Consider the following 60,948-nt stretch of genomic DNA (forward strand, 5'->3'; position numbering starts at 1 on the left):
CTGGTGATTGCCTCTCTGTGGCAATAAAGAGTCAACAAAGGAATTGTCAAGGATAAATCATTTGTGATTCATAATTACTTGTTCACACAAGTCTTGGCCCTTTGTGCTCGGCGCCTATTTTTATCTAAATACTTTGATGCAAATCAGGGATCCGGTATCCAAAATTCGGCATCAATAACAAAACTGCTATTCTGATACAGATTGGCTGTTCAAAGAGCTGATCTCTATATCATTCACGCCTCGGGCCACTCTTTCCTCACGGACCCGCGTTTTTTCGTTCCTGCCTAAGCGTATCGAGCGATAACGAATAGGAAACATCCAAACAAAACAAAACCTCGACTCCAATTAAAAAAAAAAAATGGTTCAATTATCAACCTTCACATCTTTGCTGATCCCACTCAGTATGGCCTCGACAGCAACAGCAGCAGCCATGTTCAACCCACGACAGCAGTCGGCAAATAGTACAACTGCCAGCACTCGAAAGTTGATTGTCGGAGCCCCCGGCCAGATCCTAGCCTACGACTATGATGGCACCACATTTGCCAACACCGCCAACTCCTCATCAGCTGGAACCGCCCCGAGTTGGATGTTATTCAAAGAGCCCAACTTGTTGTATGCTGTCGACGAAAACTCAAACACTACTCGCCTATACGAGTACAGTCCCCTCAATAACAGCCTGTCCTCAGAACCGGTGTCCGTCGGCGAGGGGTCTGCCGGCGTCGTCTCCCTCGCATTCAACAAGGACCAGACCATTCTCATCGGCGCCTCGTACTCTGATGGCCAGGTCGACGTCTGGGATATCTCCTCGCCTGATGGAAGCCTGAAGCTCGTCAAGCAAATACCCCTCGAGGGCACTCTAGGTCCAGCTCCCCAACAGACGGTTCACCGTGCCCACCAGGCCGTCTTGGACCCTACTGGCCAATTCTTTGCTGTCGCAGATCTAGGTGGCGATGCTATCCATATCATCAATGCGTCAAGCTGGGAGATTAGCAATGTGGTCTACGTTGACTCTGGTGCTGGCCCGAGACATGGTGCTTATATTGGAGGCAACAGCTCGTCCCCCGCTACACATTACGCTGTCGCCTGCGAGATCAAGAACCTCATCATCCTCTGGGAGGTTGACATGACCGGTGGCAACCTCAACTTGACGAACCCACAAACCCTGAGCACGTTTGGCGATGCTTTCCAACCCCAAAATGCCACCACTGCAGCCGCCGGTGAATTGATTGCTGCAAGCAACAGCAAAGACATCTACGTCACCAACCGTCTCACCGGCAACGGAAACTTTACTGACAATATCTCGCACTTTGTTGTGGAGGACGGCAAGCTCTCGTTTGCTGATCAGATCTCCACTGACGGCATCAACCCTCGGCAACTTAGTTTCAGTCTGGATGAATCAATTGTCTTTGGTGTGAACCAGGGTGGTAGCACAGGACTGTTTGCTTTCAACCGCTGCTCGAAGCAGGGTACCCTCAGCCTCACAGCTTCACTGTCTAACACGGCCGAGGCTGTTACTGCCCTTACTGGGCCACAATTTGTACAAGAGATCCCGGTGTCGTGAGGTTCGTCCTCGTGTAAGAGGTAGCGGCCGCGGAAGATTGATTCGCGCAGGCAAGAGGGAAGGAATGGAGGAGATGGAGCATGGAAGCAATTTAATGGCGTTTATCGGTGCAAAATTGGCGTTCAAGAAAGTCTAGAATTTGATACCCGTCCTAGCTTAGACTAGAACGAAAAGCTCTGAATGCGAATGTGAATTTGGCGTTGTCAATAAAACACTAAACATCTACATATAACTGTAAAGTCTTGGGGGGCGCTTCCTGGCAGTGATTGGTTGTTTTGTCTATTGTGTGATCAAAATCCTCTATTCGTATCGTCAAATGCCGGGCTTTTTCAAGTCGTAATAGATGGCTCTATTACGCCGTCTATAATCACGGCTCTGCAACGGAGTTATTCACTATCATCCCGCACTACAGCTCGCTGTCCTTCTGATTCATGCTCAAGCCACGCGTATTAAAGATTTCCACCCTCACAAGCATCTGTCTGAATGATATGAACCATTCTTTCTTCCTCGTTCGTATAAACTGCCAGAGACTTACTTCGTTACTCTAAAAATAGACAAGTACTCTCGGGATACCCGATTAATGACAGTGTCTACAGTCTCTTCCTTGATTGTCAGCCATGCCGAACGAAACGAGCCAACTCATCTCGACTACCCCCAACAAGAAAAGTCACAACGTCTTTCAAAGATGTCTTCACAAGTCAAGCAGATTATTGACAGGATCATACTCGACACGCAAGACCCGGGAAGTTGACAGGCCAAAGCCCAGAGAGCACAACGAGGAGACAGAGTATGCGGATTGTAGCTGGTACCTCAACGCGACCCAGGTCAAGCTCGACGAAGCAGAGACTGTGACGGGAGCACAATTGGTTCGCAACTACCGGCACATGGTGTGGGAGAGATCCGAGGACCACACTCTATCCAGCGGCCCTAGCCCGGACCAAGGACTCGAAATCACCGCCCTGGCCGAACAGCTCGACGCCTTGTGCTTGGCTGTGGACGACGCCGTCATGAGCGTGCTGAGCCACGCGGGGGAAGAGGATCGGCTGCGGGCCGTTGGTCTGGGCCTCACGGCTATTCTGCCCATGGTGACGACGAGACCGGCGCGGCCGGGCCTGCTGCGCGAGTTGCACGAAAAGGCCGGACAGCGCGGCCAGACAGAGGTTACCGTCGGTGGAAACGGCACGGAGAGCCAGTCAGTCTGGGTGAATACGTTTTACCTGCGCACCTACACGGCGGCCTTGGCGTATGTGTTTCACCAGTGCCATGAACTGCCCGCCGAGTATGAGGCTCAGTTGATGGACATTGCCTGGAAGTTTTGGTATGACCAGGTTGTGCGAATACTCCTGGAAGAGGATTTATGAACGTTTCCAGACGCCAGAGCCATGTGGGCTGTTTTAGAGTCATGGAGAGGCAGTTGCCATGATGACATACTAATTGATCTGCTCTCGCGCAAGATACCCCGACACAATATTATGTATCAAGCAATACTACCACTACTATCCCTTGCCACTACTATTTCCTAGTTTTGAACTTGCTGTAGCTTTCTCTGTGATTGTGGTCAGGCTGCTTTTGTAACCGAGGCTGCCTTTGAAAGGACGACTCCAACATCGGGATCGGATGCAGAGATACGTTTCCAACCCACTGAGGCATTCATGGGTGTCGCTTTGTTGAAGCGTAGCTGTAACAAATACAGTGCTGGTCAATATTCATTAAAACAGGGTTCCTGGGTCTCGCGCATAGAAGATTCTATAATTCTCGCTCAAGCTCTGTGGGTACCGGGGCACTTCTTACCCGTATGGATTCTGTCACGAGTAGTTGGACTTGTACTCAACGAGAGAGTGTTGCCGGCATATGGCAGGGGTATTCATGTGTCACCGTCATTGTCTGGCTCGGATGGAACCCGTTTTGTGCTTGGTTATTGCACGAAGCGGTGAGTTTCTCCATGGAAAATGCCTACCTCTCAGTCCGACTAGACCTATTCTTGTTTCTCTGCATAGGTGGGCATTTTGGGTAGCACCAATCACAGTAAGAAACACGCATGCTGTCCGCTTATATATTTCCATATTGCGACGTGTGCAGCTCACTGAGAGCAAGTGTGACGAGAACTCTGTGCAGCTCTGGTGATGGCTACATGCAGAATAGGTACAGGATCCAATGTCCCGTCATCTGTTGTGCGAGTACCATCGCCAAGATGAGGACAAAGAGGTTAGGCGTCAGTGGCGAATATTGATCGATCAATATAGTGCGATAGAAACAGCAAATATGATTCAAAGAAGAAAGCCTCGAGATGAGACTCATCGCTTGGTCAGGTAGGAATGGGAAGTGGTAACTTGCCCGACTACGCATGGAATGTGCCCATTCTTGATGATTCCCTGGCAAAGCCCCCGGCAGATATTGCCGATTTTTGAACTCTTCATTGTCCGAGCTTTCATCCAAATGTGAGATGTCGAAATCCTGCAATTGGCATGGCCGCTGCTTTCCGTCTTCTGCGGCACATGCCTGGGTCACCGAGGGCCGGGCATATTATGATGGATAGGACTTGTACGGACTTTGACGATAGAGTGGAGTCTATTTTGTGCGGAATGGAAAATATGTAATTTACATAGTGCATACCAACTTGACCATATTCAGCTCGCTGCGGCTGAGATTCTCCGGTGAATCGAGAAGCTTTTAAAATGGCGTGATCTTTCAACAGAGGGCTGGGCATAGGTATATACCGGCATTGCACGAGTGGTAAAGAAGCCATGGTGCTTTCGGCCGGGCAACTTCCACGGGATAAAATCGCTGCGGAAATAGAAGTAAGTCCACACGTATTCTAGATTTGCGGCTGGATGAGGTTGCAGGTCAGTATGTACGTAGCACCTGTGGCATGTAAGACAATGACCCCGCATTTTGCTACTTCTGCAATGCCCATGCAATGCGGGAACACACCGTTTTCTAGGCCCTATGGAACCCATGCAAGCTTTTGTGCTAGAAGGCGGGTTGCCACGAGCGCGACGGCCCATCGCTTCTCGGTTTCCCTGTCCTCTGAATGATCAGAATCGTGTGTCTTCGTGCCAGCTCGACACTAGGTCATATTGCTTTTTTCCCCTTTTTCTTTGTGCCCAAGAAGCATAGGCAACGAGGGGAGGAAAGGGCAGAGTGTGACCAGCTAGGACATCCAAAGTTGCCTACAACTTCTTCCTTCCGAGCAGACGATCGCCGCAGCCAAGGACTACCGGGGAACCAATTGATATTTCTTTTGGCCCTCGTGACTGGATTGCTAGTGTTACCGATTGGTTCGCCTCAGGATTGCAGTTTGTTGGGAATTGGATGGCAATTTTTGTTTCTCCAAGGAGCAGCGCCGAAAGAAGGAAGAGCTCCAGTGCCGCCTTCTCATCACCTCCTCTCTTTGTTTGCTGCTAGTCTATTTTCCATGGGCGCGAGGATGGGGCAGGACAGGGCAGGACAGGGCAGGGCAGGGCAGGGAAGGGTGTTGGACAAGACAGCTGACTGTTGAGCTGTTTATGCATGGAAGATGAGGTCTCGTGATGGATCTCCCGAATAATGCTCATCGCCGGATAGGATGGGGCTTTTTCTCTTCTCAGCCCTGCCACTTTCATATGCTGTAGTACACTCACTTACCTACTACCCTTTGTGCTTGCGTTTACTGCTCCGAGGCGGTGGATGCCTATGTAATCATAATCAGAAGGGACACTTTTTTGCAATTCCGGGTATGTGTTTTGCAGTCAACCGAACTGTTTGATGCCCGATGCGGCAATGTAAACGAGAAAAATTCAGACGTGCACATGGGCAACTCGGCTCGAATCGGCTCAAACCCGCCAAAAGAAAAGACGACGACCTGGCCCTTTCACAAAAATCATCAGGGGTTCTAGGTACATACCTAGGCGGTAGGGTCTGACCACAGCTGCAAATCTGTTTCCGTCCAAGCCCCCTAACCAACATACTGTAGGTACTTCTTACATGTTGCGACGACACACAAGCACATTTGCAGATCATACATGGTGTAGCAAAACTGGCAAAATGATATTTTACAAATGCATGTCTCAATTGAGAATCCAAGGACGTGTGGAGACGAAACAAAGAAAATGGTCCATAACCAATGACATTTTACGCCATACATTCAATACCACACAGTGAAAATGCAATGGAAAAAGAAAAGAGAGTTCTACGAGGCTTGCAGGGGCATCGATCGCGTCGCCCAGCTCTAAAAGTCCGGGGATCGCATCGCGCTGCTGCAACCCTGGCCGAGAAAAGTCTGGGGTATTCGCGGATGGACAGTCCAGTGCACATCAGTGGACTTTAGTGGACATGAGAGAGAGGGAGAGAGGCTTGAGAGGGGACCAGCCTGCCAGCCCTGGGAGATGCTGAGTGGTCCGGTCCGGGTGGGCACTGGGCACTTGGACGTGTGAGTGCTGGGATGGTGAGTGGAAAGGAATCTCACATGGTCAGGGGTCAAACTCAAAACTCCGCGCCGCCGTCTGTGGCCCTTTTCAATGGACAGATTGGACACAACATACATACCTAACCTAGGTAGGTTACCTGTGTACGTACTGCAAATCATTTACCTGTCCTGAGAAGCTGCGTTGGCTGTCTCGTTTTATGCGCACGCAGTCATGGGCACTCAAAGCCATCTCAACCTGTCATAAAAGGAAGAAGAAATGCGCCGCCCGACATTGTGCAACGGTCAAACATCGTGATGCCGTCTATACGCTTCTCTCAACCATATTGCAGTATCCTCGGACTGTATTGAAACTTTTCAATATTTTGCCACGGTCCAACAACTGTTTCACGTCCATCTTCTCGCCCCCCGGTCATCACCTAAGCAAAGTTCTCAGTTGTTGGCATCATTTTAAAATTGGAACAAGAGGTCTCGAACTTAGGCTGCCTCTCTCTTGTGAGAGTATAGCTCTTACTCATGCAAGCGCCTCCTCAATAGCCAGCGAGTGCCAAGTGGAAACATGCTTTCTTCATCACAGCGCATCGCCATTCACCTCTTCACATGATTGGAGGCTGTTTTCTTCGCGACAATATCAATCACCATACATACATACCCACCTACCTACTGACAGTCCTCGGGTTCACGGCGTACTCGGGTGTCTACTACAACAGACTACTGCTACATTATTACGGTTACCTCCTCCATCTGACGAGGTGTGGCGGGTACGTGTACTCATGCTGGTCAGCTAGCCTTGATACCACCCTCCTTGCATTCATCGTCCAAAAGCCTTCACCGTCCCACCAAATTGGTATAACGCAGCTTGTACATAGCTTCTGGTCCTCTTTTCCCTCCGGGCCTCGAACTGGTCTTTGGTCCGTCAGCCGTCTTGGACAAGAGTCCTAACACATGCTGCTGTCCCGTTCCGAACAAAACACTGGTACCTACTCTCACACCCTCGTTCAGACTGCAAGACTCGCAACGAATCATCTCTCTTGGTCCAGAGACGACACATACGATCCCTCTCTTAAATTCAGGAACCTTCCGTCCCTCACATGTACCAAATAAAAGACTCGCGAGCCCTAGCGTTCAACAACCGACCCAAGACCGCTGGTCTGACCTGGGGATTGTCTTTACCCCACACAAACCAACTTCCCCGGTTTCTATGCGCCTCTGATGTTCCTTTGAGCTTGACCTTTGTGGATATATCTTTGGCTTGCATAACCCATTTGCAACTCCTTTGAAGACGCTTTAGGCTTTACACATAGGTCTCATTGCGATATCATTTCTCTCTCTTTGCCAGCCGAGTACACATTGTGTCGTATATGACAAGCTGTCATCTAATACAACTGAACCATCGCATACGGCCTGGAAGACGCTGGTGACTACCTGTTGGCCTTTCCATACGATATTCAAGACCATTCGCCTCAAGCCACTCTTCTGAGGATTCAAGGCTTAATTGTAATGCGCTTGGATCTCATTTAGTGAGCATCGTCGCCCTCCTGCATCACCAGAAAGGCTTATATAGTCTTTCTCAAACCACCATATATGGTTTATCCCCGCCAGCACCAACATAATTACTTCCAAATTGTACCTCAAAAACATCGACATATAACCCAATCCAAGTCAGTCACGATGGGCATTCCTTGATACAGCCGAGGACCAAACAAGATGGTCTTGGACATGGGACTGCGCCAGCCTAGCCCAGGCCATCACAACGCATTCTTTTACCCATCGAAGCAGAGTTCGGGCCAGAACGACGTGAAGAGGAACTTGCCCAATCAGCGATTCCTACGCCACAGCAAGTGGTTCGATTCGGAGTCTTCCCACGGAAATGACGTTCCTCGCAGTGAGGTGATACCAGTGGAGATGTTAAAGGCACAGGATGATCTGACTTCAGAGCTAGACGGCTATTCTACTGCGGCCTTTACCAGAGGGCCTAGTTATTCATCATACAGCCCAGAGCTATGTGGCAAATCTGGCAGCGCAGACTGTCCCTCCACCAACAATGAGAGCGTGAATGAATCGTTGACTGGACTTTGCACATTTGGCTGGACTTTGCGCCCCCAACATACACCACCAATTGAAGCTTTGACGAGAGGCCGAGAACAGAAGGGCAAGAACACTGTATCCATAGGAACAACAACAAACAAGAGGGGAAGGGCGATTCATGATGTCGATGGACCTCGTACTAGTCACCTCTCGAGCAAGAAGCGCCGGCTTCGGCTCCAACTCATCACATCAAGGCTCTCGCAGCCATTCTCACTGCCGGCCACCCACATACTCAATCGTGACACGGACGAGGACACTCCAGTCATATCCAGATTTGTGAAACTGGCAGCTCTCGGTGCCAAAAAGGCTGGACACCAGACAACACTCGTCCGCAAGGCAGCAATACTGAATCGTGTTAGACTAAATGTCAGACAGACTGCCGTCACTCGAGGTCACGATCGGATCTGGAGAATGACTCGCTTGGCAGCCATGAGCCACGGACTGCAGCTCGTCACGGACAGCACGGGCGCCATGTTCCCGGGTCGGTCCGGAGAACAGGTCCCCGGACCAATCGTTCCCCGTGCGTGGCGCCCGCACACCACTGCCTCCCACCCGACCATGCCGTCAATGCCCATGTCAGATAAGCAGCCCAAGGAGGCAGGGGACTTCGAGCAACTCCAGTCTGAACCATTATCATCATCATCATCATCATCACACCCCAGAACAACACCGCCACCCACGTCCATAATGACACCACTAGCGGGAGCAGATGAAGACGAAGCCTCGTTTCCAGATGCGGACCTTGACTCGAGGTATGCCGACACCAGCGACGATGAAGTGGACGGTGTATATGCAGATTTTGGCGTCTTATTTGGCGGCAGGGCCGATTCGCCCGATGGTGCAGAAGAAGACGAGCACTATTACGAAGAGTATCTTGATGAAGTCGATGGTATCATATGGTCATCCTAGCATATATTCATAGGCTCGCATACGGTTCTCGGCACGGACACGAGGGGAAAAAAAAAGAGAAAATAGGAAGGATTTGGCCAGGCATTACTGGAGTCGGATATGAGCATTTTTGTTTTGTTTTGGCATATCATTGCATATGAGAGGTAAAAAATGGGTGCACAGCTTCATGTACAATCTCAATACTTTGCATATCTCATACGTTGTATTCATGGACGCAAACCTGAACACAACCAAAACTCCCTCTACCAAAGGAAACATATTCATGATGAGCATTCTTCCCTAGTATCTTGATATTTCAAGGGAAACCTATAAACAGAACACAGCCTGAACGTGTAGAGTGCCGGGAAACTCTCATAGCGGCTTGCAGATCAAATCCGTGAGTAGCGACAACCGACTACGACATCAACAAGAAGACGAATCAGCCATCAAGATTTAAGAGCAGCGGCAACCAAAATTTCTTGTTAGGAAGACAGCACCAACGCTAGGTGCACGTTTTGAGAACACCAAACATGTCCATTATCCAGCCACGTATGTAGTTTTTCCTACATGTGCTAGCCTAACAACTTGTGAATTATATCTATGAGTACATTGAAATTGAATCGTGAGCACGGAGTGGACCAACAGAAAAATAGCGTTTGCAAATGCGAATCTCTTTTTCTCATCCCCCGTGGAGTTGAAGTATTTGGTGGCCACGAAATTTGGCGAGTTGCTCAACATTTGATAGTCTTCTCGTGCCTTGCGGAGAAAGAAGACCCGTTTAGAGGAACGGGGTCAGACCTTTTCCCGATTTATATCTGCTCATGTTTGTCATGGCCTATATAGCGCCATGGCTTGTCAATGAACATCATTCCAACAGTACTTGGCAAAGTAAGCCATTTCAACCATAAATCGTGGAAGGAAGGAGGATCAAAAATAGACTGAATGTTTTCTTCTTCTTCTTCTTTCCTTTCTCTGAAATGGTGGTAGGACGTCATATGACGCAAGTCATCAAAAAGCTTTTTGCTGAACCTGACCTTATCCTATCCAAATTAGTCCTTTCCCCTATAACCCAGTTGCTTGTGCACTGTGAGCTTATGATGTTGATCTATACTCTGTACACCACATGCAGCCTCGTTCCATTTCTTTGGGGTTTAGTCGCGCACAGTGGATGTGTGGCGACCTAGGTAGTATCGGTTGCACAGCAGTGATCCCTTCTCAAGCTTGCTATAGCCACTGCTCACGTCTTCCAGCGTTCTGAGCAGTCTGTTGTGTGGAGGGTGTTCAGCGTGAGTATAGACCCCAAGGGTTGTTCTCCCTGAAAAGTAAGGTCAACAGCCTTGGTACAAAAAAGCGCAAGCATATGTTTCTGCATATTGTCCTTTGAAAGCGAGTCAAGCTAATAAGAGCGCCTTTGCACTTGACTAGGAAGACTCAAGCTTCTTGGCTCGATCAAGGGCGATATCGACCATGGCCCTAATCGCCTCTTGCTCCTCCTCCTTGAAATCCCCGCGATCGATCCTCTGTCGCATATTCTCCATTATGACCGGCCTGCTCCTCCCATTGACAAACACCACATATCTCAAGCCCGGGAACTTTGCTTCGTACTCATCATTCAGAGTCTTGAGCTTCTCAGCCTCTTCGGCGGCTCCCACGTTGAGAGAAGCTTGTTCAGCCTGGCTTTGTGCGCTGTCAACCTTTTTCGCGCCGAGGCGAGGGTGCGACCCAAGGATGCCGTGGAGCTTTTGCTTAGCAGAGGGTTCTTCCGACAGCGCGAGCTTGTGGAGGAGAGTTCCAATCTGTTGTATCACGGCCGGATAAGAATCAAAAGCCGAGCTCGATGAGCCACCGGCTGTCGACGTCTCGGCGGAGGCATCCAAATTTGTGGTAGTCCGTTTCGATTTCAGTACCGGCAGAGCGAGCGTGTGCAACTCGGTCGACGGTTCGAACAACAAGTCAAGAGCCTGGATTTGCGTCTTGATTGATGCACTGGGCAATTCAGAAATGGGCGGAAGTGTGGACATTTTGCGGGCAGGAGATGCGGAAGAGGTCGTCGGCACGGCAGTTCTCGATATACGCTCTTGGAGGGGCACACGGGGAGGTCGTTCAATGTTCACGGGACGTTTAGAGACGAGGTTGAAGCCAAGATCATGATGGTTCTTGATATTTATTTTGAGCTGCAGAGGAGTGAATTGAGGCATTATCGGGGGCCCCTCGAGGTGATCCTCGACCGCTGGGCAGTTCTGGCTGGCGGCGAACTGCGAAGTCGGGCTGGCGATGTGGTTACCTTAGGCGCATGCCGACGAGACCACAGAGAGTGCGAGCGCTGAGGCGTCATGGGCGCATAAGGTGTGGAAAGTTGACTTTGACTAAAGTAATGGGTACAACTCTCGTTTTGACGGATAAAAGCATTAGACCCCGGGACCTCCGGTTTGACGGCTATTTCCGGTGGGCTATAGGAGGTAATTAGGTTTTATGCATTTTATTTAACTAAACCTATATAGCTAGATCCGTTTATTTATATTAAATATATTAAATCCCTATTAATTTCCTATATAATAGCATTATAATTAATATAAAAAATATTACGAATAGCTTTTTTTATTATAATATAATATTTGGCATTAAAGGTTATTTAAAATTTTATATTGCTAACTAAAGCATTTTAATTAAAAATAATTAAAGCGCTATAATAGCTATTTAAGCGATCGCTAATAAAACTAGCTAAAGCGTTATAAAATATATAATTATAACGGGTGCTATAAAAGCTATAGCTAAAAATATAAGGTAAATAACCGCTAATATAGCTGGCTATAGCATATTAAAGCAAGCTTTAATTATATTAATTCCTCGCTTAAAAAATTTTAAATTTAAAATCGATAAATTAAAATTTTTAATAGGAATTTTTAATTATCGCGTTTATATAATATTATTTAAGCTTAATAAATAAGCCGCTAAATAAATCGCAAAAACCTTTATTTACCTTTTGGATAAAAAGCTTATTATTATTATAATTTTAGCTATAATTAACGATAAAACGCTATTAATAATTATAAAATATTATTTAATAGGCATAAAAATAAAAGATGCTTTCCGTAATTAATTTAATTTTATTATTATTAAAAAAAAGTAAAAATTATTAAGGAAATTATATAAATTCGATTATAATAGCAAAAATTTAGCTAAATTTAATGCCGAATAAAATTATTATATATAAAAAAATTATAATACTAATAATTAACGCTTTATTTTAAATAGCTAAATTTAATTATATTTAAAAGCTACCGAAAATAAGGCTTTAAAATAAATAAAACGAAAAAGAAATTAATTAGCTATTTTCCTAAAAGGCGTTATATTAGGATTTATATAATTTTAGCAATTTTTTATAATTAAATTTATAAGCAAAATAATAATTAGTAATAAAAATAACGCTAATTAATTATTTATTAATAGCAACGGTTAAATTAACGGCGATTATTAGTATTGCGGCAAAAAAGGTTATCGGTAAATTAATTATAAATTTAATGTTGCACGGATGTTAATACAGCATCGTATAGTGTATAAAATTAGCTTTATAACGCATATTATATCGTTATAACAGCTATAAAACCCATCGAGATATCGTTAAATAACGATATATGGGAAATCAGTGGAACTTACCCTATACTAACCTATAGTTAGTATAGCACCACTTACAGCCATTATTTATAGTGCTATATAGTCAACAAGTCATTACAGTTAACTATTGTGGCCACTATAGCCACTGGAACCCATTGGAATCCAGTGGAACGTTCCACTGGATCCAGCCCCACTAAGTGTGGCCAATACACCTGGCCACAATAGCCCTGGGTTATAGGGTAACCCACACCATAAAAATCTATAAATTTCGATAGTTTCTTCGATTATAAATCAACTTTATTATTAATTAACTTGATTATAAATCCAGTTTATTAGTAATATATTCTAAAATATTCTTATTGGTTGATTTTATAAATATAAAAGGTAGTTATTCCTCCGTAGTTAGTTATTCTTTCCTTAAACTTCAATAAATCAGTTATACAGCCCTATAACTACTCCTACGGCCTGATTCTACGAATCATATAAACGCTTCCCTGTGCCTAAGTTTATAATCTACCAATCATACCTTAGAACAGGTTATAAGCCCGGTCCGGTATAATATCGATTATATTAGGAACCGGACTTTATATCGAAAACTATAGCCGCTCTCCCAGACGAGTTGATTTAACGTAGACTCTGGAATTCCGTTATAGTAGCCGATTATTTATAGGCCTATATATAAGCCTATATAAGCCGTAACTATATCGAAAACTATAGTTAAGTGGCTAATTATAGTGATTTTACCCGTTACAGCCACATAACGGCTATAAAATCACTTATAATTAATCCCCACTATAGTAGCCGATTTGCTATAGCACCTTATAGCACCTGCTATATCATATTATAGCACCTGGATCCCCTTATACAATTCATCGATAAAATAAAAGAATTATTTTCTTTTATTTTCATTTTCTTAACGATTCCTTCACCGTTTTTAACGATAATTATACCGTTATAACGGCAAAAATTCGGCAAAATGGATAACTCTATCCGTACTATTGCCGGATGCCAGATGCCGGAGAAACAGAAATTCTCCGGATCCGAAAACTGGAATACGTGGAAATCCACGTTGCAGTTATATTTTAAATTGCTAGGAATCGATCGGTTTTTTGAAACTACCGATACATATAACGGTATAACCGATATTTAGAAAGCCCAGGCATTGCTTCTGATTCGTCAGAATTTAACAATAGAACCGTTAAATCTGATATTCGATAAAATGGATCTATATAAGGCCTTATCCACCTTATAATTAGCCTATTAAGGCACCGGTCCCGTATTACGTTAGCAATTATATTTCGAATTTTATACGATTAAATTCGAGAATTATAACTCGTTAAACGAGTTTATATCCATTTTTAAAGGATATATTTTAAAGCTTTTAAGCGTTAGGGCAAAAATCGATAATATCGATCAAAAGACGATTTTTATTGCAGCCCTCCAGTCAGTTTACCCTGTATGGGCTGACCGTTAACGCAGTGCTTTACGGTCTATAAATCCACCTACCCTCGAAGGGTTAATTACGGATATTTTGGATGAAAACCGACGGGATCCGGATACGGCTATGGGAAATTTTTATTATACGGATAATAAGAAATCCCGGTTTCCCCGATCTAATTAGAATCAACGGGGAACCCAAAGCGGAAATAGGAAGAATTCGAATAAATCGAATAAATAGAAGAAATCGAATAATTCGAATAATTCCAATAATTCGAATAATTCGAATAAGTCGAATAACTCAAATTCGACCATATTTACCACGAACCAGAAATCTAAGAAACGGGGAAACTTACCCCGTAACGAAGATTCGGACGAAAACGAATCGTTTCATGCTTTTTCGAATATTTCGAATAAATCGAAAAAGAAATTAACCTCCGTTCCCAAGGATTAGTGGTTATACGATACTGGTTCTTTAAAGCATATATCGAATAATAAGCACTTATTCGATAATTTTACTGTAAAATCGGATTTTTCACCGATAATTACAGGTAGTGGAAAAGTATTTCCAAAAGGAATTGGAAATATTACGCTTTCCTTCGAAATTAACCGGAAAATACGTAAAATAACGTTATTAAACGTGCTTTACGTACCGGAATTTCCGCTAAATATTATATCCGGCTAATTGCATTACCAAAAAGGCGGTATTATAAGCGGGAATAAATTATATAATTCTAAAAACAGGCCTTTTGCTACGTTAAATCAAAAAAAACGTAGATTTTTCCTGCACCTGGCTAATAAGTCAGAGCCTGATATGGCATATTTAGCCATTAATCCACTAAAAATAGTGGAAAAAGCCCGTGTGATCGGTTTAAGTTACCCGGAACCGAATTCGGATACGAAATCTAACGAAACCACGGATTTCGAAGAAATCGAATTAATTTCTAATTATTCGAATTTCCTTATAGCTACGGAAAAATGGCATAAACGACTTAGCCACCTTAGCTACGATATTTTAGCTAAAATAGCTAAAATAATTACGGGGATTCCTAAAAAGGAATTAAAAAAGGAGGATTTAAATTGCGAATCCTATATTTCGGGAAAATTCACCCGAAACCAGCCCTATACGAATCCGAATAAGGCTAATAAACCGTTATATCGTATTTATATCGATACGGTTTATATTACCCCCTTTAGCTATTCCGGTTATAAATATATAATTAGTTTTACGGATAATAAAACCGGATTTCGGGAAATTAAATTTTCCAAAAAAAAAATCCGATATATTCGATATCGTAACAAATAAAATCGAATATTATAAAACTTAATTCGGAAAATATCCGAATATTATTCGCATAGATAACGGCAGGGAGTTTTCCCTGGTTAAATTAGAAAATTATTTAACCGAAAAAGGGATTATTTTCGAACCTACAACTTTTTATATACCAAAATAAAACGGTATAGCCGAACGTACGAACCGGATTATTATCGAAAAAACCAAAACGGTTTTTATCGATTTATAACTCCCGAAAAACCTCTAGGAATTCGTTGCAAAAGCAGTGGTTTATTTAATAAATTTTACTGCTACGGCATCCGGTCTACTTACCCCTTACTAGGAATTTTACGATTATTTCTGGCTAGAAAGGGATAATACGCCTGATTTATCTTAAATCTATGCCTTGGGAACACCGGTTTTAGTTTATAAACCGAAAGAAATCCGTAAAAACTCCGATAAATTCGGAGTTACTACCGAAAACGGGAAAATAATTGGATATAACGGTAATAAAATCTATTACGTGTTACGGCACCAACGGACAAGAATGGGCTTTGCCATGTATACCCTATGGTTTAGTATTGATCTAAAGACGAGGAGCTTTAAGGTACTCCTCGGCTACGGAACAGTTTTATCAATAGCTACGGATAAGCCGGTGGGGGACGGGCCCGTGGCCCGTGCAGCCAGGCTGGCCAGCACGGACCACTTGGCGTGGACCGTCACATTACGTATATCTTCCCGATCGACCGTATAAGTTATAGATTATACGGACCTCTTATATTCGATTATTACCTGAAAATCGAAAAGAGGGGGAGAAATTACCGGATTCGGAATTACCGGATCAGGAAATAACACCGGATAAAAGTTCCACCGACGGTGAATTTATCCAATTAATAGTCCCGAAAACGGTGGATCTAACGAATCCACCTCCTAGAAACGATCGAATTCTTCGATCCACTACGAATAAGTCCATAATTAACGATCGACCGGACTTACCCGGGAACGAATCCAATATAGATAATAGATCCAATATAGATTCCGAATTTATGGATATTAATAATACTTTTTCGATTATTCCGAATAAATTAAATATTAAGGTAATTCTTCCGAAACTTACGGATTCCGAACGAAATAAATTCGTTAAATACGACGAATTATTCGCCAATATCTCGTATTATTCAATTATTAAAAATTTAGGCTATACGGAACCGAAAACCATAAAACAGGCGCTAAAAAGCCCTGAAAAGGAAAAATAAAACCAGGCTATATACGCTGAATTACGGCAATTAATTTAGAAAAAGACTTTTTAAGCTATTAATCGAAATAAAGTCTAAAAAGCCGGTAAAATCCCATTATCCGTAAAATAGGTATTTAAAAGGAAAACCGATAAAAACGGAAATATCGATAAATATAAAGCTAAATTAGTTATACGTAGATTCGAATAACGATATAAAATCGATTATTTCGAAACGTTCGCTACAGGAATAAAATCCACTACCTAGAGGCTTTTATTAGCTTTAGCAGCCTATTACGATTAGGAAATCGAACAAATCGATATAATCGGTGCTTTCCTAAACGGGGAATTATACGAAGAAGTATATATTACCCCTATAAACGGATTATCCGAATTTTTATCCGAAAACCCGGACTTAAATAATTTCGGATAGAAAATTAACGAAAAAGACTCCTAGGTAATTTAGCTTAAAAAGGCCTTATACGGTTTTAAACAAAATCCACGCTAATGGCAAATCACACTAAAAAATAGTTTAAAAAAGCTTGGATTTAATCCATTTATTTTAGACGAATTAGCGTATTTTAATAAAGATTCTAATATTTTTATTATTACGTATATGGACGACTTTTTGATTTTTGGTTTTAATTTACGTAAAATTAACTAATTAAAACAGGATATTTCGAAAGAATTCGAAATAAAAAATCTGGGACTAGTCTCTTATTTTTTCGGTATATAAATTGAAAAAAATCAAGAAAATAAAACAATTCGTATAAACCAGGCAATTTACCTTAAGAAGTTACTGGAATTTAACGGATTTTCCGATATAAAACCGGCTAATATACCATTTAGCCCTGGATTCCTAAAATCGTTGCATACGGCTAAAAGCAACGAAAAACCGGCTTTAAAGGAATTTATCCATTTATATTAGCATTTATTAGGTGGATTAATATATGCTATAGTTTAAACCAGGCCCGACCTAGCTTACCCTATAGCATATCTAGCCAGATATATGCAAAACCCATCGAAAACCACGATAAAAGGGGTAAAAGGGGTATTTAATTATTTAAAATCCCATTACCACCTTGGAATTACCTTTAACGGGAAAATAAAACCCGGATTAATAGGTTATTCCGATGCCGATTTTGCTGGTAATTACGAAACCCGTAAATTAACGTCCGGTTATTTATTTATTTTAAATAACGGACCGATAAGTTGGAAATCGAAACGGTAATTTACGATTTTTTTATTAACTACCGAAGCCGAATTTAACGGGCTAAAGCAGGCTACCCGTAAAGCAATATAGTTAAAAAATCTACTTACGGAAATCGGAATTAATATAAATACCGTATTAATTAAAAGAGATAATACGGGGGCCATAAATTTAGCATATAATCCGGAATATCACTAACGTATTAAATATACGGCTATACGGTATTTTTACATACGGCAAAAGGTTAAAAATAAAAATATTTAAATCGAATATATTTCAATTAACGATATACCAGCAAACGGCCTTATAAAGCCACTTCCCAAAAATAAATTTCAGAAATTTATTAAATTGTTAAATTTAACCGATACTATTTAATAAGGGGAGTGTTGCACGGATATTAATATAATATCGTATAGTGCATAAAATTAGCTTTATAACGTATATTATATCGTTATAACAGCTATAGAACCTATCGAGATATCGTTAAATAATAATATATAAGAAATTAGTGGAATTTACCCTATACTAACCTATAATTAATATAGCACCATTTATAGCCACTATTTATAGTGCTATATAGTCAATAAGTTATTATAATTAATTGTTATGGCTATTATAGCTATTAAAACCTATTAGAATCCAGTAAAACGTTCCACTAAATCCAGCCCCACTAAATATAGCCAGTGCACCTGGCTATAGTGGCCCTAGGTTACAGGGTAACCCATATTATAAAAATCCATAAATTTTAATGGTTTCTTTGATTATAAATTAATTTTATTACTAATTAACTTGATTATAAATCTAATTTATTAGTAATATATTCTAGAATGTTTTTATTGGTTGACTTTATAGGTATAAAAGGTAGTTATTCCTCCGTAGTTAGTTATTCTTTCTTTAAGCTTTAATAAATCAGTTATACAGCCTTATAATTACTTTTACGGCCTGATTTTACGAATTATATAAACGCTTCCCTGTGCCTAAGTTTATGATCTACCAATTATACCTTAGAACATTTAAGAAACGCGATAAAAAAGCTGCAAATAAATAAAATTCTAATTTTACGCAATTAATATAATTATTTATATAGTTAAACGTAATTATGCGATTAAGCGTAAATAAGGGCAATTACCGTGGGCGCGGTACGGGTTGTGGCCGGGGCCGGGGAAGCGCGTTTATAGGCGTATTCCGGGGCTTTTAGCAGTTATTATTAATTATAATAAATAATAATTCCTTTTATTAGTTTAAAGGCGCTAGAATTATAGAATTTTTTAATTAGGATAAAAATTAAAAAAAATAAAAAATAGCTTATAATTATTATACGCGGGTCGCTTTCGGCGTAATTAAATAATTATAAGCTATGCTTAATAATAAACGTTATAAATTTATTAAATAATACGATTCGTATATATAAAATAAAACGAATTATTATAATTTTTTTATTTTAATAATTATTTAATCGCTAAATTTGCGTAAACGATAGCTATTAAATATAAGCGCTAATATTTATATTACGAATAATAAAGCTGATTTTATCGCTAAATTAGTTATTAAATTAAATAAATATAATCGGTTATTTATTATAATTAGGAACGGTATAATATATTTAATAAAATACGGTTAAATATTAACCGTATAGCGTGGTTTTAAAGGCGAGCGCTAGGAATTAACGCTTAAAAAGTGTTATTACGTTAAAGATTTCCTATTAAAAGTAATTTTTAATAATAAGCTATATAAGGCTAAATTTAAAATTTATAGTAATTTTATTAAAACGCTTGATAATAAGGTATTAATTATTATTAATATAATTAAGAAAAAGTGGTTTTTATAGCTATATAGGCAAAAGGAACCATTTTATATATAAGCTTTAATAGCATTAAACGGATTAATAAAGCCGTTAATTAAATAGATAATTTTATAGTATCGTCGATTAGGCTATTTAAATAAAAAACGTTTAATTAAAACGATTAAGGCCATTAAAGGCATTAATTTAAATTTAAATAATATTTTTATATTAATATATAATGCGTATAATAAAACTAAAAATATTCGGATTAATTTAATAAATCTAATGCGTATTCGCGTAAATTTCGCGGCGATTTTATTATAGGCTAATATTAGGGAAATTAAACCTATTAATTTAAATAATAATCGTTATTTTATATTAATTAAATACCGCAAAATTATAAAATTATATTTTATTAATACTTTATTTAAAAGGTTTTTATAAAGCGATTTTTTTAGGTATATAATTAGGCTATAATATAAATTAAGGAAACGAAGGCGCCGAATTAAAATAATTCGCATTAACGGAATTAGTAATTTTAACGGCGGTTTTTTTAATAATTACGTAAAATAAAAAGGTATTAAATTAATTACGTTAATACCGAATAACTAATATTAAAACGGCTTTGCTAAGCGCGCGATTAATATATTATAAAATAGCGTATACGCTATTTATATTTAAATAAATATTTTTATAATATTTTAAAATAAAATTTATAAGGCATAAGTTATCGTTTTAAACCGTATAATATTTATTAAAAAGGAATTAGTTATTTTTTAATAACGCTAAAAAAATAACTTTTAGCTATAAAATGCATTTAATCGCTTATTAATTAGGTATTTTAAGATTTTTGGATCGCGTATTTTTATATATATTTTAAAGGAAAATAAGGTATAAGCTAAGAAATTATAGGTAAGGGCGCTAAAGGGTATGCTTATAGGTTATTTTAGGGAATATTTATACGAAGTATATATATTAAATATAGTACGCTTTATTATAATTTTTTACGTTATATTTTATAAAAATTTTAATAAAAGCGCTAATTAGCCCGATCCGTTAAAAGTAATTAAATTATTCCCGTAATACGTTTAAAATAGGCTGCGATATAGGATTTTAAAGTTAATTTATTATATAAAGCCTTATAATCCGAATATAATTAAGGAATAAGGATAAAAGGCGCGGCGATTTAAAGCCGGCTTTTTTTAAATATATATAGCTATACGGTAAAGTATAGCTAAGTATGTTATAATATATATAAATAGTATTTATAATTATGCTATAATATATTAAGGCTTAAATAGGTATATTTACGTATATATAAATATAATTATAAAAGATAATTATTACGTTTTAATTAATTTACGGGATTATAATTAGGACGATAAAAAAAATCCGAGCTTTAAAGGCGCGTTATTAATTGCGCTAAATAAGGGTTTATATAATTATTTATTATTAGTTAATAGTAATTTATTCGAATAAGTATAGGATAAATATTTAATACTGGTTATTAAGTATAATTTTAATTTATTATTAATTAATTAGGCAAGGAATATATAAAAATGGCCTAATTAGTAATAAGTTATAGCAAAAAAAATTATTAAGCTATTTAAAAAAGGAATATTCGGATTTTTTAATTATAGTAAATTTAAATTAAAATAAAAGCTATTAATTAGATTTAAATAGGTATATAAAATTAAATATAGTTTTACCGGTAATATAAATAAATAAAAGGCACGCTTTATAGCTTAAGGCTTTATTTAAATTTTCGGAATTAATTATAAGGAAATTTTTGCTAATATAGCTAAGTAAATAAGCATCCGCGTTTTAATCGCGATGGCTATAATTAAAGGTTAGAAAATTTTTTAAATCGATTTTATTATAGCCTATTTATTAGGCCGGCTTAATAAAAAGATTTATATACGCTAATTTTTATATTTAAATAAATTTATATTTTAATATTTTAATATTATATAATAATATAATTATATTTTTAATAATATAATTAAGCTATTATGCTTTTTATATAGCTTAAAGCAAAGTGGCTTCGAATAATAATAAAAAATTAGGGAGGAATTAAAAAAATTGGGCTTTATAGGATTAAAAACCGATAATGCTATTTATTAAAATAAAGCTAATAAGACGGTATTAACCTTTTATATAGACGATTTTATAATTATATATATAAATATTAAAGCTATCGAGAAATTGGTTTAATAATTAAATAAATAGCTAGAATTATAATATTTAAGTGCCGCTAAATGGTATTTAAGAATACGTATTATTTAAAAAAAATAATAATATTATATTATTATAAAATAGGTATTTAAATTAAATATTCGAAAAATTTAAATATTAAAATATTAAAAGTATTATTATTTTTATTAATTTAGGATTAATAATAATAATTTATAAATTTAAAGGCTATATTAATTAGGAATTTAAAAATTAATATTTTAAAAAGCTTAGGAAAACGAATTACGCTATAATTAAATTACGCGCAAATATAATATACGCTAATAAGGTATAAATTCGTTTTATAAATAACCCGTTTTTTAATTATATTAAATATTTAAATAAGGTGTTATAGTATTTTTAAAGCACCCGTATAAGGGGGATAAAATATACCCGATTTTATTATTATATTAAATATAAAGAATTAGGATTATATATTTACGTTAACGCTAATTTTGCAGGCGATAAATTAACTTTTAAATTTACGTTTAAATAAATAACGTTTATAATAAGCTCCCTAATAAGCTAGAGTTTAAAGCTATAAAGCGTAATTATTTAATTTATTATAAAAGCTAAATATTACGCTATTAATAAAAGCGTTTATAAAGCCGTATTTATTAAGAATTTATTAGAGGAATTAAAAATAATATTTTAAAAAGCGATTTTTTTATTAATTAATAATATAAGCGTAAAAGCGTAAGTAAAGGCTTAAATTAGCATATTTACGAAAAAGCACGTTAAAAGGTATTTTTATTATATTTAATAAAAAGTTTTTATTAAAAATATTTTAATTAAAAGAGTTATATTTACGGAAAACGCCGCTAATAAGCTTATAAAAGCGATACGACCTAAGGATTTTAAATATTTCGTATATTTATTAGGTATAATAAATTATAATTTAATTATAAATATAGTTATTATTATTTAATTGCAAATTATATTATAAATTATCGTAATAAGGCTTATCCTTTTATTTCGATTAAATCGCTCGTTATAAAAGGCGTATAAAAAGTTAATTTTAACTAAAATAATGGGTATAACTCTCGTTTTAACGGATAAAAGCATCAGACCCCGGGACCTCCGGCTTAACGGCTATTTCCGGTGGGCTGTGGGAGGCAATTAGGTCTTGTGCATTTTATTTAACTAAACCCATATAGCCAGATCCGTTCATTTGTACTGAATACACTAAGTCCCCATCAATTTCCCACACAAGGTCCCCGCGCTAAGCAGATAAGATAACCGTCCAGCTAGTCGCGGTCGTAGCGCGTGGAGGTGCGTATCCAAGCCAAGGCGGCTCTGCTAAGCACAGGTACCTAGTGCCACCTGCGCAGGCTGCTGGCTGGTCCAGACGCCCATTGACAGTGTTTTCCTTAGGCTGGTCACTGTCAAGGCTGTAGCTCTGCCTACCTAGCAAATTTCCCGGACTCAAGCTTCGATGCGCCAGAAGTAATTACACATCAACGCATCGAATCTTTCTATCATGTTGTGCGCATGTGAGTACTCTTTGACGGTTGCAACATCAATTGAACCTTACTGACGCGTTTGCAGTGTCTGGCGAAGCTCCCCAGGAGCCTGTTGTCTCGAAGCTTTCAGGTATGCATCCCAAGCTTGTACGAAGATGGCCATGTTGAAACTTACCAGCTGAACAGGAAGCGTTTTCGAGAAGCGACTGATTGAGAAGTACATTGAGGAAAATGGAAAGGACCCTGTGACTGGCCAGGATCTCACCCTCGATGATCTCCTGCCCATCAAGACTGCGCGCGTCGTTCGACCTCGACCCCCGACTCTCACCTCCATACCCGCTCTTCTCTCTACCTTCCAAAACGAATGGGATGCATTGGCGCTAGAGACATTCAATATCCGGGAGCAATTGACGCGAACGAGAGAGGAACTCGCCACTGCGCTGTACCAGCACGATGCCGCCGTCAGAGTCATTGCTCGATTGACACAGGAGAGGGACGAGGCACGAGATGCCTTGTCAAAGGTTACCGTTTCTGGAACAGGCGCAAGCAATGGCGATGCCATGGCTGTCGACGCCGAGGCACTGCCAGTAGAGTTGGTAGCCAAGGTTGAAGAGACCCAGGCCAAGCTTTCCAAGAGCCGCAAGAAGCGCCCTGTACCCGAGGGCTGGGCCACCACCGAGGATGTTTCGTCGTTTGCCGTCACAACTGAGAACTCGTCGGAAATCGAACAACCCACAGCCCTTTCGGTGGAGGAAGACTATGCTGCTATCGGAGGCCCGGGCGGCAACGTGGCTATCTATTCGATCGAGGCAGACAAGGTGGAAAGATCATTAGCAGTCGGCGAACCAGTGACAGATTCTATTTGGAAGGGCTCCAGAGTCGTCTTCGCGACAGCAAAGGGCTCGGTCAAGGTGTACGAGAACGGCAGCGAGGTGGTGTCCTTCTCTGACCATGCTGGTCCTGCCACAGGCCTGGCAATGCACCCATCGGGCGAAATCCTGGCATCCGTTGGCTCGGATAAGAGCTTTGTCTTTTATGATCTGGTGGGATTGAAGCGTGCGACTCGCGTCTTCACCAACTCATGTATGTGTTCTCGATTCCATTGTAAGATATATCATCTGGCTAACAGCTCGCTTTTTAGCACTCACCACGTGTGCCTTCCACCCTGATGGTCACCTTTTTGCAGTGGGTACCGTTGCCGGAGATATCACATTTTTCATGACGGCTACTGGCGAGCAAGCAACTTCTTTCTCGCTGGGCGCCCCTGTGCAAAGCATAGTGTTCTCGGAGAACGGCTTCTGGTTTGCCGCCACTGCCAAGGGCCAAACAACAGTCACAATCTTTGATATTCGGAAAGAGGGTGATGCTGCGAAGGTCAAGGTGTTGGAGGTTGGAGGCACTGTACAGGATCTGGCTTGGGATTACAGCCAACAATTCCTGGCCACGGCTGGCCCTGCTGGAATTACGGTGCAGCAGTACACCAAGAGCAGCAAGAAGTGGACGGAGCTGGCCAGGAAAGACTTTGCTGCTACGCAGGTCGCATGGGGCCGAGACGCAAAGCAGCTGATCGCCGTTGGACAGGACGGCCGCATCGGAGTTCTGGCAGCAGTGGCCGAATAGAAGAATACCTTGAGAGGGTTCATTCAGGGATTTGGAATATATTGTGCATATTTCGCACAGAAGTATGATTAGAATGGTACAGTACAAAATGGGAGGGCCGAATGAGGAATAAGCGTTTGTGTGACAAGTACCTTTACAAAATCTAGGTGCTAATGCTGTATCTACTGTGTATTACGATGTTTTTGCAGGGGCATTGAATGGCTGATTTTGAAAATACTGGGTTGGATGTGAGTATGCATTCTTCTATCCACGGCCGACAAGCAAACCACTCATGAGGCCGAGTCTTGGAGGCAGCGGCTGTGAGATGAGCTCAATGGCACAGCTGCTTATATGACTCTTCAGTATGCAAGTTGACGTGTCGTGGTGTCGTAGTTGAATGTCGAGGCTATTCCAACAGTGATTGAGCAAAGTGTAGGGACATGTACAGCTGCAGAATACCTGGATAGAAATTGCAATAAATATCAAAAGGTTTGAACACGTTCGGTCGAAAAGAAGAATTGCACAGACGCGCAGGGGTTCGAGGGGGAAAGACAATTGGCTTGCATTGGTTCATACTGTACAGAGTACGTCTAGCATGTGCACATTAGCGGATAGGTAGCGGGGGAGAAGAGATGGTCAAGGTACTGTGAACCTCTGATCGGTAAATGCTAACAGGTGTATTCCGTTGCGTCCTACCTGGATATGGACCTTGATGCAAGTTGGAGCTCGTCATCCCACCATCACGCCTGGGCGGCGGCGCAACCTTTTTGGGGCAAAAAGAAAAAAGCAACCAAACGCCGTGTGCAGCTTACGGAATACACTTGGGCGGGCGGCAAGAGACAAAGTCGGTTGCTTTGCACCTTCTCCCTCCCAGCTATCCGTGAGGCAAACAACAAACGGCGGAAAGCAACGAGTCAACAATTTCTGTCATTTGGTCCCCGCGGCGCTCTCTAGCCTAGCTTGAGCTCACTCACAATCAACATAATTCTGCAACACTTCACATCACCAGTCGGCACATTGGACGTGGCTCCGTGCTCGAGTCGGCGTTCCTTATCTCGACGACGACTGCTACAACGATACGCCCGTGCAGCAAAAGACAAGCAGCCAATGCAAAGCCTCTGAAGCAATGCTGCGCTCTTCTCCGAGTTAAGTTTTTTTTTTTTTTATCGCTTTCTTCCAATGGGTTTCAAGTGCTGGAATATTTTGGCATTCGTGGCGAGATTTGCTACTTGATTGGCATTGGCGTCGAGGCCGAGCGTGGATCGTGTCATGCTATTGCTCGCCAGTAGTGCGAATGCGAACATGCAAGCCCGCTACAGCCTTGCAAGTTTCCTGAGAGCCTATGGGAAGAGGCAAGAAAAAGAAACAAAGCAATTACTACTCATGTTTTACCTCTAACCATGTTTTCCTCAGGCATGTTGCTAATTTGACCTTTGACTCAGCAGAGTGCCCAACCAAATACACACCTCGACATTTATAAGGACTTTGCCGCCGCACGGTCTAGGTAGCTGCGGCGTTACGTTATGGACTTTTACTACAACATAGTCTCCTCGTCCCCCGCGGCTGGTTACGACGGTCCCGATTTCGTGGCCGCCAACGACGATTCGAATTACGAATCAGACACACACACATACCAAGAAACTCTAATCAGTATCCCTGACAGCACCCAGAGTGAAGAAGAATCCGAGGGTGGACTTTTTGTTGAGCAGGAGCGCAGCATTTCGCCGGCCTCTGCTATCACTGTCGCTTCCCTCTCCGCCTCCGCCTCCACCTCTGAGCAAGAAGATAGCTCCAGCGAGATTAGCTCCTCGTCGCCAGCATCAGAATCATCTTCGGAAGCAGAATCAGACCGCGATTACTTTTTCGACAACGAGAGGGCAGACGTTGACTGGGAGCAGGCGTTGGAGAGAGAGCTAGAAGCACAGCCTGATGACCACAGTATCGGCGGCGATAGCGAAGGAACAGTACACCAGCCAGACCCGGATGCACTGCATCCACGTCTCAACGAGCATAGACACCCGTTCCTCCTTGAAGAAGACCTCCACGGGCAACCAGGCCGAATCGAAGTAGAAGATTACGACGTTGACGAAAACGAAGACGAAGACGACCTTGATGCTTTCGAGGAAGGCTTGGTGGACCTGGCAGTAGTGAGACTTCACGTCGAAGAGGAAGAGGAAGGCGACGGCGGCGACGACGACGACGACGAGGTCGACAATCTTCAAGCGGAGGCCCGGAACAGCTTTGCGCAACAATTCCCGCATCACCACCACCATCACCGCCATCATCACCACCATCATCACCACCATTTGCATCATCACCACGCCCAGCAGCGCCCCTCGACTCTCCGCTTCTCGAGTCTCCTAGACGTACGAAATCTAGGCCCACGAAGTGCATCACCTGCACAGTTGGAATCCCCCCATCGAATGCCTGGAATGGCGGACGAATTAATAGGCGTTGAGCTGGGGGGCGGAGGCGGTATGGGTCGAAACTCGCGGGCTCGCGCATCCCAAAACCAACCGCGCAGGGCAGAGCCAAATGTGATAGACCTGACGCTGGAGGATGATGACGAGTTAGAGCTGCTTGGGGAATCTGTTGGAGAATCGCAAAATGCCAGGCGGCAACAATCTCAGCGCCGGAGCAATGCCCCCCGTCTGAATCGAAGCGATGGAAGTTACGTCGGAAACCAAAATGTCATTGAGTTAAGTTCCGACGATGAAAATGACAATACCGTAGCTGCCACTCGTGCCCGACGTGCACCACCTGCACATTTACACCACAACAACCATCAAAATCGAAACCGACACCAGCACCAACACCAACACCAGCACAACAACTTCCACCGAATCAACATTGGTGCAATACCAGCAATGGCGGCTAGGAACCACAACGAGCGTTTTGCCCAATTCTTGATGGGAATCGGTGGAGATGTCAACAATGCTGCCAACGATCATAATGTCTTGGGGATGAATGTGCGTCCTCCAGGCTTTCCACCTAATCTACACCTCGATTACCAAGCGGTTGCCTTTGCTGCCCAGCCGCGACCGGCCCCTCAACCTGCCGCTGGGCCTAGAAAGCCTGATCATGATCCGCCCTCCAAGCCGAGAGATGGCTTCACACGCGACACTAATGAGGACAATGTGGTCATCTGTCCTAGCTGCGACGAAGAGCTTGCATTCGACCCCGATGGTGGTGATGAGAATGGACCGCCCACGAAGCGAGCCAGAAACAAGAAAGACCAGGCAGAGCATCACTTCTGGGCCATCAAGGAATGTGGTCATGTAAGTTGGACTTTTTTTCGAGGCCCATGTGCGTCCGAGTGCCTGCAAGGTCATTTTTGCTAACTCGTTTCCCTTAGGTCTTTTGCAGGCGATGCTATGAGAACCGCAAGCCGACTGCGAAGAACCCAGTCAAGGTCGGTTTCAAGGCCTGCCCTAGCAATGGCAAAAGAATCATTTGTGCCGTCGACAACTGCACCTCTGACGTTACTACCAAGACTTCTTGGGTTGGACTATTTTTGTAATCATTCCGGTTTCACCCACTGTGTCAGATTCCCCATCTCCCTTCCACATCTGCGGATTGGAAGCAGAGATACTTGTTCCACACGACTTCACGATACATACCCCTTCTGCATTCACAGGCGTTGTCATTGGCAAATATACATAAGCGTAGATTATCACACTTGCATGGCACCGGCGTGATGGCATTTGAGACGGCCATTAAGGAGTTCGGATTCTGGCACACTCAAACTGCATTGCTTCGGCGTTTTCTTTTAGGGCAGAGATTCAAGAATGGTATATAGCTGGCCTGATTTCATGCACCTGCAGCGTGTTAGTAGTAAGCAGATGCCTTCTAAATAGTTCAGGTGCCTGTGCTCAGCTCTTTTTCTTCGCCCCTGACTACTGTGACTGAGTGGGTAATGCTCCCTGCCTGTGCAGATATTTCCTACTTCAAATTTGCTTCCATTGCAGCACTTCTGTGTCGTGACACATAGGGCAAGTACCAGCTAAGACCATTTATCACCTCATCCTTACTTGAATGGTATTGTCACCTAACAAGACATGCCATGTTTAACAAACTTGGTTATTCAAATCGACTTGACAGCACCACACAGAGAGCATTTTGTGCTTGCTTTCTGATCACAACAACATCCGAAGCATGTTTTGCGGGACCCCTATTGCCAGCCACAAATGAAGGGACTATTTCGAAGGGTTTTACTTCTTTTTTTTTTTTTTTTTTTGGCTGTGTAGATCCACCGCGGCCAGCAGAGCTTCACCAGCTGTGTTGCATTGCACCTTGGGCAGTATCCGACAGGGCCTATCAAGAAGGGCAAAAGGAAATCTGAAGGTAGTGATGGCTAACAATGTGCAATATACGACTATGTATAATCAATCAGTAGCTGTTGATGTTAGACTGTGTGGACTCCAACGAGTTTGCTCTATATGGGCAACGTTATAAAGCCATGTGTACAGAATATGGAGATTTTTCCGCTACAAACTTGGCGCTTGTCCATTCTCGTCCTCTTTTTTTTTAAAAAATAAAAATAAAAAATAAAGATAAAAATAATACAACAAGAAATGATTAAGAGATGCATTGAATCATGTGACAAAGTTGCATGATCATTGATATATATCTGCCCGCTGTGGCCCAACCACGGATGGCGTCCAAGGCTGGTTTTATGACAACATTTTTGCGATGCACAAACAAACAAATCTCCCAAAAGAGCAGGCTTTTAAAATTTATAAAAATCCTTCATGTCTACTTGAAAAGAAGATGAACATAACAATAACAATAATAATCTTTTAAAATGGCGGTCACAGCAAGTCAAACAGTTTGAGATGTAAAGCATGAATTTCGCATATAGGTGGGCGCCACTAGTTCGGAAATACCCCGAATTTAGTTTAGCTTTATAGTTTTAGATAAACGACCAATTTTCAACGAACAAAGCACCATGGCGCAGCGGAAGCGCGCCGGGCTCATAACCCGGAGGACCTCCGATCGAAACGGAGTGGTGCTACAAATGATTCAATTTTTTGGCCTTTTCTACTATTATGTATAGCTATTGCAGCCAATATTTTTATGGCGCATTGTTTCGCTGACTTGTTCTTTTTTTTTTGTCGCTTCCTTTTTATTTTTTAATCTCCGAAAAATCAATATCACATCCATAACCAAGCATGGGGTACATCCGCGATCATGTGCTTGAAATAGTATGCGAGTACGGATCATTAAGCTTAAATATAAGGTTCATTCGAATGTTGTATTACCAAAAATAGCATATGCTTGCTTTACTTATATCTCGAAACCACTATAGTGTCTCTGATGTTCATGGTCAAAAAGATTGCAATGAGAACATGATGCATTTCACCCAGGCTTAAATAACCTCGTCGCCATAGTCAGATTGCTGACAGCAGCACGATGGCCGCCGATGGATATTGTTAAACATATGCTCAGTACATGGTATACAAATCACATACTTCTTTTGATGTTGAACTCGACAATCAGCGTCCTTGTACCGTGATTCAAGGCGATTGATCTACGCGTTTTCTATTTCTTTGTAGACGTACGGCACCTTGTCATGTATCACAAGAAGCATACCGCCACAAGCAAGTGCTACAAAACCTGCCGATATGGTCGTAAAGGCACCAATGCCAATTTTTTCGACTGCTGGCAGCACCACCGCACTACCCGCAGCACCAAATATATATCGCATGAGGTAGTTGGCAGCGGTCACTTCTGCGGCTCGGGACGGCATCACATCTGCGGAAGATTGGTGAGCATATTTGAACCAAAATTATCGCTGATTATAGACATACCAAGGCAATACGTGTTTACAGAGGGAAACACCATGAGCTGACAGAAACCCTGTGCAAACATGACAATGGCAATGACAGGAATTCCGCCTTTATCGTATTCCACTATGGGGTCTGGGGTCAGTAATTGCAATAAATAAGGGTACATAGAATGGGCGCGATTATGCTTTGAACCGCATTGAATCGGGCCAGTAATCGAGAAACTTCACAATAACTTACGACACCATCCGTAGATGAGCATGCAAACGGGAATGCCAATACCCATCCAAGGAGCTGCGCTGCGCATCCTGTCCTCGGGTTTGCGATAGCCATTCCGCTTGCGAACCCACTCCTTGACAACACGGTCGGCCCAGCGCCCGCCAAAGAACGTGCCGAGCAAGTAGCCACATCCGGGTGCCAGGTAAAACAGGCCGGATTGCAAGGGTGTCGTCAGACCCAGCCGAGGATTAATAACGTAGACAATTGGTACAAGGAAGGAGTACATGTTCCAAACGAGCGACGATGACGCGATGGATACCAGGGCAATGTTTGAGTAACGAAACAGGGACAGCAGTTTGAGCGGATTCATGGTTCTGAGCGTCTCTCGCATTCGATCTTCTTTGGGAATAGAGTCCCAGCGCTTGCGGTGTATGGTCTCGGGAATGAGAAAAATGGCGAGAATGCTGGCGAGTCCGCTCATGGCTACCTGTAACCAATAAATGTCCCTCCAGCTGACATATGTCACAATCGCGCCTCCGAGTAAGGGTCCTGTCACCATGTTAGTTTTGGTTATTCCTACCTGCACCGTATTTGCTTACCAAGTGCAGGTCCAACAAGAACTCCGCTGGAGAACCATCCCATTGCCGTCCCTCTTTCAGTCTAGTATTGTCAGCACCAACCAGAAGTACCACGAACCAGGACGAGACACCAACCGGCTTGTATAGATCCCCAATGCATCCAGGACCCGTGACCAACAATCCCGTTCCACCAAAACCGCTGAGAGTACGGAAAGCGAAGAAGGCGGCCAGATTTGGCGAAAGTGCTGTGCCGAGCGAGAACGCAAAAAAGGATATCACGCTGCTCAACAAGACGAGACGACGACCGGCGAGGGTGCTCAGAGAGCCCCAGAGAAACGCCGAAAGGCCCATGGCGGCGGTGTACAGGCCATTGCTGATGTTGATGACGGAGCCCGTGGTGTGAAAAGCCGCGGCAATGTCTGGCACGGCCGTCAAGCTGCCCGTCGAGGAAATGGGCGAGAGAATGGCGCAAAAGGACAGGATGGCCACAAAGGCTCGTTTTTTCCGTCTCGAGAATCGGTCGTATATGACCTCATCGCCAGCCTGTTGCTCCTCATGACCCGATGAAGACTCTTCGTCTTCCGCGGCATTAACATGGCTCTCTACCGGGACTAACTCCGGGAATAAAGACCCAGGAGACTTTTCCGGAGGACCATTCGCCTCGAGTTCTTTCTCGTCGTGGGTCATGATATTCATCCGTGTATACGATGTTCATTTTGGACATGACAGGAAGAGATGAGATGGCCGCTGCAAGGGAAAAAGTTTGGTTGGTCTAGGGAGGCTATAGGCACATGGATACAAACCGATGCCGGCCATTACACGGACAAGACACTTCTCGGACCTCCTATCTACCCCATGTACTACCCAGGACAAGATGCCATCTCCACCCTTCGGCTGCTTTTCCGATGGGCACAAAAAGTCTCCGCATTCAGCAGCCCAAGGCCAACAGCCGAAAGCGTTCAGCAAGAAGACTTACTAGAATGACTTTGAGCGGGCAAACATATGGATCTGGGTTGAAGCTTTGATCTGAAAGGAAAATGATTCCGTGCAGCAGGCTTGGTAGTGACACACAGGGTGGCAACTGTACAATAAAATAAAGTCATTTTTGAAGACATGGTTGAATGCCAATGATTGAGAGAGGCAAAAATAACAAAACTGAAATCCAAAAAGAACAATCTGCACTAGCCGCGAATCGAACGCGGGGCCCATCGATGGCAACGATGGATTTTACCACTAAACCACTAGTGCTTGGAAAGTTTGTTCTTATTAGAGAATATGTTTGCCATATCATTTCCGTGGCGCGTCAAATTCCACTACCCATGTATATTGTGGTCGAGACTCACGAAAGATCCAAGTTAATAAGGGGCCCACGCCCCGCTAAGGTCCGTTATGGTCTCCCTCCAGCTAACACTGTTTTGCTTTAGCACCTCAATAGGCTGACGGGCCCATTGATCAGGCACCCGCACGAGCCGCACCATAATACAACTGATCTCGTCTCTTGGTCCCAAACCATAGATCTCGGTCGAGCCAATGGTGAATGACTAATGATGTAATCGCGATTCGTCGGTATCTTGGGTCGAAAATTTAATGGAAAGATATCTGCTCTGCTTTTGTGTTTATATTACCTCAACTTGATGTAGACTCTTTGTGTGAGGCTACACCTGAGACTACCAAGCACCTACGGATTATAGTGACAAAGCTAGTCCTCGATAAGCATGTACCCGGTGGCATTTATTATTAGCGGCGCAGCAAAGACAAATCTGGTTTCATTAATAAATTCAAGGCGGATTCATGATTGCCTGCCTGTTTACCTGGCATTTGCTCCTTTCCATAGATACACAGTCTCACATGCATTGTCATCATCGTCGCCTCCTCTCACTCGACGACATTATATCAATCGCTTGCAACCATGAGACTCACATTCGTCGCCGCGCTTTGCCTTAGTGGCACTTCTGCCCTGGCCGCTACTGTGCAATCAATCAATGCAGAGGTCGAGAAAGTCAAACACAACGACTGGCCTAGCGCCACATATGACACCGAGCCCATCACCTATTTTGATGGCAAGCAAGTTCCTGCATTACCACAGATAACCGACGAAGCCGAGTTTAGTCAGACAAAGTATCTGGTGGTCAATTTTGGAAGGTACATATAAAAATCTGCTGTGCTTTTCCATTTGCATATGTCTTGTGCTAACAGGGATCCGAAAGCCCGTATTGTCCCCATTGCATAAACTTCAAGCCGACCTACCAGACCTTGTACGAATACTACTACACATCAAATGTCCCAGTAAACAACAATACAATTCCGCCGACGTTCGAGGAGTATTACGGGCTCAAATTCTACACAATCAACTGTATCTACAAAAACGACATCTGCAGAAAGCAAGGCATCACAGCTTATCCCACGACCATTTTGTACAAGAATGGCGAGCCTCTTGCTTCTCTCCGAGGTACCAAGCAAATGAACCAAGTCGCCGACATGATTGAGAATGCGCTTGAGTCGGAGAATCCGGGAATCCGACCCCTCCACCCCCTTCTCCCTGCTCCCGGTGCTACTTCGCGTCCTGTTCCCCAGAACGTGCCGCAGGACAAGGTGCCCACGGATGAGAGTCAGAAGCCATTGAATGCAGGGGGGAAATAGTGTATAAAAGTTGCATTCTTTCAAGAGATAACCGTAAGTGAAGTGAGCAAGCGTTCGTTTCGCTAGTATTTTTATCTCACATGAGCCAATGCGGGAAGGGAAAGATGTGATCGAGGAGGCGTAGAAGGACGTCTGAGTTGATTTACGATTTATAACAAAGAAGTGCCGAAGAACTGCGTAATAGCGAACAATATCATGATTCAGACCGTCTTGTAAAGCTCGTCCGCTATGTAATGCGCGCCATGGCTGCTAGAAGATTCTCTTTTCAGACTTGATCAGGAGTTATAGGCACCAAGACCCATAACTGATTGACATTGCCGGGAAACGACTCATAGCCATAGATCCTCGTACTTGGAAGAAAGGTATAAGCAACAGCATATAGTTTGGAAGACCAAAAACTTACCCGTTACCCATGCCACCAAAGTAGAGATCCATAGAGGTACCCCCAGCTTTATTGATGAATCTTCACATCCCATAACTCGTTTCAGAATTCACCGTCTTTTCTTCAATACGGCGGAACCGCATCTGCATCAAACATTGGGATTTTACTTACTGGAAGTGTCTTGGAAGGTTGGGCTCCGTGTGTTCCAAGAGCTGCCATAGCTGTCGATCGGTCTCGTAGGGCACGTAGCCGACAATGGGCGTTTGATTGTCGCTCGCGCCGTTCTGGAGCGTGAGCGCAGTCCCGGATGCCAAGTTGATGAGTTTCCAGTATTTCCCCTTGTGCACGAATCGCCAGATGCGGTTCTTTGCTCCCTCGCTCCAGATGGGTGCCCACCCTTGGACAATGACGTTGTTGCCTCCGCGGCCGGATTCCAAGTCGACGACGGTTGCGGTCCTCAGGTTGACTATCGAGTACAGACCACCGTCCGTGGGCGGAGCTGCTGTTACGGTACCAAGCAGATTGGTGGCAAATAAAAGCGCTGTTGCGAAATGCATCATGGACAGTGTCAGGATTGAATGGATCTGACTGAGAAGTGCTTACCTGGAACACAATACGATAGTTGCACTGCTTTTATAATACACCCGTCGATTGGTCATCTGGGGACATTTGGTTCATTGTGTTGACCCGAGTCCGCCAGCGGAATTAAGCACGCCAATCTATGGAATGGTTTTCAGCTTTCATGAAATGCTGGAAGCTAACGACTTACGATTATGCCGCCTTGGTATTGGCCACCGTGAAACATCATTGGTAAATCCTGGCATCAGGCTGAGACTTTGTATAATCTACCGATATGGAATGAACTTGATTGGTTTCATGTGCCGCGCTGCTGTAGCTGAGGCACCAATATGTATTTCACGGTAGCGTCTTGAAGCTTCTTTTGCCGCTTCTTGATATTGGCACTATGGTAGGACCGAACGTGCGCCGAAGCATGCATACTCCTAAAGCGGTGTTGATGGCCGCCAAGATGACTAGGTGCTGAATTTATTCTACTAAGACTTAGCAAAATTCTACAATTAGACGGTTCCACCCCGTCATACATTCTAACAAGTTCATGCAAGGGCAAGATTGGCGATACATAATGATCAGTTTATGGCGTGATACCAGTACTAAACTACTACCGGCCGCTAATAGTGGCCATATAAGCCTGGCATACAGCATATGTAGGTACCTAGGTAAACCACCTGAGATAGGTTAGTTTCCGTCCCGAGCCGTACCGCAACCCAAAACTATCCCGACACTTCAGCTACTCATATGTGGGCATTTCTTCGCCACCCTTCAAGTCGCAGAGATCATCTAAGCATCTGATGAAAACCTTGGTTGTCCGTTTGTCATTTGCATGTTTAACCTCATCACATACTCTCTCATGACGCCAATGCAGTCCGTTCCTGCAAAGCCCATTCCACGCTGCAGTACGCCCTGCAGCTCCCGTCATAAGAATCAGAAAGACAGGGGGACGTCGGCAGGGCTTTGAGCAATCATGTCGTTTACAATTTGTCCAATGGTAGGACCGATTTCTGTGCTCGGCGGGGACCAGCCTAACTCGACAGGCATGCGCTCGTTTCCTGTATTCAATCAGCCCCCATAGCTTACTGTAGAACATGAGAGTCGACTTACGAAAGAAATACTCAAAATAAGCTCGGTCGATGACTTGAACAACAGGGTCACCCCAGATCGCGACCAGCATTGCGTTCTCTCCGACCAGTACCGGAACAGATTCCTCGGCAATAGCGAAGTCTGGGTTGACTCGACTCATATCAAGGGCATGACGAGCGCGCGCATTAGCGAGCGACTTGACTGAGATCTCAGTGTCGTTGCCGAAATAGCTCATGAAGCTATCAAAGACTTTCGGGTCAAATTTACCCGATGTGTCGAAATAGACATCTGCGCGAGACAAGCTGCCGTCGTGTTCAACAAGTCCGTGGGTTGGTTGCAGCATGTCCATATCAAAGAACTGTTATGTCAGCAAAGCATCCTAAAAGCAGCGTATTTGATTGCAAAGGAAAATTGAATGATCTTTCTCTTGGGTTCAAACTTACAGTGGCATTGGGTTGAGGATTCACTACCCTGCCCGTATCCCAAATATTAAAGGCAAAATCGTAGCCGATATTGTAACCATCTTTCAAAGCTGTGATCAATATATCCTTGGTGATATGCCGACCGTCACGCGGGAGAAATCCATGATTTGCCAGTGTATTCATGGCTGGGCAGGGTGATCGTACTAGATGCTGTGAGAATTTTGGTTCTTTTAGACTTGCTTTTATAGCAAAGACTTACAATCATTATGGCCAGCCGGCTTCCAGGCAAAATGGTTCCAGCGAATGGTGCTTCCAACCCAGAGATCGTCCCCGTTCATTGAATCGCGTTTGCCCAACTCCTTTGTCACCGCATTCATGTTGATATGCGGATAAGCAAGCACAGTCGGCATCGACGATGCTAAGAGCAGAAAATACGGAAGCATCATGATAAAATGAAGGAGCAATGGAATGATTTAGTTTGAATCAGTAAAGTTAATTGATTAATGTTGATTGATTCTCGAAAGATGATGGACAAATGGAAAAGTCATTACCAAGGCAGACCACCTTCAATTTATAATCTTGCAGACCCTCTTCATCTTCACCATGAAGATCATAAGCCAACACCTCGACAAGTCTATAGAATACCATTTACTCGTTTCCCTCTCTGTCGTGTATAGTCATTGACTCTGATTAAGACATCAGCGATATCCGCTTACGATAACGAGAACGAGGAGATTAGCAATGCAAGGCTGCTCAGCCATTGCCAAGCTCATCTCAGTGGGACCAGGACAACTAGCATTCAAAGAATACGCCACGGGAACCTCGATAACTAACCTATTCAGCCCCAAAATAAAGATTAAACAGTTGCCTAGCGCCAAGCAACACTGCGTGGCCCAGTGCAACTTTAAAAAATGGTCTATGCTGTAGCTTCGCCCTCTCAAGCCCCCACTCAAAGCCTGGGTGGGACCTGGGGCTGTTTTGCTCGAAAACCCATTTCAAATCTAGAAAGCCAAAACCACTCTTCAATGCTCCGAACATCCACAAAAATTGGTGCTCAATCATCATATAGTTTTCTCCCCCCAGACATGAAGAGACTAGGTTTCAAGAAATCTCGAAAGGGCTGCATTAGATGCAAACAAAGGAGGGTCAAGGTCAGGGTCCAGCAATCCTTGCTTTACATCAAGTACATGTGCTTTTGAATGGAGAGGCTAACATCCGCTCTGGTCTATAGTGCGACGAAAACATGCCATGTGCAGCTTGCGTGAGGCATTCGGTACAATGCAGTCTGAGTGCCAACTTAGGAGGGATCAACAAAAAAGACACAAGGGATGACACAAGTATTACTCGTAAGGGGCCTCGCAATAATCAATCGCTACCGCAATCATCGAGGAATGCCACGAAGCCCTCCTGCCCGCCAAACACTCAAGATCAGTCGGACTGCGACTTATCGGTAGAGAATTGTGCCCAGAGCGTGCCGCGCTGGCCTACCTTGGACACGATGGGAATTCAAGCGCTTGAACTGATGCATCACTACACGGCGATTGCTCATCGTACCTTGGCAGTCCATGATCAGATTGCTAATGTACTCCTACACGATGTCCCGCAGGAGGCGCTTTCTTGCCCTTTTCTCCTGACACAATTATTATCATTCGCCGGATTCCATAAAGCGTACTTGCAGCCTGCTCGCCGTCAATCGTATTTCTTGTCCGCTTCCTTTCATCAAGCGCAGGCTCTGAACGACATGAGGCAGACTCTAATAGAGCCAATCACACCAAGCAACTGCCACGCCTTGTATGCTTCTGCCATTTTTCTGGCTGTCAGTACATTAGCCAAGCTACCAAGCTACGAAATATACAGCCACGGCTTCGATCCCTTGAACAGGCTGCTCGAGGTTTTTGTTCTGGTTGATGGCATGGGCATCATTTTGAACTCATCAAACCACCATCTTCGAGCCGGTCCACTGCGGGGGCTTTTCGCGAAGCCATGGACCAAGACCACTCTTTCAAATCACCTGAGCATTATCAGTCGTCAGCTTCCCGCGTTACGATCCAAGGTCTCTCAGGATCTGAAGAACTGGGATGAGGACACACTGATTGCGATTGAAGCAATCGACACCCTCATTGACAGCGTGGATACGGTACAAGAAGCGCACACACTTACTGCATCAGCCGAGCTTCGAGCCGTTTTCCTCTGGCCTATCATGGTCTCCAACCAGTATTTGATTCTGGCACAGAAACGACATCCCCTATCTTTGGTTGTTCTCGCGTATTATTGTGTTCTTCTCCGTTTGGCGGAAGAGTATTATTGGTTTTTAAAAGGCTGGGCAGGAACCGTCATGACGCAGCTTTTTCAGGAACTTCACGGCACTCCTTGGACAGATCTTTTATCTTGGCCTTTACAAGTCATTCTATATCATCGTTGACATGAATTATTCCCGTCACAACTAGCAAATTTTTCGATATCATGAAGTTTCAGCACATAGGGAGGCTGATAATATCTTGATTGACCACACTAAAGCAGGCCGCTTGATGAGCGTCGCCGGGCAATGCAGCCGGCGCTATCAACAAGTGATAGTCTCACCTAAGCCTATGTAAAGGGGAAGATGCTATTGAGAGAGCGTAAGAAAGATGCCTGTCTGAATTGATCCTACCAATCTGCAAAAAAAGGTGCTGAAGAGCTATCTTATATACCACCCAGGTGATCTGCGGTGGGTACTGACTACGTCAGTGCGACATTAGCACTAGATTTTGATTATTGAGACCAACAAACCTTTCAAGGACTTATGTAGGGCGCGACAGGAGGAGACCAGGCTACTGTGGGTGATATGGGAAAGTATTGGCTTTATGATTCGCTGTTGGATAGGTACTTTGGCTCATCACGAGCATGCAAGTTCTGCAAATTTGGTGCAGTTTCATGTAAACCCACTTTTAAATTCTCCGGCGGCACATTCTCTAGTGGGGGACTCGCGCCTGTACCCACAGTAGAAGCAGGGGTATTTTTATAAGCATAAGGATTAGATCGAGTTCATTTGACTCTCCCTCACCCGGAGTCCAATCAAGGCATTGAATAGCCAAATCTCTCGACTCTGAATGGTTCAATCGATAATGACGGGCTCTTCCGCGGGCAGTTGCCGAGAAATGGATCACGACTAAATCACAGTCCACGTCAGCCAAACGTAAGTCAGGCCCATTAATACATTCAATGCCGAACACGATATCTGGAGAAAAAGAGGTAGTAGAAAACCATGTTGGTGGAGGTTCACCGTAGTTCCCCCTTGGTCGCTGTTCCGTTGTGGTGCTGTTGCTGTTCTAGATTGCTTCCAGCAGATCCAGCGGCGTTAGAAACTATGCAATCAGACAATCTGAAGTTACAGGCAGACAGACAGATAGACAGACCAGTAAAGCCAATGTTGGAGTAATGTTGCTACAGGTCTCAAGATCTCATCAAAGGACCTTCGATACAAGCCCCGTCCGGCTTTCTTCACTCATTCAGGAGCGCCCTCCCCTTCTCTGCCCGCCATCTCGCCGCTTTCGCCCTAATCATGACGGCTGCGTAGATGCCGGTCTTCCAACTGAAAGTGGATAACGCCCCAGCTTTTCGCTTCCGACCTTGTTTAAGCGTGAATGCATCGTCTTCATCAAAGTCATTCCATAAAATTGCTCTCGCAAGGGATCACCGCCGATCCAGCCCCCTGTTTGCCAAGGCTTGAACGTCCCAAGAGCCGCGTCAACGCCGCGTCGGGCCATACATTTCATTATTATTTCAAATCGCTCTAGATTTTGATCTTTGCGATGGTTAGAACTACTTAAATGGCAAGACTCTGAGTGTCAGTTGAGATGAAAGTTCAGCTTACCAGCAGCCTTCACACTTCATTCCCTTGAACAAACCAGACGCTGAACGCTCTCAGTCAACCGGACCAGTTACACTCTTTGCAACATACCAAAAATGAAGACTCAATCGCTTACACTCCTCGGCCTTTTGGCCACGACCACGCTCGCACACAAGGAGAGCAGTCCCGCCGTTTACAAGCGTCATGCCGATCTTTCCAAGCGATGCGCCAACAGCGCCGCCAACTTCAACAAGAAGAGATGGGAGAAGCGTAGCGAGGAGGCATCTCTGCTAAAGGCCCGCACGGCCAACACCACCTATTCCATCACTACAGAGGCCCCCTACTATGAGGTTCTCCAGAACGACACTTGCGTCTTGGCACCCGATGTCACCGCCGGACCCTACTACTGGCCTCGCTCGCAAACCCTGCGCCAGGACATGACTGAAGACCAGATTGGTGTTCCCTTGACCCTTGACGTTGGTGTCCTGGACATGGCCACCTGCGAGCCCTTGCCCAACGCCCTCGTTTCTTTCTGGCACTGCAACAGCACCGGAAGCTACTCCAGCTTTACTGGCCGTGACCCCAACACCGATTTCCGAGAGCTGCTCGAGTCGCTTAACGTTACCGACTTCGAAATTGGCACGACTGACCTCCACACCGACGATACCACTTGGCTCCGTGGCATGTGGCCTACTGACAGCGAAGGTGTCCTCGAGATGAAGACCATCTTCCCTGGCTTCTATATCCAGCGTTCAATCCACATCCACGCTCAAGGTAAGGAGTTTTCCAATGCGCCGTCGAAGCGGCAGCAACTCGAGTTCACCTGCTGACCAAGACTTGATAGTTTTCACTGACTGGGTCCTGCACTCCAACGGCACCATTGTTACCGGCAACACAAACTCGATTGGCCAGCTCTACTTCAACGAGTCTGTTTCCGAGACACTCATGGCGCTTGAGCCTTATGTCAGCCACACCGAGATCAACCGAACCACCAACGACGTCGACTCCGTTTACTCCGAGGGTTTCTCCAACGGCTACAACCCCGTCATTGACATTGTCGCTGCCGACGGTGTCGATATTGCCAACGGTGTCATTGGCTACATCACCATTGGCATCGACACAACCAACAGCCCTGGCCTCAGCGGCTCCACATCTTCCGGAGGAGGTTCTGCCCCGGATGCATCTAACACTACCGCTCCGGCAGCTTAGTAGAAGAACTGATAAACCCTTTTCTTCTTCCTCACTAGAATTAGAGTACTCTTGAATTCAAATAAGCACATTAGATACCCTAAAAGACAAGCATTAGACAAATACGTGCTTGAATTCACACAAATTCAAGGCTTTGCCATACTTTTGAATCACCTCGCCTGATTATTGTCAAACAAAATCTCACGGAATCAATCAAGCGTGCTAGTTGAATGGTTTATGCCTTCTTCCGTCTTCATCTGTGGGATTACGCGAGGATCCTGTCAAGTTGAGTTCCAGTTTAGGCTTCCCGGGCCGCTAAAATTATAATTGGATCCTGCAGAGGACCCAACAGACCATTTTCTTTTTTAAAACTTTTTTTTTTCCTGAAAAGATCTGCGAACTCGTGGTAACAGGGGTTCTCGCACCTGTCAATACCCTTAATTGCATGACCCGCGTGATCAACCCCGGCACCCACTTGCCATCAAAATGCGTTGGCGATTTCCTTTCACTTGGCGTTACTCACTGCGTTTACTGGTTGTCTGAGCTGCCCCCGATACCCTGGCAACCTGCGCCGAAGTAGTTGCTGCCCATCTACACCCGTTGTCAGTACTCATTTGGATAGAGATGAGGGCCTTGAAGCTCACTCCAGTACAACCCGAACCACACATTGCGATACCGCCCGAGCCGCATCCCGTTGAACCGCCGCATGTCCCCGCCGCACATGCGCCGGGTTGACCGTGGTAAGTGTGAATCACGCCAGGATGGCTTGCGTACATTTCCTCAGTGAATATCGCAGCGGCCTCGGATGACCATGGACCGGAAAGAGCAACTCTCTTGCCCCAGTGCACAGAGTGGTCATCTCCCCGTAAACCAATGTGGTTTGAGTGAGTTGTACCCGAGGTGGCTGGAGAAGATACAGGTCCCTTAGCAGCTTGTTTCATGACCTTTTCATAGATATCGTTGAGGTTATTGTGGAACAGCAGGCGCCGCGTCCTGTTCTGCGAGCTCCGTTCATCCGCAGTTCTTACTGCATGGTGCGATGAAATGTGTTGACCCGCGTCCTGTCCGGAATCACGCCATTCCTCTGTAGCTTTGAAGGGAATGGTAGTCAGTTTTCAAGCCGTCAAGAAATAGTCGCGTCTTCGACACGCACCTTTGTCTTGCTTGTGACCAAATAACCGCTTCAACTTGGATCTGGATGTATGCATATATCGCAGGCCTATCCCACAGATCAGTACAAGTTCACATAACAACAACGATTGGCCTGACCACTGACTCTCGCAGAACCAACAATTACATTCAGAGTACACCTCGCCGTACTTCTCCTGGTATACTTTGCCCATCCAGTCAAATGAGATGGCAAGCTTGTCCTCATCAATCTTGTCATTGTGGTCGGTGAAAACTCCCGTTTTACTCACAGCATACTTGAAGTATGATTGTGGGCTCAACTGATGAGTGTGCCACGCCAGGTCCACATCGAGAGTAGGCGTAACAGCCTGATCCGGATGAGTAGAGGCAATTTCGAAAAACCTTTCATACTTTTTCAAGGCCTTTTCCATCGTAAATCTGGCTGCAGGGCTATGAAGCCAATCAATCTGGGTTGTCAGCCTCCGAAAATCGAAATTGCAAAGCCCGGTACATACCTTGAACATCTTTGCGACAAACACTCCCTGGCGCATGACGGCATTTCGGAGATCCAGAGCAAACATTGAAGAGTTTTCCCAGTATCGCGACATCATTGCTCTTGTCTGCATCCGAGAGCTTCGGGACAACCTGTGCGGTACCAACGTACCCAGGACGCCCTCTGTGCCCTTATCAACCTTTTTCAACCGATCGCTGCTGTGGCGATACTGCGTATGGGCGGTTACTTCCTGAATCTTGTTCCTGACCAACATCATGGTCGGCTTGGTGGAGGATTCCATCAAGTTTGATACCTCGACCAAGATCCCTCTACGAACGAGGCGGTTGGGAAAGAGTTGATCACTCTCGGCGGTTTGTCTACGTCCGAGGCCGCTTCCATCCAAAATGGTACCGGGCATTGGCCAGTCGTTGCGAACCAGGTTCCTCACATCTTCCCTGAACTTGCCAACTCGAAGAAGGTCTTCGTCAATAGTAGTGTTGCATTTGATGCACAAAGTCTGAAAATTTCCGTCGCCATAGCCTTGACCTGAAAGGTCAAGATCCCTGCAGCCATGTATTAGTCCCCTTGTCTTGTTAGCGGATACATGTACTTACTGCCTTCTTTTCGAATCTTGAGGCTGACCGCAACTAGTCCAAGCCACATTCAAGCCTTCTGAGCACGAGGGGCATTGAAGTTGTTTCGTCTCGCTGTCTTCTTGGTTGAACCAAGGTCTCCCGGTTCTTTCAGTCCACTGGGCCTCACATGCCTGATTAATATTGTACTCGAAAGTTGCACCATTTATGGCGTTGTTGATTATGGCCCAGGGTATGCCTGCTCTCCAAAAGGTACCATAGCCATGTCTAAGGCAATCCTATGAAACTTTTAGTGTTTTTTTTTTTCTTTTTTTTTTTGCTGTCTTGAGAATTTGGTTCCCGTGGCAGAAATATGCCCTGCTTACCTCGAGGAATAGCCGCGGATTGAGCATATGTGTATGCCAGACAATCAAAACATCTGATCTCGGTGGGTCAGCTGAATATAGACAAAATTCATTGTCCCCGACAAGCTCAGAGAATACCACTCACCGATGGGTGGTATCATTTCAGCAGTCCATTCAATTGCGTCCTCCAAGACAGTGAAGCCTTCGTACTTTGTTGTCTTATCGGTTCCCTTCTCCAACATGTCGGCCTCTTTCAGCATGTCGGGTACGAAGCTCTTCCACCAGGCTTCATATCGATCAACAGCCCTAGCTACATATATCGCCCAACGCTTCTCGCATAGTTTTGCGGTGATCGACCCATTGCTGTGATGTGCATTTGATGCATCACTTGTGGAATCGGTTCTCAGTTGATCCCAGATATCCCACAGCCCGTTTGTATGTCCTATCTTGGTCTTGAGAATTTCGATTGCGTAGAGAAGTCTAAGATGAATGAGGCAAGCATCAGCTGTTGGGAAGGATGCCTTATTAGACGCCTCCAGATCAAGACTAGTAAAGTCAATGTGAAGCTGACTTCCTGTACTTTCACCTATATTGGGAGCCTCGATAATGCCGTACGCTGGGGGAACATCATCGGCACGAGATTCGGAGTTCATTTTGGAAGACAACGTTTCACGACCAATTTTCGTGACATCGCTGAGGGAACGCTGTGGAAGGGTCAGAAGGATGATGATCATTAGGCGCTCATCGAAAGCAAGGGGGATGATATGATTTTGTGTACTAGCCCGTCGCCCGGTTACATAGGTGCGATACTGCCCAATTCCTTTCTATCTGTTCGGGAAGTTCTGCCGTCGCTAAACTCGGTCCGTCTTACCGAGCATCGACTGAACCAATTTCAATACCTACGCCCGCCGCGTTGTCTTGAAACTATTTCGGGCACCTGGGTGACTCCATTGGATATACAGAGTACTTGGCGAGACAACGCCACTCTGACTTGCAGATGATGACCACAACATGGTCGCCCTTCCACGATGCCCGTTTCTAAATGTTTTGTCCAGGTATTGTATCAATTGCACTCTTAGGTTTAGCGACTCATGCGCTAACCTCTTATACAGACCAAACATATTTCATCTAACTAGCATTGTCAGCTTTTAGCTCTTGTCAGTATTCCAAGCTTCCCGATTGCGATAGCGCACATGAAGAGTGCACATCGTGTTATTCTGTGCTTGCATTTATCTTGTGATACAAAAGAAGAAAATTAAACAGTGACTTCAATAGGGTCAACAGCGGGGTAAATGAAATGAATGCTGTTCTCTACGAGCCGTCTGAAGTGCTCAACGTTCAGACCTTCCTGGAGGACAAGCTACGGGCTTTCAATTTCAACTGACACAGTCCTATGCCAACATGCGCTGGGCTCTGAATGTGCTGTCTGACTTGCGCGCAGTATTGCCTACCAATGTAGGAAGCCTAGTGGGTGCCCGCAGGCACGGCGACCGGAACTTGTCGAGGTCGATGATGTGGCCGAAGCACTGCTCTCAGTGGATGAGGCAGTGCTAGAAACCGTGGCGGTGTCTGTGCCGGTGCTGAAGCCGGAGGGCGCCCCACCGCTGGGAGCTGCACCAATCTGACCCTCGCCAATTTGATCGCTCGTGTCGACATCATAGTCGGCATAGTGCTCGGCGGCTCCAACGACTATATCGGAATAGTTGGCAGTAGTGTTGATGCCAATGGTAATCCATGCCAAGATACCGTCTGACTGTGTGTTACCGAGCAGGGCATAATCCATAAAGGGGTCGTAATCAGCAGTCGATGCGCTTTGGGCGATATCGTCGTCCACATTCTCAGTGATGGCTGCCGTATTATCAGTGTATGGCGCAGACGCCTCGACCGCACTGATCAGACCTTGGTCGAAAAACAACTGGCCGACGTGAGTGGCAACGCCATCAGTGTACGTGGCGTTCTCCCGAATGGTCGCGTTTTCGGTAGACACGACATGAATATGCGTGGCTCTGCCAGCGTAGTGACCCGGGAAGATGGTTTCGAATTGCGCGACGCCGTCCTCATCACTAATCTGCGCACCGCGCAGAAATGTGCTGCCGAGTCCTGCCTGGCCCGAAGCCGTGACACCCGAGTAGACCCCGGTGGCATTACAATGCCAGATATCGGCAACCATGTTATGAATGGCGGAACAGTCGCTATAGTTGACAAACTGAACATCCAAGTAGAAAGGCACGCCGGCTTGATCCTCTGAGATGTCCGATCGAATCAGCTCCCCCGTGACGTAGTATGGCCCGAGGACCGTTTCATCAGTCAAGGCACAGGTAGCATTGCCACTAAAGAGAATGTCGGCGGGAGTGTTTGTAGTGTAATCGGAAGTGCCGGTCATATTGTGGTTGCTCGCCATCCAGGTCTCGAGAGCGGCCAAATCTCGCTTGCCGTAAATGGGCTTTGAAGAAATGTCACGCTTCTTGCGAAGCGTATGAGCAAGTGCCGTGCGACGCTCAATGCTGCGCTGCTTGAGAGCCTGGAAAGAAGCAGAGCTGGAGCACGCTTCGAGAGCCCGCGCCATGTGCTGCTGGGCGACATGATGCGCCTCAGCCTCACGCTTCACCTTCTCGTGATCGTGGTGCTCACCAGGATGAGCCGCACCTAGGCATGATATACTCAGTACCACTAAGGCGGATGATAGGTTAACCATTGTAGATAGATAGTGAGTCGTTCTATGCCAATAATGGTAAGAAGAAGCTGAACTTGCAAGAAGGTGAAGGAAGATTGAGTCAATGTCGCCGAGTGAGAGGTTCCGGTGATCGTCAAGGCGTACTGTAAGTAATCACTTTTTAATCTAGCTCTCTCTTCCATATGTTGCCCTGAATTTGTCCATCAGATTTATAGGAGCTGTAGTCCTGTTCATCGTGATGGATTACGCAAGCGGCTTGTCCCCTCTCAGCTAGCTGCGGCAACATACAGCCTTGAGGTCTGGGATCTGCAAGTGTTACGTACGATGCCAAGATGGAGGTGGCACAGGTTCAATAATTGAAATGAGTATCGTTGGTAAACTTTACGGATACCGTCATTGCTCTTCTGTAAAATTCGTTGAATTTGCTGCATTGAACCCAACTGAAATAGGGTGACTTGCAGCACATCTTCTCTGACATATCGAAAACCTGCAATTTGACCATCACTCAATACAACATCATTACGTAGCTGCCGTTTGAACATTGTTAGACTATGTTTATATTTACATGTGGGTGAAGGCTCTGAAGAACGGCTGCGCGCGGATCTGGAAATACCGTCACTAAAGCTGCTAACCTTAGGATGGAAACATGGCTCTTAGAGCGATGGCCGCCTAAATATATGTAACCGTTTCCTGCTAGAATAACATAGCTCTACCACAACGCGGCATAGATTGTACTACCCTTAACACGTGCCATAAAAGTCGGGGAAATGAAGCGTATAATGATTCCTACAAGTACACTAACTCTGTTGGTATTAAATATTATCGACAGCTCTTCTAAATAACGAGCTCTTGTCAGATGCAGGGTGCTTGCCGCTGCACGACGAAGAATTTGGCTGACCATACTACTATGCTTCATCAGCACTTGACTAACTCTTAGTAATGGTTCTATTTACTACCTATTTAGGAAATTTAGGCATAGTTACTTGAATAGACGTAATGACCCACATACTATTAGCAGAAGTCCACTGTACCCCATGGAGTAGGATAGCGGGGAGATTCACCATTTAGATTCAGACTAGCTTAAGCTTCCCCGTTCAAACCAGTTCGAGTGCCGAGTTGACGTTTGATGCCGCCAGTCGATCAGTGTACCGTTCTTTATGTGACACGCTACCCATGCCACCGGTCCCTCAGGGTACACCACAGCCTGAGGAACTTATGCAGTTTCTCCGTCGTGATCGATCTAGAACTCCCGAATCAATACAAGCTGCGTTGCCGTCATGAAAGGCGATTCATGGCATCAGCCGCATCAAGATACGCACGTGTGGTAGTCAATCATCATCACACACAATACGTTGGATTATCCAGATGGCGTGACAGCCAACGCTTTTGTCTTTTAATTCAACATGGTACGCGTCAGTGACATCGCCATTACATACTGAATTGATGCGGCCATTCGTGCTTCTGGTCGACTGAACTGCTGTGTGGTACTTCAAGGGAATCATCATATGCTGATCGAGGATATAGTTAGGCATACCTCCCCAGCCACGCGGAGCTCGTTCACTTCATCGTGCTCACGGATACCGGGATGAAAAATGACCAATCTAATCAACACCAGAGTAGCTTACGCGTCAATACCACTGGGGGCCTCATCATCTGCGGCGGATGCTAGCTCCCAAGTTAATGTCGTTTACGCTTCTTCAGCCTTGGATAGGCATGTACAAACAAGGTGGACCGCATGCTTGAGCGAGATCAGACATTGGATCTTGGCAACAAGACATCATTGAGATGTTGTCTAGAAGGCCTCGTCATCTATGTACGTTTCTGCCACTTTTCCCATGCTTGCGCCCGATCCAGCCATGCCTACCGTAGTAAAGACGGGCTGATCGCAATACCCACTGTGGCTGACTAAGGCCATGCCAAGACAACAATCTTCGTGAGGTATAGTGCAACTGAACGTGTCGGAGCAATGAGCATTGACTAGACCATGCCATGATGTTGGATTGATGGCAGATACCATGGCGCAAACAGTAGAAAGGTGTAGACGGTAATCCACCATGACTGGTCGTATAAGTACATGATCAAGGCACTGCCGTTGACATATTGATCAAACCAAAGACGCTGCTTGGCGAATACTATACACTTTTTATCATGAGGGCTAGTATTGAACACATTCTTCTGCCTTTGTCGCTCTTCGGTGCGGTGGAAGCAGCCGCCTGCACAAGCACCAAGGCGACAAACAACACTGGCGCGTCGGCATGCACCGGAGTGCGTCCTCGAGTGCCATGGTGAGAATCCTACACTATGCTTTGGCAGCAAACCCTTTGCTAAATTTGTCGCATAGGACGAGTCTTACAGAGGATGAAAAAAATGCGTACATTGCCGCCGATCTCTGTCTAATCAATATGCCATCAAAGTCAAAGTTTGAAGGCGCCGTCACGCGATGGGATGATCTACAATGGCCCCATGTGGCTCAATCCTCCGCCGTCCACTTTACTGTGAGTATTCTCCAGTGTCAAATTGAGTAGAGTGCCATTAGAATCTATATACTCATGCTTCACTCAGGGTGCTTTCCTGCCATTCCACCGATACTACATGACTGCCCATGAGCGCATGATCAAGGATGAATGTGGCTACACAGGACGTATGCCGTAAGTAGCTACATACAATACCTGACAAAGATTTCCTCTAAATTTAGCTAGGTACTGGGACGAGCTGGCAGATATTGACGACATTTCATCTTCGGACCTTTGGAATTATTTCGGCGGTAATGGATCTGGTGACGACCACTGTTTTACGGATGGCCCATTCGCGAATCTAACCCTTCGATGGTTAACGAATGGATCAACATCGGACCACTGTCTGACCCGAGAATTCAACCAGACTGCGTTCGAAGGAACCAAACAGTCTAATATTGATAAGTGCTTGGCCATTTCAAACTACACCGATGCATGGGAGTGCTACAATGGTGGCACCCATACTGGCGGTCACCTCGGTGTGAACGGAACCGTAAGTAGTGACTGCAAAGCTTTCCATCATATGAACCAGGGACACTGACTTTTCAAATTCTATAGATGACAGACGGTACCCTAAGTCCCGGAGACCCAGTGTTTTTCCTTCACCATTCGTGGCTGGACTTGCTTTTCTGGAACTGGCAAAAGGAGGATCTTCCTGCCCGTTATTACGACATGGGCGGCCCAGACCAGCCCACGTTTGTGGCCAACACGGAGCAGAGAGGCTTGGAATCCATCTGGACCGACTATTTTGGTGATGGCGGCAACACAACCACCCTAAATCATCGACTCAACATGGTCGACCTTTACCCAAACATTACCATTGGAGATGTAATGGATTTGAATGGCGACGTGATTTGCTCCGAGTACTTGAGCGCCGAAGAAGCTGGATAAAACTGGTAATTCCTCTCAAAGGGGCTCGCCATCGGTAGCGGTGGAGAATTCAATCAATAATCAAGACAACCGTACATAAAACGATTATGTCCGTATCTGATCATTGGAAAAAGAAAAATGAACTGATATAAGGGAGTGAGCACATTCCTTCTGACTTTTCTTGCAAGCACAACCACACCGTCTGGTGGCTACAGACTATTGCAAATGTTTATCACAGCCTCCGTGTGTAACAGTCTTTAAAATCTTCAGCCTCTAGTAGAATTGTAAGCCTTAATTCAACGTGGTAAATAAAACATGGTTTAAATGATACTAAGTAGTGCTTGCGAGTAGGCGTGGACCGCTACCAAGATGGACTGAACGGCCACGTGCTTGGCCAGGGCCTTCTAAGCAGGCACTACGGGCAGCATAAAACTAAGGCCGAAATTACGGTCAGAAATGCACCAGCTTCATAGCAATTTTCAAATGTCATGACACTTCATTTGAAAGAATAAATACATCGTTAGAACGGAATCAATAGCAAACATGTACTTTTACCTTTTACGTTTCACTTTTTTGCTTTTTCGGTTTAGATTGTTGCACGATGTAACCAAATCGGAACCTCTCTATAGCAGTCAATTACGGCTTTATGCAGCAAGATCCCTGGTTGACAAATGGCCCTGAAGGGGCGATGGTCCAGCGCCGAGTTTTGACAGAAAAGGCAGGTCTCAACCCTTCTTCCGTGCTTTGTAAGGCGAACGCGTAGCCATCTCAACCTCATGCCAGCGTGCCACTATAGCTTAACCTGGGATCTCGACCAACAATGAAACTTCACATGAAATTCTGGAAGCGCAATCAAGTCACTGGCTGCAAGGCATTGCTTAAGCAGAGCAAGGGCTGGCTAGACTTTTTATCCGAGCACAGCGGTAAGAAACATAAAGTCCGAGCTGAGCAAGATATAAGATGGAACCGATTTTCCATTACCGCTTGCTCAGATACAAATTTCTCAGTCACTTCTTTTGTTCTAGAATTAAGTTTAGAAAAGAACACTTTCGACACAATGTTTACCTTTAAGGCTCTTGCCGCTGCCTTGGCAGTCATCTCCATCTTCGGCACTACATCAGCTCACCCTGGCGAGAGACACTCACCCTCTAGTGTCAAGAGGGAGGCTGAACGATATCGCGAGGCTCACGCCAGAGCTGCCCGGGCCTTTTCCCAGATTGACCAGTTCCCGCGTGCTCTGGAGTTGCAAGAGCGAGCTGTTGCCCGGCGATTTGCTACATGGAACGCTCTCCGTGCGGAGCGTGGTATCGCCAGCAGTAAGTTGAATTCTCTATCAAATCAGTCAAGTGGTTTAATTGACAGTCTATAGACCCCTCGATCGAAAAGAGAACCAAGGAGGATCTAGACAAGTATCTTGCTATCAGCCACGATGTCTCTGATACAGGGTACACTCTTGACACCCCTACCGAGGTGATTTTTGGCAGCAACGCGACAGCTGCTTTGGTTCAAGAGGCAATCCTCGGTCCATACTTTGCATCTGGTGAGCTCTTGCGCACAGACGTAACAGAGGGTATTGCTGGTGTCCCTCTCCACTTGGACATCCAGTTCATTGATATCAACACCATGGATGCCGTTGAAGACCTATACGTAGATATCTGGCAATGCAATGCTCTTGGTGTCTACTCTGGTGTGGCTCTCGCAGGCCAGGCCGGTCTTAACACGACGTGGCTCCGTGGATTCCAAGTCAGCAACGAAGAGGGCGTTGTCGAGTTTGACACCATCGTGCCTGGCCACTACGCCGGACGTACACACCACATCCACATTCTGACCACGATCAACTCCACCATGTTGCCCAACAACACCTACGTCCCTGGTATCACCAACCACGCCGGCCAATTCTTCTTTGAGCAGTCCCTGGTCGACGAGGTCGAGACCCTGGACCCGTACAACACCAACACCCAAGTACTGGTCAAGACCGCGGATGACGACATTGCTCAGTCTGTGGCTACCTCGGTTGATGATCCACTGCTCCAGTACGTGCGGCTTAGTGACAACCTCCAAGATGGCTTGCTGGCCTACATCACTGTCGGCATTGACTTGAAGGCCAACCACAGCGACAGCTACCAACCTGCTGCACACTGGGAGGCGGGAGGCGGTGTCAGCCTGCCCGGTTGGGTGCCGTCGCTCCCCGGTGGTGTCACTCCCACTCTACCACCGGGTGTTCCTCTGCCTATCACCACATCGGCAGGCACTATTACAAGTGCCACCTAAAGAGCTTGTTTGCGATGAATTTCAACCAAGCCCGGAGGGATTCAAGAGTTTGGAAATGGCGGAGCAGGTTTTGTCAAGCCTAGTGGTGCGAGTGGTGCGAATGGTGCATTCACTTTTCGAAGATAGCAAAAACGGTTTCTATATGTTATGCTTCTACAGGTACATAGAGCAGAAGCCTCCAGTATACCAGACATATGGAAAAAGATTTTATAGCAATCAATAGCAATCAATAGCGATTGATAGCGATTGATAACTGCTCGAATATGTCGCTGTAATCTTGACCTTGTCGTCTTATAACGGCAGACTGTCGGTCGTCTTGATTCCATACACGACATGGATTAATAGGCTGCCAAGTTAACTCATTAGTCGCAATCATTGGCTTCTTGTGATACAGCGCAGCAAGGATGATTGCGCGCCGACCATGTGAGTGGTGAGGCCAACCCAGAAGGTTACCCGATAATGTCAGAATGCAGGTGAATGCAACGTCGAAAGCTACTACTACATACAACATTATCCGACGCAAGATGTCCACCACAGCCCACGACCTACATGGCTCAAAAAATCATCCCGCTCTCCACAAGTTCTGTCATTACCAATTCGTCTAACCACCTTTCCGTAGACCCGTTCTGAACAATGCATGCATCCATGATTTCGGTGAGGGATTGCTCCTGCAATTCTTCCAAATTTTGTTCCTGTGACAGAAACTCGAACTCAGCAAAATTCTCTTCATCAAGCCACACAGTACCATCAAGCGAAGAGCTCGCACTTCCGTGTTCACATTGAAAGCAATTTCCGGACCAAGATCGATCGTTATAGAGGATCCTAGGGCACGTGTGCTCTCTCTCTGTCATTTGGCGTGTTGTCGCTAGCTTGCTGAATTCAGGTTTCCAGTGCCCGCGCTCCTTCAGGAGATCTGCAACGGCGTAGTGGCAGTCTTCAATCGCAAAATTCACAGCCCTTATAAAGTGGACCTCATCGTACTGTTGGAAGTCTACATGAGGAAGTAGCAGCCCAACCATATCGACTCGTCCCTTTTCTGCTGCTATTTCCAAAGCTGTCATGCCCCACCGAGAAGCAGGTGGTGCATTAGCATCAGCGCCCCACTGAAGAAAGAATGCTGCCATTTCAAGATTTCCTGCGCTAGCCGCGTACTGTAGCGCCGTTCGACCCCCATCTCCTTCTGCCGGAGCATTGATATCAGCGCCATGCTCGAGAAGCAAGGATGCCATTTCAAGATTTCCTTTGCTAGCCGCGTACTGTAGCGACGTTCGACCCCCCATTCTTCTTCTGCTGGAGCATTGGTATCAGCGCCATGCTCGAGAAGCAAGGATGCCATCTTGACGTCGCCATCGCTGATTGCGATACTCAAAGCTGTCCCTCTAGAAGGCATCTTTTCTCTGTAACGCAAAAGATTGATATTTGCTCCTGCTTCTAGAAGAATTTCGACGCATTCAGTGTCACCACTGGATACGGCTAGCGCCAATGGTGTTTTCGAGAAAATCCCATTCTTATTCATAAGCCGAAACTCAACAGATTTGAGGCTGGCAACGCGTTGCCGAATGATATCGAGACGGGAGGAAGTGTCTATTGCTTCTATCAACAGATGACGGTTGCGAACCTCGGCTAGGACTGGTGAAAGTGGTTGCGCTGCTAGTAATAAGTCTATCATTTTCTGGCTGAAATAGGACTCATCGCACAGCGACGATTCGAGTAGAAGAGGGTCTGGCGATTGATAGCTAGCGATAATGTCCTTGGCTAGCTTTCCTTGACCCATGAACGCTGCTGCCCATAAGGGTGACATCCGCTTTCGATTAGGGAATCGCGAGGGTTTGATTGCCCATTGTTCCAAATGCAGTCCGGCTAAGTCAACTGGGCAATCAGCTTGAATTGAGATTTCCGATCTAGTTCTACACAGGTTCGCATGAAAATACGAATCAGGCAGGATTGAGGTAAAAGTTGGACGGAGAAATGTATCAATCAGAGTGGAATCACTCCCCAAGATTGAAATCACGAAACCGCTAGAGTCGCAAATATCCATCGGCCCAGGAATTCGATACTGCATCAGTTCCTCCACATGACTGTAATCATGCTTCTTCATAGCGTTTACGACAGCGAAGAGGAATGCCTTGGAGGTATAGTGCCCGCCACGCTGAAGGTAGTGCCGAATCATGCCATAGTTTCCTGCCTGACATGCAGCCTCCAAAACGGTTGCACCATCTGAATTCGCTGCGCATATATCAACTCCAGAATCCAGCAAGTGTTGGACGACTTCTTGGTCGTCACTTTGCACAGCACTGAAAAGTTCGCTGCCCTTGAGAATGGCTCCAGTATCAATGATTTTACGCACCAATGTCAGCCCCTTCCGGCCTCGGATAGCGACGTCCAGTGGAAGCTCTCCGTGATATGGTACATTGGGATCTGCACCTCTGTCCAGGATATCACATACCAATCTGTAGTGGCCTTGCTTGATTGCTGGTATAAGCAACTCATCGGAGGGCTCCGCACCAAGCTGCAACAGGACGTCAACGGCCTCACAGTGACTCATACGGATCGCACAGTCGAGTGCACTGGATAGTGATATCAAAGTTTGGTTTTTGGATCTGTTATAGGGATGCATCGGTACGAAGGTATTGACATTGACCCCGTACGAATGCAGCAGCCGAATAAGAGGAATGTTCCCATACAAAGCTGCTGCCTGAACGGGTGAGGTGGTCAATCCCTCATGCTCAAAAGGAATGAAACCAGACTCGAGCAACAACTCCGCAATCTCACAATTCTGAGTCCACGCTACGGCAACAAACGCCAAGTTGAGCCAGTATTGATCGGAAAAGAATGGGCTGCCGAAAGACAGCAATCGGTGGACGATTTCCTGATCTGCTACCAAGCATGCAGTAACCAGGGCACGCACAAATATTTCGTCTCGAAGTTCGTGGTCCGCGGTCGCACCAAGCAACATTTCTATGATATGTCTGTCATTCGAGATGATTGCAAGCTGCAATGCTGTCGTCTTGGAACAACCCTCCTTTGATCCTAGGTACAGCAATTCTCGCCGCCTGACCAAGAATGTATGTCCCAGCACATTGGAATGTGACAGGGCTCCAAGATAATGTCCTGGGATGGCTTCTGCATCGAGAATTTTATCCGTAACACCATTGCGTAGGAGTAGTTGAACTAGTGCGCTGCACCTTGATGCCGCTGCCTGACACAGAAGTGGAGGCAATCTGTCGTAGCAAAGATCGAGTCGTGCGCCGTAGCTTAAAAGGAGTTTGGCCAGAAGCACACTATTCGGATTTGATGGTCGTGAACATAGAATGTAAATCGGCGAAGGGACTCCGAGGTTCGGATTTGCGCCATGTAGTAGGAGTTTGGTAGCCACTTCCAAACTGCACGTTTCGGCCGCTATTTGTAAAGGTGTACATGAAAGAACATGCCATGAAAATTCCAGATTCGCCATGCCGCGGTACACAGTGGAATATAGGCCGATTTCATGTAAAATTAAGGCGTTCGGGTCCATGCGAGCTTCCAAAAGTGTAGAAACCAGCCATGCATCACCCAATCTTACTGCAACTGAGAATAACGTCTCCTTTATGGCGTATGTCGTCGGGTCCGTAGCATCAAAGAGCTGATTGAGAGCTTGAGTATTGGCCTGGTAAAGAGTGTTGAAAAGCGTGAGCAAACTGCGAGCTTGGATATCGCTCAGAGCGAGGGTCTTATTCGCCATCTGGAACAACAAGGTCTTAATGCCTCGCGTTAGTGCATGCCCAGGAAGGCCTTGGTCTCGAGTCTTTTCTTTTGCATTTTCAGGCAGGAGAGGCAAAATCTGAGATAGACGGGCCATCCAAGACGATGATGAGTTACGTAATGCTAGAGCGATGGCTTGGTCGGCTTGGGAAGAAATGTTGTCGATATGGAGGCGCATATTACACATGACTAATGTCCTCACTAACGCGCTCACCACATTGGGCAGTTGGGAAATGGCTATTCGGTTTGGATGATTAGCATCATACACTGTGATGGGACTGTAGAATCAGGATTCAGTACGCACTTAGACGAAAATTTGCGTCAAACTGTAGCCATGGCATGCTTTCTGGCCAAGTCACTCGCTGTTCAATTATTGGCGGAGTTGATACACGAACAAGATGCCCTTCTGGGCTACGCGGGCTGGGAACTACACAGTGTCTGTTAAGACAAATTGAATTGGAATGCGATAACAATATATGATGTGCTTACCAGTGCCGTATTTCTGTGCCAAAGATACTTGGCTATATCTCTGCACCATCTGCCTGACGCGAGCGTCTGAGAGCTGAATGCCATAGACAGACACCTGGGAACCTATTTGTTGCTTTTGTCTCTTTTGAACGACGTGAGCGACATATTCCGATGTCTGCCTTTTCATGTTTTTGGAAATCTTCCACTTCTTGAGCCTGTGTTCGTACTGGTGCTTCCTGAGTAGCTGATCGTTAATAAATGTACAAAATGGTGCGGATGCATTGGTGTTTACTTCATGTGGAAGCCATGATTTTGGGCCATTCGTTTTGCTACCTCGTTGAGTGTAAGGTTTTCGAAGAGATAGAGCGAGGTGATCTTTTCCCTGTGAAATTCCCATTGATCCGACATTGCCGCATGTTGCAGCTGCAGACGTAGAGAAGACTGAGTAACAAGAGGCGCGAAATGGTAAAGATTCTGCAATTTGTCAAAGTATACCGAGTTGGTAGGAAATGAGGCAAGCATGAAATTGAGGCCCTTGGGTAAGTTCAATTATAAAGGAATGTGGCGCTAAAGATGCTTAAGTATTGGTAGGTGGCCAGCACATAATGGAGGTGGTGGTGCAATACTTTTTTACCTGCAGAAGAGGGCTGCTAGAAGTTTGGTTGGGCAGTGTCAAAATCAGAATCAGCATGCTAGCGCCCGATTGCTTAGCGTTGCTGGAGTTGCACTGCCGGAAAGGCCATGGTCCACTCAAGCAATGTTACCCTATCGATGCCCCGATTAGATTATATTATACTCTATAGTTTTCCAGGTGTACGGCCATATTTCTTGGCGTGGCGTTATTAATTAATTATACGGCTATATTTAAATAAAATCGGGCCCGATCGTTTTGCTTTTTGCGGCTTTAAATTTTTTTTACGCTTTTAAAGCAGCTTTAAATTTAAATATATTAAATAAAATAATGCTTTCCGTTATTATTTATTAATCTGTATTAAATTTATATTTTTCGGTATTAATTTAATATTTTTATAGCGTTATAAAGGTGTATTTTTTTAATTTATTTTTACGCTATTTTTAGTTTTAAAGCGTAATTTTTTTAGCCGTAAAGCGTACCGTTTATTATATTCGGTTTATATTTATTAATAAATATATTTTTACGGTAATTTTCGGTAATTTTTCGTAAAATTATATTATTTTACGATTTAAATTCGATTTAAATAAAATTAAAATTTATTTTTAGGCGAATTAAAAAGGCTTTTATTTATTTTTTTAGTTTTTATATTTTTTTTTTTATAAACCTTTTTTTTTTTACGTTTTTTTTACGCTATATATTTTTTATTTATTTTATTTTTTTTTATAATAGCGATATTTGCCTTTTTTATTTATATATTATTACCGAAATATGCTTTTTGCCGGTTTTTTTAAATTAATATTAACGTTTAATTTATAATTACGAAATTTAAACCGTATATTTAGGCTTTAAAATATACGCAAAAAAAGGCTATTTATATTTATTATTATTATTTTTTTATATATAAAATAAAATTAAAAACTTTAAATTGCCTTTTAGCGTTATTTTTTATATTTTATTTTACCGTAAAAAAATCGCTTAAAGGCCGTGCCTAAAAAAAACTATTTTTTTATTTAGGTATAAATTTAGTTTATAGGCGATATAAAATTAAAAAAAGCGCCCGGAGCTTTTTAATATTTATTTTTAAGCGAATTTTATAATATTTTATATATTATACGGATTTAAATAAAGCTTATTAGCCGGATATTAAAGCGAAAAATAATTAAAAACGTTTTTCGTTATAAATTATATAAAAGCTATATTTTTAAGCGTAAAATTTTAAAAAATATTACTAAATAATAAATATATATAAAATTATATAAATATATTTCGGTAGTTATCGTTATTTAAAATATCCTTTTTTTTCCGATAAACCTTTTCTAAATAATATAGCGGCCTTTTAAGCGGTTATTTTATAAATTAAATTCGCTATATTTATTATTAATTTAATAAAAAATAAATCGGCTATTAAATTATTTATATATTTTTTATTTAACGTATTTTTAACCGAAAATAAAACGGCTATAATCGAGGCCGAACGGGATAAATAATTTTAATCCGATATTAATAAATATATTCGAATATAAAATATAATTATAAATTTTAAAAACGATAACGTTAATTAAATTAAAATTAATAATATTAAATTCGTTTTTTTAACGGTATATAAGTTTAAAAAGCTATTTTTTATAAAAAAAGCAAAAAATAAGGTTTAGTTTTTTTCGGGCTTAAATAAAACCGGGTCGGGCTATTTATATAATATTTAAAAAAATATTAAAGCTAAAATAAATAAAATAAAAAAATATAATTTTAGCGTAAAACGGCAGGTTTTAAACAAGGCCGAACGTTATATTATATAATAATCCGTTATAAATCGCGCTTTTATAAGCTTAACGTTAATAAAGGTAATTACGCTATTACGTAAATAAATAAAATTTATGGAATATAAATTAATATTAACGCTTAAAGCCGCGCTTTTAAATTTTTATATAATCCGTAAATATACGGCCGCGGAAGCGAAAAACGACGATAATAATAATTCGGAAGCTTTTATATTTATTAATAGCTTAAAACGCTTTAAAAAGCTAGCGAAATAATTTATTTTTTTCGATTTAACGAAAATATATAAACGAATAAATTAGGTTTAGGTTTTTTTTATTAATTAACGTTTTGCTATTTTTATTTATTTTTAACGTTTATTTTTATTTATATTAATATATTATATAATTAATATTATATTTTATTTATATTAATTATTAGTTTATATACTAATAAAGTCGTATTAATTTATAAACGGCTTTTTTATATTATATGTAGCCTAATATAGCGCGTTTAATCGCATATACGCTTTTTTCGTAAAATTTATAAATTTATAATTATTGTAAAATTTTTTTAATATTTATATTTATTTATTAATATTATAGCTTTATTAAAACTAACGCGTAAATAGCGTATATATAGCTATTACGGCCGCGATTAATTTTTTAAAAAAATTAAATTTAACGCAAAAAATAATCCGTATAAAAATTATAAAAAAAGCATTAATTATTATAGCTTATTTAATAATAAGCGGCGTTTTATTTTTTAATCGATTTTTTTCCGCGATTTTTCGATTTTAAAGCCTTTTAAATAAATCCGGCGGATATTTTCTATTATATAAAATCTTATTATTAATAAAGGCCTAAACGAATAAAGTCCGGTTACGCTAAAAAATAAATATAACCTAAAATTATTTAATTTTTTGCCTATAAGTTTAAATAAGCCCGATACCGATTAAAAAATATATATTAAAGCTAATATAGCTTTTTATAAATAAAATCCTAACTTAATATTTACGTTTTAGCGTTTAAACCTAACGGCTAAATATATTATATAGCTTTTTATTAATAATTTATTTACGGTTTTTAACGATAATATTAGCGTTATAACGTATTAATATAATTATTATAATACTTTTTATTAAAAGAATAAAATTATTAAGGCTAAACGTAGCGAAAATTTTAAATTTAGCAAATATTATAATAACGGTTAAATTATTTTTTAGCTATTTTTAAAACCGCTTAATTTTTTTAGGCGCTATTTTTCGGGCGTAACACCCGTAATAAAACGTTTTATAATATTTTATAATAATATAATATCGCTTATTTATTTATATTTATATAGCTTCCGGTATTATTTAAATTTAAAATACCCCGATTTAATAATAATAATTTTAGCTATTATTATATATAAAATGCCTTTTATTATAAAACCAGATTTTTATAATTATAAGCTAGGTTTAAGCCGACGTATTAGCAATTATATTTTTTAAACCCGAAAAAAGCCGTATCGGTGCGAATAAACCTAAACGATAGCCTTGATTTAAATATAATAGCCTAATTATTAAATTATTTTTATTACCGTAATCCGTATATAAAAATTTACGTAACGGCTTAAAAGCGTTTTATTTAGGTAATTATCGAATAACGCTATTAAAATTTAAACGGTAAGGCTTTATAGGTTATTTTAAATTTTAACTTTTATTTAATATTAAAAAAAAGCGTAAATCGCTAGCGGAAAAACCTCCCGGTTATTAACGATATTATTAGCTTTTTCCCGGATTATGCTAAACCCGAACGCTAACGTAAAATAATTTTAATAAAGCGTAATTTTAAAAAATTTACGTTAAAAAGGATTTTTATAAAATATTTATTATATATACCGTTTATATACGTTTTAATATAACCGAATAAAAGCAAAAGGTTCGAAATAAGCTTAAATAAGCCTAGGCCGTTAAAAAAAATAAAAAATATAATAAT

The 60,948-nt window shown here is 43.4% G+C and overlaps 17 protein-coding genes across 17 annotated transcripts; 10 read left to right on the forward strand and 7 right to left on the reverse strand.

The window, feature by feature from the left end:
- Positions 1-358: 358 nt before the first annotated feature.
- On the forward strand, positions 359-1,561 carry PFICI_12697 (uncharacterized protein; the record flags this gene model as incomplete). Its single annotated transcript, XM_007841278.1, has 1 exon — positions 359-1,561. One exon carries the CDS (start codon positions 359-361, stop codon positions 1,559-1,561), a length of 1,203 nt encoding a protein of 400 aa, XP_007839469.1.
- A 617-nt stretch (positions 1,562-2,178) lies between these two features.
- PFICI_12698 (uncharacterized protein) lies at positions 2,179-2,922 on the forward strand (the record flags this gene model as incomplete). The annotated part of the gene is made up of 1 exon (XM_007841279.1): positions 2,179-2,922. One exon carries the CDS (start codon positions 2,179-2,181, stop codon positions 2,920-2,922), a length of 744 nt encoding a protein of 247 aa, XP_007839470.1.
- Positions 2,923-7,670: 4,748 nt separating this feature from the next.
- Positions 7,671-8,960, forward strand: PFICI_12699 (uncharacterized protein; the record flags this gene model as incomplete). Its single annotated transcript, XM_007841280.1, has 1 exon — positions 7,671-8,960. The coding sequence occupies one exon, from the start codon at positions 7,671-7,673 to the stop codon at positions 8,958-8,960; it is 1,290 nt and encodes a 429-aa protein (XP_007839471.1).
- A 1,400-nt stretch (positions 8,961-10,360) lies between these two features.
- PFICI_12700 (uncharacterized protein) lies at positions 10,361-11,137 on the reverse strand (the record flags this gene model as incomplete). Its single annotated transcript, XM_007841281.1, has 1 exon — positions 10,361-11,137. One exon carries the CDS (start codon positions 11,135-11,137, stop codon positions 10,361-10,363), a length of 777 nt encoding a protein of 258 aa, XP_007839472.1.
- A 12,066-nt stretch (positions 11,138-23,203) lies between these two features.
- On the forward strand, positions 23,204-24,806 carry PFICI_12701 (uncharacterized protein; the record flags this gene model as incomplete). The annotated part of the gene is made up of 4 exons (XM_007841282.1): positions 23,204-23,216; positions 23,272-23,316; positions 23,373-24,269; positions 24,328-24,806. The coding sequence occupies 4 exons, from the start codon at positions 23,204-23,206 to the stop codon at positions 24,804-24,806; spliced, it is 1,434 nt and encodes a 477-aa protein (XP_007839473.1).
- Positions 24,807-26,308: 1,502 nt separating this feature from the next.
- On the forward strand, positions 26,309-28,305 carry PFICI_12702 (uncharacterized protein; the record flags this gene model as incomplete). The annotated part of the gene is made up of 2 exons (XM_007841283.1): positions 26,309-28,063; positions 28,141-28,305. 2 exons carry the CDS (start codon positions 26,309-26,311, stop codon positions 28,303-28,305), a joined length of 1,920 nt encoding a protein of 639 aa, XP_007839474.1.
- Positions 28,306-30,315: 2,010 nt separating this feature from the next.
- Positions 30,316-32,055, reverse strand: PFICI_12703 (uncharacterized protein; the record flags this gene model as incomplete). Its single annotated transcript, XM_007841284.1, has 5 exons — positions 30,316-30,539; positions 30,596-30,697; positions 30,812-31,339; positions 31,390-31,450; positions 31,504-32,055. The coding sequence occupies 5 exons, from the start codon at positions 32,053-32,055 to the stop codon at positions 30,316-30,318; spliced, it is 1,467 nt and encodes a 488-aa protein (XP_007839475.1).
- Positions 32,056-33,277: 1,222 nt separating this feature from the next.
- Positions 33,278-34,008, forward strand: PFICI_12704 (uncharacterized protein; the record flags this gene model as incomplete). Its single annotated transcript, XM_007841285.1, has 2 exons — positions 33,278-33,496; positions 33,565-34,008. 2 exons carry the CDS (start codon positions 33,278-33,280, stop codon positions 34,006-34,008), a joined length of 663 nt encoding a protein of 220 aa, XP_007839476.1.
- Positions 34,009-34,273: 265 nt separating this feature from the next.
- PFICI_12705 (uncharacterized protein) lies at positions 34,274-34,947 on the reverse strand (the record flags this gene model as incomplete). The annotated part of the gene is made up of 3 exons (XM_007841286.1): positions 34,274-34,358; positions 34,412-34,471; positions 34,562-34,947. 3 exons carry the CDS (start codon positions 34,945-34,947, stop codon positions 34,274-34,276), a joined length of 531 nt encoding a protein of 176 aa, XP_007839477.1.
- Positions 34,948-35,890: 943 nt separating this feature from the next.
- PFICI_12706 (uncharacterized protein) lies at positions 35,891-36,845 on the reverse strand (the record flags this gene model as incomplete). The annotated part of the gene is made up of 4 exons (XM_007841287.1): positions 35,891-36,015; positions 36,068-36,404; positions 36,490-36,671; positions 36,728-36,845. 4 exons carry the CDS (start codon positions 36,843-36,845, stop codon positions 35,891-35,893), a joined length of 762 nt encoding a protein of 253 aa, XP_007839478.1.
- A 1,121-nt stretch (positions 36,846-37,966) lies between these two features.
- Positions 37,967-38,890, forward strand: PFICI_12707 (uncharacterized protein; the record flags this gene model as incomplete). Its single annotated transcript, XM_007841288.1, has 1 exon — positions 37,967-38,890. One exon carries the CDS (start codon positions 37,967-37,969, stop codon positions 38,888-38,890), a length of 924 nt encoding a protein of 307 aa, XP_007839479.1.
- A 1,523-nt stretch (positions 38,891-40,413) lies between these two features.
- On the forward strand, positions 40,414-41,506 carry PFICI_12708 (uncharacterized protein; the record flags this gene model as incomplete). Its single annotated transcript, XM_007841289.1, has 2 exons — positions 40,414-41,071; positions 41,142-41,506. The coding sequence occupies 2 exons, from the start codon at positions 40,414-40,416 to the stop codon at positions 41,504-41,506; spliced, it is 1,023 nt and encodes a 340-aa protein (XP_007839480.1).
- Positions 41,507-42,013: 507 nt separating this feature from the next.
- On the reverse strand, positions 42,014-44,696 carry PFICI_12709 (uncharacterized protein; the record flags this gene model as incomplete). The annotated part of the gene is made up of 8 exons (XM_007841290.1): positions 42,014-42,076; positions 42,130-42,575; positions 42,639-42,704; positions 42,762-43,080; positions 43,129-43,669; positions 43,721-43,977; positions 44,065-44,117; positions 44,189-44,696. The coding sequence occupies 8 exons, from the start codon at positions 44,694-44,696 to the stop codon at positions 42,014-42,016; spliced, it is 2,253 nt and encodes a 750-aa protein (XP_007839481.1).
- A 794-nt stretch (positions 44,697-45,490) lies between these two features.
- On the reverse strand, positions 45,491-46,738 carry PFICI_12710 (uncharacterized protein; the record flags this gene model as incomplete). The annotated part of the gene is made up of 1 exon (XM_007841291.1): positions 45,491-46,738. The coding sequence occupies one exon, from the start codon at positions 46,736-46,738 to the stop codon at positions 45,491-45,493; it is 1,248 nt and encodes a 415-aa protein (XP_007839482.1).
- A 2,127-nt stretch (positions 46,739-48,865) lies between these two features.
- On the forward strand, positions 48,866-50,121 carry PFICI_12711 (uncharacterized protein; the record flags this gene model as incomplete). Its single annotated transcript, XM_007841292.1, has 5 exons — positions 48,866-49,002; positions 49,059-49,212; positions 49,280-49,365; positions 49,417-49,723; positions 49,789-50,121. 5 exons carry the CDS (start codon positions 48,866-48,868, stop codon positions 50,119-50,121), a joined length of 1,017 nt encoding a protein of 338 aa, XP_007839483.1.
- Positions 50,122-51,157: 1,036 nt separating this feature from the next.
- PFICI_12712 (uncharacterized protein) lies at positions 51,158-52,371 on the forward strand (the record flags this gene model as incomplete). Its single annotated transcript, XM_007841293.1, has 2 exons — positions 51,158-51,416; positions 51,470-52,371. 2 exons carry the CDS (start codon positions 51,158-51,160, stop codon positions 52,369-52,371), a joined length of 1,161 nt encoding a protein of 386 aa, XP_007839484.1.
- A 554-nt stretch (positions 52,372-52,925) lies between these two features.
- On the reverse strand, positions 52,926-57,102 carry PFICI_12713 (uncharacterized protein; the record flags this gene model as incomplete). Its single annotated transcript, XM_007841294.1, has 5 exons — positions 52,926-53,551; positions 53,629-56,349; positions 56,417-56,539; positions 56,602-56,816; positions 56,873-57,102. 5 exons carry the CDS (start codon positions 57,100-57,102, stop codon positions 52,926-52,928), a joined length of 3,915 nt encoding a protein of 1,304 aa, XP_007839485.1.
- Positions 57,103-60,948: the final 3,846 nt, after the last annotated feature.

This window comes from Pestalotiopsis fici (assembly GCF_000516985.1).
Source record: "Pestalotiopsis fici W106-1 unplaced genomic scaffold PFICI_Scf_10, whole genome shotgun sequence".
Lineage (NCBI taxonomy): Eukaryota > Fungi > Ascomycota > Sordariomycetes > Amphisphaeriales > Sporocadaceae > Pestalotiopsis > Pestalotiopsis fici.